This window comes from Haliotis cracherodii, unplaced genomic scaffold (genome assembly GCF_022045235.1).
Source record: "Haliotis cracherodii isolate W230 unplaced genomic scaffold, xgHalCrac1.p SCAF_20, whole genome shotgun sequence".
In the NCBI taxonomy this organism is placed as follows: domain Eukaryota; kingdom Metazoa; phylum Mollusca; class Gastropoda; order Lepetellida; family Haliotidae; genus Haliotis; species Haliotis cracherodii.
The window spans coordinates 17,684,359-17,745,306 of record NW_027266276.1 but is presented as its reverse complement, the minus strand read 5'-3'; the positions used below and the strand labels follow the sequence as shown (position 1 = coordinate 17,745,306).

Here is a 60,948-nt window from a genome sequence, read left to right as displayed (position 1 = left end):
TTTATCCATTATTAATTATTATTGATGTTTCTTTTAATACGAATCATGACTATCGTTGAATCGCATCATCATTTTTGCATAAAAAATTCCATCTGTAGTGGCAGTATAGGTATATAAATCTGTCTCCAGTTGAAGCGGTCCAGAACCCCCATTACAAGCATACTACTCAACTCACTCACACTTCCAGTCATGAATATTTCTCATTCACCTCTGTGGTAGTATGTATAAAATCTCTGGCAAAACTACTGCCAACACAAAACAAATTTAGAGGAGCAGCAATAGATTTGTGTTCTAAACACAACATATAAAACTCATGGTTCAAAAGAAAATTAAGACTATCCAGTGAGATGTAGGGTTTTATTCACAGGATCAAAACACACACAAGAATGTTAAATATCCAACGTTTCAATCTAAACAAAATCAATATAGCTGCTGTCTTGTTACATCATGGTAACACAATAGATGATATCAGTATCATATCATAACAGTGTGCCTATATATATATGACATGACATAAGTAATGTCGCCTGGGGTTAGCACTAGTTTATCCAGGGAATCATGCACACACAAACGGTGTTAGCGTTGGGCGTCTCAACATGCCTGATTCCCGTGCACCCTTTCGAGTTGAGTTGATTGGTTCAACTGTGTCATATGGCCCTGTGACGCAGGGGTAGCTTTATGCAGATGGTTGTTTCAATGAATGCTCGTTCCACCCGTGACGAACAGGTCTGGTTGTTGATGAAATATAGTGATAGCTAAATAGACAGATTTTTTATTCATGCACCGATTGTCTTTAAATGTAATATCCAGTTATGTATGACAGTTTAATATTCTCATACCAACTTTGACTGGAGTAGGTCCGACAGTTTTTCAGATATTGTAGTAAACGTCGGTACCTTAAATTACCTTCCAGACTATAGTACAATAATGTGTTTGAATTTTTATGTTTATTTTGACCCTACAATTTGGAAACACAAATCTGTAATGCAAGTGAGTATGGTAATAAATACCCAAACCTACACCAGACATGTTCTTGTGACTAGCCCTGGTGGACAAGCACTGCTCATCACCACAGTGCTACAACAGCAGGCACAATACCATCACCTACGATGCTAACATAAGGTCCCTGACTTGCACAACATGAGGTGGGAGATATGTTAAGTCAATTAATATACACATATATAACAATATCAAACTCATCAGAAAATGCAAACAGTTTTCCATATGATTCAAATAGACACATAATGTTATGCTGATGTTCCTACATTGCACATGATCCAGAGAAATATCACAGTGACAGTATAGTATCAATATCATGAGTTTTGAAAGACAAACATATATTGTAAGTAATATGTCCAGAACATTGTTACATGATAATAATAATAATAATTAAAAAAATTGTCTCTGGTTCAGTGAAGAGAATTGCAAAACTAATATGAAGAAAATGTCACACATCTAAAGGTAAAAAACACCCTGATACCCCCCCTTAAAATACAGGTAAGTGGAATGTTATTGCATATCATAAACAATGTCAGTGTAATGATAACAAACTGTATTTCATTGTAAGGGTAATACTGTCTCTTTCACAGGCCCCTGTCATCATGTTAGAGGGTCAGTACATCAATAGTTCTGTAGAATTGTTTGTAAACAATACCCATGAACCCCAGCGCTGACTCAGTTCATCCTCTATACTGTAAATCATAAAAATTAATGCATCTCCAAAAGAATGCGCCCGCTGGACCCTAGCCAAAAATGCGACTCAATATGAATGTGACACCTTCCTCCTCTCTGACTGACAGACTGATATAGGAGATTTAACGTGCGCTTTCCGACTGTAGCGTATTTCGCACACGGGCCTGGCTGGGCCATTTAGTGTATTCCGAAAAGGGTGAAAGTGGTGTGTGCAACCCAAGAGGGGGCTTTTAGGGGTTGCTTAATTATATTGAATTTTTGGAATTTTTAAATTTGGAATAAATGCCAAGGTGGTGGAGGAGGGAACTAAGGTGGGTGTTTATTGGATTTTGGATTGGTAGATTAATGAGTTTTTAGATGCGCTTAATTAGATCTGTTTTGATTAGGAATACGCCTAGGGCCTTGAAGTTTTCTAGTTTATTTTGAGGGTTTAGTATTTTATCTAGAGTAGAAACCTTATTTAGATTGAGGGTGGTTTGTAGTGTGGTTCTGTGTGTTTGGTAGTGGGTGCAGTGGATGAGTGCGTGTTTTGTGGTTTCGGGTTGTTTGCAGTGGGGGCAGTTGCCTGTGGTGTGTCTTTTAAGTTTTTTTAGGTGGTTATTTAGGTTCTGTTTGGAGTTTTGTAATTAATCTGTCAATTTTTTTAGAGGGGTGTAGGATTTTAGGTTTGGCTAGTGGTTTTTCTGAGCACTTTTTTGATTTGGCTATTTGAGTTTTGATATTGATTATGCCATTTTGGGGTTATTTTTTGTTTGTTTACACTTTTAACTTTCTGATTTTGAGATGGGTAGGTTTAGGCTTATTTCTGGTATTTTGAGAGATAATTTAGCTGCTTTATCCGCGCTTTCGTTGCCATAAATTCCTAAGTGGGCGGGGATCCACAAGAAGGTTATTTGTTTTCCTGCTTTTGTTAGGTCGTTGGAGCTTTTAAGTATTTGGTTTATTAATTTAGGTCGTTTTTTTGTATCTTTGTTTTGAAGGGCTTGTAGTCCACTAAGGGAGTCGGTGAGAATTAGGATTTTATTGTTGTTTTTAGATTGTTGGTTATGCAGGGCTGAGGCCATGCCCATAAGTTCGGCCATGAATATAGATTGGTTGTTTGGGAGTCGGTAAGATTGTGTGGATATAACTGGTTGTGTGGTAATGACTCCGAAGCCTGTGTGGTTGGAGATCGGGTCTGAAGATCCGTCAGTGTATATGTGACACCAATTTGGCCAATTTTCGTGTATGTATGCAAGTGTGGTGGTTTTAGCTATGTTTGGGTCGGTTTGTTTATTCATTTGGTTAGCTAGCGTTGTGTCTATTTTGGGTATTTTGAGTTAAGGGGTGAAGATATTAGATTTTTTCCAGTTTTATTTAAGATTTTGAGTTTGGTGTTCATTGAGGTGGTTTGTTATTCTTTGGGATATTGGGGTGATCCCTCCTCTCAAGCATCAGTCGATTTATATACATGTATAAATAAAATGTCTTCTGTCAGGTTTACAGGAGAATCCTCACCTTAATCCAACCTTACATTAATCCAATCACACACCAAACGGCACCGCATATGAGCGCTGAGTATAGTGCTTCCGCTAAAACAATACATAGTGTTTTCCTAAGAATAAACAGATACTTTTTGTGTTTATTCTGTTGACTGGTATTAAGGAAGTTCAAAGGAAGAAAATGCGGCGAAAGTGTCAACAAACTTGAAGGCGGGTGACAAACAAGGGCTGTCGATCTTAAAATTAGTGTGATGCCTGGTGTAATGAAGCCTATCCATGCGCGCTGGCTCGTAATGGCCTTTGACGCAGTTGCAAAGAACAAAGACACCGTGTTGCGTGTGTGGCGCCTGTCTGAACTTGCAGGTGTGATCAGTGATGACATAAGTAAGAAGAACTGTTGTCTTGACCCAGGCTGTGGCAATTCACAGGATGTAAATAGCGTTTGAATGACCTTGTTTATATACTTGTTACAAGTGCTGCTCAATAAACAGTGATGTGGAATACGCATAGTTGTTTGTTTTCAGTGTGTCTTATTGTTGATATAAATGCGATGTTTAATAATGTGAGCAAAGACCACTCGCATTTTTTGCATTTAATTCATGATCACGTTCATTTCAAGATTTACGTTATCTCCTATACTAACCCTGTAATCTCTCCCCTGATTCTCACATCTCATATACCCGCCCTTGATCTCCATTTGCCATTTGATTTTCTACACTACCAGGTCAAACGTACCAATCAGAATGAGAGTTACACACAAGTCTCAATGTTGGGTTGGCCAGTCATGTTGATAATGACGAATTTGGGAGAAATTCAATATTGAAAAACTGACTGGCATGAAAAAGAAAGCCCTCAAAAATTGTTTTGATGGATAGGATGTCCTCATGTCAGTTCAAACAGGTCGTAACTTTGATTTCTAGGTAATCCCTTACTCTTTCCAATTCCCTTAAGTCAACGTTTGATTGGTTGGCAAAATGTTAATGAAAATCAAGGGTGGGTAATTTTCAAATGAAAGAGCCACGGGTCAGTGTAGTTTTACCCAAATGTGAGCCCAAGACATTTCTGCCCCAGTGAATACACTGCGGTGTTAGGTTAATCATGTGACTTAACTTTTCTCTTGTTTGTAAACAACCACACTTATTCTGAAATAAGAACTGACAGGCCTAATGCAAGCCTTTCGGTGCGCTGTAAATATTGTCTTTCATTATTATATAGATATACTAGTACAACTGTGATAGTTGTTATCACATTTAAGGATATTCTCTCATTGAAACTTAAACATTTCAATTCAAGTTTATCCAAATGTGAAGACTCGTCCAAATTGAAACAGATGGAAAACACATGAATGGACTGTCTAAGTGTGATGGTTTGACAGAGGTACAAGGATTGCCGCAAGGAACTCTGGTTGGGACGGTGATTGAATGAGTATGATTGAGGCAATTACATCGTAGTTTAGTCTTTGATAAACATTGGCTTGTAATCTAATGAAACGGGCAATCAGTATTTGGCAACACATTCACAAGAAAATATACACAGGCTTTCTCTTCAATTTCCCTCTAAAAACAAGATGACTGAAGTCAGTGTCCTCTGCATAGCGCTTGCATTTTTAGGCATTTTTAGGCTTTGCTCTTGTTGTTTTGGTTTGAGAATTGAATCATTTCGTAAACTAATGTGAAGTCACACATGACAACTATTTCATGTATGATTTATATACACCCAGAACCATTGACATACTGTCCCTTAACAAACAAAATGTTGAATCAGTGGAATTTGTGCCAATCAAAATTTTCCCCAACTACACGTAATGACAAAGTCGATCCTTTTGGTGTCTCGTTGATAAACGGCGTGTCTACAAACTGGATGGTGCAGCTGCTCCTTGACTGACATTCTGTACTTTCTAGTTCCAGCATCACAAGGGTGTTTGTTCCTGGGGGCGCAACCAGTTCAGGTTTTGGGACGTACAGTGTAACCTGCGGCCCGGCAACTGGCCAGTAGCGTCCCAAATTGAAGCCATTTACCAAGGCTTGACCCTGTGAAGAAACAGCCAAAATGATTTGTGTACAGAATACATGGGATCTCTATGACTAGGTCATGTACAATTATGTTAGCTCCGATAAAAACGGTCCTAATTATAACACTAAAATGTAAAAGAAATGATGTTAAGACACAGACAGAGACACATGCAATTATTCAAACCGAATATGATTCCATCATAAGTTGAAACATGCTTAAGTTCAGATTCTTCTGTCTGTCAGTTTTAGAGGAGAAGTTTACAGAGCCAATATGACTTTGAGAGAGGTTAAGAGCGTAGTAAAACAAGGTCAAAAGTAAAAATATCACCCAAAATGGAACACATGTTGCGGCCCACTACTAACTACACACGTACCAAATTGCATTCCTATTTTGAACAGTAATAGCTGCATAAAGGACATAAGAAGTTTCAGCTTTCATTATGGTCAAAGTGCAGAGGTCAAATTAAGTTTAAAATTTATATCATCTCAAAGAACAGAATATATATATTGAGCTTCACTGCTAACTATACCAAACTATGTACCAAATTAGTGGAAACAAGCACATCTTTGCATCACTGGGCCAGTGGTTTCTGAGGAGAAAATGTTCACAAAGGATGACAGAAAAAACCCAGACTGTGGCACAAGCTGACTTGACTTTCAGTCAGTCGAGATAATAAAGAGTTGACCTCATCCTTGTACAATCCACTCCTGTTGACATAGCTTTTGGACTACCTCAGGAATACATTTCTATGTTCAACACCAACTGAATTACTACTATGTTTGTATAAGCAATCAGCAAATGATCAGCTGGTTTAAAACTGATAAATAAGAAGAATAGAAGAGATCAGAGATCAGAGATGCTTGTGGTTTAATGAGATTTTATTTATGAATGAAAATAATATTGACCATATTAACATTTAGCAGTAAGTCACTAAATGTGCTCACTTTCCTTATCACTTTCAGCATTCTTTTATCAACACTGCTCAATTTCTATTGCTATGTTTTGCTATATCACTCGAGCATTATTTATTAATGTGTCAAAAATTGGCAATCTATTCCTTTTCAGTCTGCCATTTCAAATTCTTTCTATTACACTTTACGGCACCGACTCGTGCACATAATCCCAGACAATGCCTCTTAAGCACAGGGCAGCAATAAACCACAAGTTCATTGGCGGTAGGGCCAAGGCGGCCAGGCTCAGGGTGAGGGAGACAGGCAGGAGTGGTGCCATCCCCCGACTGTGGTTCCTCACCCGACACCAGCACAGTCTGAAGATCACCCCACGACAAAGGCACTGGGACATCCCTTGCAGTCGCAGGGACACCCAGCATTTGTCATCCCCATAGCAGTGGCAAACAGCAGCCAAGGTACATACCCATTCAACCAAAATGCCCACCATGTCCATATAATGCCTGCAATGCTAATTTCACAGGTTAACCAAACACTATCGCCACACCATCTCAACACAACTCAATCCAGCTTATCAAAATTTTAATCAGCAAATTATAAATGCTCTACTAATTAGTCAAGGGCACTGGAAACCACTTTTTGGCCGTTAGCAGTAACACCAACTTCAGCCAAAAATTCCAAGATAAACAAACAACTTAAAACAGAAAACAAACCCACAAAAGAACCAAACAATAACAATCTAGAAATAAACCAACCCTACACAACTGAGGAGCTCCTCTACGTAATCCAAAACAGGAAAAAGGGCACAGCCCCAGGATTAGACCTAACTTCTTACCAAATAATTAAAAAACTCCCCCTAAAACTACTCAAGGCACTACTCAAACTATACAATCTCATCTACCTAAACGGACAGGTTCCTACTCCCTGGAAACAGGCCCTAGTCATACCAATCGCTAAACCTAATAAACCAGCTAATCAAGCTAACTCATATAGACCAATATCCCTAACTTCAAACATTACAACATTACCTAACCCAAAATAACATCAGATCAAAGCAGTTTCACTCCTGGCCGCTCAACCCTAGATAACCTCGCCTGACTCGTGGTTATCTGTGCATTAAAACAGGACAACTAAATAAACAATATACCACAGGCATCTTCTTAGACTTCTCTAAAGCTTTCAACATGGTATGGCGTGATGGGCTAATACAAAAACTGAAAAAAATACTCAAAGGTCAGATAATAAACTACATTCAGGACTTCCAAAACAATCGTAAAATAACAGTGGGTATAGACCAAACTCTATCGGACCAATGTCCCCTAGGAAATAGCACTCCCCAGGGCAGCATCCTCAGCCCCATCCTCTTCAATATAATGATAAACGATCTATTCGAGGGCCTATCCCCTAAAGTAAACACATCAAAATTCGCGGATGATGGAGCCCTCTGGATCCGCACTAAAAGCATTAAAATGGCCCAAAATCTACTCCAAAAATCTCTTAATAAAAAACAACAATGGGCTGACAAATCGGGCTCTCCCTTAACTCAGAAAAAACAACAGGAATAGTATTCAAACATAAAAACATGAAACCTGCCTCCCCAATCCTCAAGCTAAACAACCAAACAATCAAATTTCAAAAACAAACCAAATTCTTAGGACTTTTTTTCGATGAACATCTCACCTGGGATGCTCACATCCAAAACCTAACAACTAAATGAAGTAAAGACCTAACCACCCTAAGATGCCTAACTGGCTCTAACTGGGGAGCCTCCAAAGATACCCTCCTCTCTCTCTACATATCATGAATTAGATCAAAACTAGACTACGTCTGCGCCATATACAACACCCTAAACAACTCTCTATCTAGAAAACTTGACTCAATACAATATCAGGCTCTCAAACTAATTACAAGCACCCAACATGGCATCTCCTACACCTCACTTCAGGCCTTTACAGGAGAAATGCCACTAAGTCTACGCAGGGAACAGCTAAGCTTAAATTTCTGGGCCGCGTCCCAATCAAACCCTCTCATCCAAAACTTAATAAACCAAAACATCAGCCCCAAAACCAAGCTCTAGCTCGTAAACACCCCTTACTTACCCCAATATCCCAAAGAATAACAAACTACCTAAATGAACACCAAATTAAAAATCTTAAACAAAACTGCAAACAATCAAATATCTTCACCCCTAAACTTAAAATACCCAAAATAGACACAACACTAGCTAGCCAAATAAATAAACAAACAAACAGACCCAAACATAGCTAACACCACCACACTAGCATACATACACGAAAATTGGCCAAATTGGTGTCACATTTACAAACACACAGGTTTCGGAGTCCATACCACAAAACCAACTAAAACCACACAATCCTTCCGACTCCCAAACAACCAATCAATATTCACGGCAGAACTAATGGTCTTGGCCTCAGCCCTCCATAATCAAGAATCCAAAAACCACAAAAAAATCCTAATACTTACCGACTCCCTAAGTGGACTGGAAGCCCTCCAAACCAAAAATACCAAAAAACGACCTAAAGTAATAAATCAAATACTTAAAAGCTCCAACGACCTAACTAAGGCAGGCAAATAAATAACCTTAAAAGTGTAAACAAGCAAAAAATCACCAAAAAATGGCATAACCTATATCTAAACTCAAATAGTCCAAATCAATAAAGTACTCAGCAAACCACTAACAAAACCAAAAATTCTCCATCCATCAAAAAAAATCGACAGAGTAATCACTAAACTCCAAACAGGACACACCAACCTAAATAATCACCTAAAAAAAATAAAAAAACACACTACAGGTAACTGCCCACACTGCAAACCACTAGAAACCCCAGAACACGCACTCATCCACTGCACACACTACCTAACACAACGAACCGCATTACAAACAACCCTCAATCTAAAGAAGACTCTCACTCTAGAAGCAATACTAAACCCACAAAATAAACTAGAAAACTCCAAGGCCTTAGGTGTATTCTTAATCAAAACGGAACTTATAAAACGCATCTAAAAACACAATAATCTAACAAATCAAAATCACATAAACACCATACCCGGCCCCCTTAGTTCTCCTCCCCAACCCCATCGGCATCTATTCCAAATCTCAAAATTCCCAAATTCTATCTCAGCAACCCCTAAAGCCCCCTCTTAGGGTTGCACACACCACTTTCGCCCCTTTCGGAAACACATTAAATGGCCTGGCCCGGCCCGTGTGAGAAATACGCATCAGTCGGAAAGCGCACGTTAAATCTCCAAAGTAAGTATGTAAGAAGTAAGTCAAGGGCACCAAAACCTGGTCACAATGCCACAGACTCACCAAACCAACCCAGATTATCAAAATTCTAGTCAGCAAATGATAAATGCCGTGACCCAGCTAGCCATGAATCATCAGTTAAATGTCAACACTGAAAGCATTGGTTTTCATGTCAAACAAGCGATAAGGGGAAAAATACACCGTGATGACCTTATAGACATAAAAACTCTCTTTTTTTTTACGGTTGGATAGCCAGCCATCACAGGAAGGATTCAACTTTACCATGGAACTGGATGCATCAGGCCAGGTAACCTTCAAACCCAGACAGCATCCAACCAAGCCTCTCAATATTGGGTTTTACCTACATCAGCATTGCCATAGAGCGAAACACAAACGTCAACAAAATGCAGGAGCTGCTCACCTATGTTGAAACAATCTGGGTTGTTAGTGTCTGCTTTGGTAGCAACAGCTGGCCACAATATAACATACAGTTTCACCAAAAAATGGAGACTGTTCCTGGTCATGGGGCACAATCAATGGGCCAGTGCAGTACACTAGTTTCAATCAAGCAGGCTTCATGATACAAAAGCTTGGTAAGGGCGTGGCATATATTCATTTTCGATATCAAATCACCTCATAGATGTAAGCCTCATCATAAAATATGCACATCAGCAGGCATGCAGGACAACCTCAACTTCTGGATGCAATTCCTTATCAATCCCAACGGCACAATGTTATTCCTGGAACAGGAGTGGGTCAGCAGCCCACACCTTCAACTCTATATAAGCACAGCGGACAGCCAGGGTTTTGAAGCATACTTTCAGGGACACTGGACTAGTGCCAGTTGTCCAGAACAATGGATACAGCTGGGGTGGGTCAAAGACATTACATTATTGAAGCTACATTATTGCAGCCTAGCCAACAAAAGTGTACTACAATTCTGTGACAACCATAAACACACCGCCAAGGGTCAACAGGTCATGAAACTTCTCAGACAAATGTTTACAAAACAACATCCATTTCAAAGCTCATTATATCTCCACCTGGGCAACCATAATTGTAGAGGCTCTTTGAGATTTCAGTGGTCCTGGTTTGGAGCAGCAGCACCTCCAGCGGATGAGCTGGCAACCGCAGAAGTAGGCAAATTAGACCAGTTCAGTGGTCCCTAATAGATCAAGGACCTATGATTCAGCAATTAAATTACTACAGCGATTCCGGGTGGCATACTCCCGGTCTGACGTCTGGCCAGTACCTTTACATCACACTCCATTTCATAACACACCTCTTCTTGTCAGGTACAAGTACAGCACACTCCTATGTCTCAGCCTTGGCATCAGTGCAACGGCTAAATTCTATGCAGAGCATGTTTAACCATTTTCATTTTCTAGTGCAGAAGGCCATTGCCAGGATGTCTAGGCTCTCTCAGCATACTGACGCAAGACAACCTATCACAGTGGAATTATTACTGCACATCACATGGTTCCTCCCCACGGTATGTAACAATTCATATGAAGTTTTACTTTCTCTTCAGCATACCTGTCAACGTTCTTTTGCATGGTAAGCAGAGTTGTGGTGGACTGAGCAAAGGACACAATGCAGAGGGCATTTATGTTATCTGTCCTTTGCCAATGATCTATCTTACATTGATGTAATCTTAAGAACATTGAAGACAGATGTGCAAGACCGCAGCACTCCCATCTCTATCCAGGCCACTCCTCAGTCCATACTATGCCCAGTCAAATCTTTCTCAACAGTACAGCCAGCAGCAAGAGGATATTTATACATGCACACAACACTCTTCCTCTTTAACAAAATTTCAGTTTCGGACAGTGCTGAAAAACACCTTAACTGTAACAAAAGACAATATGAATGCCAATCTTTATTCTTCACATTCCTTCCATATTTGAGTGGCGACAATGGCTGCCGTACAGGGTATCCCACCACAGTAGATCCAGCAGTTGGGACAGTGGACAACAGCTGCATTCAAAACTTACATACTTACATCACACTGCTTTGTGGGTTGGATCGTAGGGTCCAGTTATGCAGCCAGGCTGAGCCGTTACGACATGTGTCAGGTCCCTTCCAAAGACTTATCTGATTCTAGCTACCAGGATTTGCTCTATATTTGTCTTGTACAGCTGCAGTTCAAATCTTCCTGCATATAGAGGAAATGGAGCTCACAGGGGTCCAAAGACAATGTTAATACCGGGTATGACCGTGCTGAACGCCTTCTCATGGACAATATCAGTTTCTGGATAACAGCTTTTGGTATCCTACAAAAACTTCAGCGATTTGAGGTCGATGTGCAATGCGATGTCCGAGGTAATCCAAAGAGTGAATAAAACCGTGCTTGGAAGGGGTTGGCATCCAGGAGATCCACCTCATTCTTAGCGATCAGAATGTCAATATTGTCTTGAATAGCTGGAACATCGAGAGAATGATAGCGAGAACAGCACGAAACTGCAGGCGTAACCCATGGTGGAGAATCAGGTGACTAACTGATCCTGGAGCAGCTGGCAATTCCTCCAGTAAGTTTGAAGTCTCCTTTCTACTGGCGACGCCTGAACAGGGACAACTGGCGGAAGGAGTTGCCAGTTTTCGGGCGCCTGACGAAAGGCACTTTTGCCTACGGTTCCCGCCAGAAAAGCCGTGGTGGGGTCCTTGTAGGTCCAGTCTTTCTGGGGGACTGGTGTTTGGGAGGAAAGGAAGAGGACTTCCTCTCCAAACATGGTCTCCTCCCAACATAGGACTTTCACTGCTGAGAGAGCTGTGAAGAGAGGAGACGTTAAGTAGATGAAACTGTTGTTGATTAGCGTCCCAGCTCTCCTTGGCAACAGTAGGGATCTGGCCAATGAAGAGAGTCAAACCAGACCAAGGTGGACGCATCAATTTCATCTTGAAAGATGGATCCCAGGAAGACAGTTTGAGCAAGGCTGAGCGTCTAATGACGGTAAGTGGACAAGTGCACAAGTTGCTGTTGCCAGTCCAAGGCAGGGGTGAGAGTTGCCTAGACGAGGCACGAGGGAGATGAGCCAAGAAGGCATATCCACAAGCATGACAGACTTGGCTGGAGACGCTTTGTTATAGTCTGGTACAAAATGTTGCTCATCATCCGAAGGGCGGTGTGGGGTAGAGAGATGGCGACTTGCAGGAGAAGGTGACTTAGCTGAGGACTCCAGCCGTCCGGCGTCATGTGCCAGGATGCGTGAGGACAAGCGCACTGAGTAGGCAATGGTCGGCGAGGAACAGTATGTGGCAAAGGTGTGGCTTGGCTACTGGACGGCGACCGTTGGAGACGGTCCAGTGAAACATGGTGAAGGATCAGCGAAATGTGGCGACTATTAGACGAAACCTGAGAGCGATCCCGTGACAACTGGATACACTGTCCCGGGGAAAGCTGATGACAGTGCTTGCCAAAAGCATCAGGGGCGTCATCAGGAGTATGAGAATGGCGAGGGGAACCAGAACAGCATCATGAAGTATGAGTTGAGGCATGGGAATGACGACCCGGTGACTGACAAGATCAGGCAACATCTGGATGATGCATAAGAAGTAGGGGCAAAGCTGATGTGGGTCTTTCCCCGACTTGGGTCTTTTACATAAAGCACAACACATAGAATACATTCTACCAAAAATGTAAACAGCGCCTAAGTGTTACGAACAGAAATACATATGACGCAAAACACTATACTGAACAAAGAGGTGAACCAAGCGCTCAAACACAACCAGAGTGTGACGAGCGACTGGTAGCAAACCAAACACATAATATGCCTAATCATTAGGAATTAAGTCAATAGAAAGCCATAATCAACAAAATAATTGAAAGATTTACCAAAAGTTTAAGAACACTATAACAAAAATGACATTAGTGCGTAACCTCATAAACACGAGAAGCACAAAAGTTAAAATGGCAACCAAGGCATGAAAGTTACGCTGCAATGAACAAAAACGAAGTATCAAGGTATAAGCCACAAACAAGCGGGAAAGGATATATTTAGGTAGCACCACCTGAAGACAAAATTTTATGACAAAACAAGGAAAGGAGAAATGTCTATCCTCAGGCAAACAGAGAAGTATATAAGGGAGAAGGGGCAAAGGGGGATAACTCTTGGATACACAAGCACAGGCTGTAGTTTGTTTCAACTGTCTCTTCACTCCAGTTCTGTCTGTTTGTATATGGTTGGGAAGCTCAAGCACATCCTACAAGATAGTCGGTCATAACATCTTCTGTCATACTTCACTACTGGTGGTTATGTGTTCCTTATTCGTTCATTATTATCCTACAACTATTACTACAAACTAACATCTACAATTATGGAAATGTAAAGTTATTTCCACGTATCTGAGTCTTTGTGTTACAATTCTTTCTGTATCAAACTGTTTCTGAGCAGCATGTTAGTGGCAGACATTCAAGGACTAACTTACCTTATGCCAGGGCCTCATGTCCAGGAAGGAGTCCTGTGGCATGCCTGCCATGTTTGGTACTGGTATTTTACCCATGTAGATGGAGGGAGTCTCTAGATCACCTGAGGCTGATTTCTTGGGACCAGCCCTGAAATTGAACAATAAAGGCTGTTACCATTGATACAATAGATAGTTGTACTAAGTGCTGGTTTTACAAAAGTACCCTAGTGTCCACAACCAGACAGGACATGTGTTCCAGGAGCTGACATCTCTGGAGCTGAACCTTGGCCGCAATGCCTTCAATGCCTGCAATGAATGTTTCCCCATGGGAAATGGGAAATGTTACCTGAGACCTGACTGATACAGAGTACATGGAATACTGGCCTCAAAGTTGCGACCTAAATTTCAGTTTGTCTACTGTCTAAAATTCAGAGGTAGCCAAATGACTACTTTGAAAATTATCTTCTGGTGACTAATTTCTATTGCTACACTTCTAGTAGACACAAAAATATATGACAGCTGACCTTAGAAAAGACGTCTGCTAATAATTGTACTTGCAAATATTTCCTCCTAAAGTCGACAATGAACTGAAATACATAAATATTAATGCAATTAGTACTTTAATTTAGTTGACAATGCTCATTGGATAAGCAAGGCAGTATTAGAAATTGACACTAGTCCTATAGTCCTTGCCTAACTGCTCAATAGTTAAGGTATCATAAGGACTAGTAGAAATTTGCCATTTGTAAGGGTATTGCTATATGTTATCATTATAAGGACTAGTAGACTAAAAGTGTTAGTTTCATTGTTCGAGGCACAAGTATCAAAATCAAGTACAGTTTCCATTAATATATACAATTCCAAGACTAGTGCTATAATTTGTACATATTAATATAGTTATTGGATAAAGATAATTTCAAAGATTTTGGCTACCTACAATATTAGTTTGACTTGACTTGAATGTACCACTGGCTACCAGGAAAAAAATGCTTGAAGCCTTAGGCGACACTTTTTTTATTTCTTGGTTTACCGATTTCAAACTCATTTCAAAAGTCAGGCAGGCCTATTAAAAAAAAGAAAAAAAAAAGCCTCTCACATTTTTTTTACCTGAATTTTGTTACGTAGGTATGAAAAAAAATATCCTGGCGTAATAAAAGTAAAATAACTCAATTTTTCAAGAACATTTTATTATATCCCTGGCACTCAGCTTGTGTAAGGATGGCAACATAACAATCTTCATGTCATGGGTGGAAATGCATGAAAGACGCTACTATTTTGGCAGCATGGGCATCGTTTATCTCTTTCAACACCAGCCAACCAGAAGATTACTGCTGTGACACCAAGTTCCCAGAGACTGTTTCGTGATAGATGAAACCAACATTTATCAAGGAATTATCTGCTGAAATTAACATCTTTGCTACTACATGTTTTGCCATACACTATTTGAAAGGTCTAATTAATCCTATTGTTTATAAATATGAAAGTTATGTGTATTTCATTATTTAAATAATTCATGAACAACTAAATAAAGTTTGTTTTAAATAAATAATAATGTAAGCTAAAACATTCTTAACGTCCAAATTAAGCGCAAATCTAACGATTTTTTCGGCAAATATAAGAATTCATAAAATCCACTTACCTATTTCTCTTAATTTTCATTTGTTTATGTTGTTGGAACATTATTTTAAAAAGAATTACAAATAATATCAGTCATCACCCATTCCCCGATGATAGTGGCTGTCCGTTCACTAACATGAGGAAATACCTCGGTTTTCAAAGCTTCGTATGAATAACACATACGTCTGCCATGTCAGTATACATTAAAAAAACTTATATTGTTTCACCGACAAAATCTGCTACAAGGTTCGTGATTGGTCAAATTTAAGCACGTGACCTAAGGCTGCTAATCAAATTACAGCAACGATAATTTTCAGACTTTGGCGAAAGGTTTGGGTTAAATCATGTTATGCTGAACGTTTAGCATGAAATCGCGATCTGTATTAAAAATATGGAACTTTATGGATGCATAGAGCTAAGTTACGAGCTGTGACAAAGATTTCTTATGCGTATATTTTGGCATTAAACCGCCACTTTTTCCTCCAGGAGGGAACGGAAGGCCTGTCAACTTTGAGACACAGCACAAGTCACACATTTGACCTCATAGGAGCAATTACACTCTTTATGTAAACAAGTCACAATCACTTGTCTGATACGGATACTGTATTGCCATAGTCAGCTACATGATGCCAAGAGTTTCATTACTGTGTTATGCTTTACAAAATTTTGATTTTCCCCAAAGTAATAAATTGCGGTTTTTGAAAGAATATCAATGATAATATATATACAAAGAGAAAAATAACAAAGTCAGTTCGCCACCACTTGTGTCCCATATATGGCTCATTTATCCTATTTGGGTATTTTGTTCGCACAAGTGACAACACACATTCCGGCATTATTTGTCTGTGATGGAAGACAACATGCTCCCCATCTCCCAGTCTCATCTTCTTTTGAACATATTCTGGTATTTTCCACCCGTTACAGTTGTCAATTATTTTCCAGAATTTATAGTAGAGAGCCTTTCTGATGGTGCAGTTATTAGGGCTTGGAGGGAGGGCATGTCCCATCCATCTGGCTGTTCCGTTGTGGGTGGCTACACAGGGTTTGATAAAACAGTAGGGGCATGTGCCCTCCATTCGATTGTCACCCTCGGGATCTGGCTGATTTGCAATGTACTGTTCCCCGGGAAGAGGGGAGTCCACTTGAATTTGTATACCTTACGTTTTGTAAATACATTTTTTGTTATTGTATATATAGTGAATGTAACTATTCTATAAACGGACATGGTTTACAAGGAGCATTATTTCGTGATTAATGTATATAAGTCATTTGATTAGTATATGCACTTTGACTGGATATATTCTTATTATGCAGTAACTGTTTCATTATTATCAAATTTGTAGCCCACAGACCTGTTGTCCTGCGATGTTCCGTAGCAGCCATATGTATAATATGCACCAATAACACATATTCACCACTAATGAACTGCGATATAATAGATTATATGGTCTCTGATGGTACACAAGTTGTTTGTAGTCAGCTTCTAAATGTATTTGTATGATTTTGTGATATTTGGCTCTGACTTGACCTGACAAGAGATCATGCCACTATAGCCATCATATATATATATATATATATATATATATATATATATATATATATATATATATATATATATATATATATATATATGTATATAAATACATAGACATAATTTAGAAGTGAGATCTGCTTTGTTATATTTCAAGTGTTTTAATATGTTATGCTGCCTTGGACCTGAGAATTGTCCGCAGTCCCCAGCTGAGAGGCAGAGGGCCACACGACCTCTTATCCATAATTGTATGTGGCAGAGGAATGTAATGTTTAGAACATAAAGTGGGAAGCCGATTTGGGTGCTGAAAGGCTGTAACTGGCGGTTTAAGACATCGTGTCCGAGCCGAGAAATCGAGGCGACGAATGCCGAGATGTCATTTGACTTACGATATGCGATCGCATGAAAAGTTGGAAATAATAACTAAGACGTCAGTTTGGCAACTTTTATAGATATATTTTTAATGATTTTATTACTTTGTAAATAAAGACGTTTCAGCACGTGAAACGTCTTTATTTTGCTATTTGAAATGTTCGATGAGGACCCGTTGTCGAAGTGTGTCCGAGAATTTTATTTTCAATAACATTGCGGGAAATAGTGTCAAGTGAATACATTTTTAATCTATAGATAAAAAAATGATAAAATCAAATGGAATAAGTATTTCAGACATTGTGAAATGTGATAGATTTAATAAATGAATGATATGACAAGTAGGTTAATATAATTATAATCTTTTTTGACGTGGCTTGGACGGTCTACTGTGCGGTGTGACTTGTGGCTTTGAACGGCCAACAGTGTTGAAATAGTTATACTAGTCAACACTGCGCTTTGCGTTGACAAGCTTTGATGGTATTAGAGAAGGATCCCAGCAAGAAATATCAGAGTGACTTCCCTTTGCTTTACGCTCGACGAGGAAAAGAAATCTTTTTTTGTTTAAACTTTTTGTCGAAAAGATCGGCCGTAATAAAAAAAAAGGTCATTTTCATTTTTATTTTTTAGGACTTTGAAAGAGCGGCGCATCCGTAAACCAAGAAATAAAAAAATGTCGCCTTATGGCTACTTGGTAAAAATTTAAACTTTGAGGCCTGGAATACCAACAGCATATGCCATGGTTTCCATTGAGCTTTGCAGACAATGCATCCTCCATCCCCATGGTATGACACTCACCTGAACTGTCTGGTAAAGTTGGCAGGTGAACGAATATTCTCCAGGGTTATTGGGTAAATCTCCCAGTCCTCCAGAACAGTTCCATTCAAGGTTATATTGGCTGTCAGGCCCTGCAAGTGGTTCAAACATATTTAATCGACAATTCTGAAACAATCAACACAAAACAGGCTGAACCAGAATTTTGAAAATCCTTACAAAAACAAAAAAAGGAGGGAATGAAAAAGGTCATAACATCAAACGTCATAGTTCTAGTCCCAACACATTAAGTGTCATAGTCCCAACACATTAAGTGTCATAGTCCCAATACATTAAGTGTCATAGTAGCAATGCATCAAGTGTCATAGTCCCAATACATCAAGTGTCATAGTCCCAACACATTAAGTGTCATAGTCCCAATACATTAAGTGTCATAGTCCCAATACATTAAGTGTCATAGTCCCAACACATTAAGTGTCATAGTCCTTATTAAATTAAGTGTCATTGTCCCAACACATTAAGTGTCATAGTCCCAATACATTAAGTGTCATAGTCCCAACACATTAAGTGTCATAGTTCCAACACATTAAGTGTCATAGTCACAACACATTCCCTACAACACCAAGTGGCTATTCCCTACAACACCAAGTGGCTATTCCCTAAAACGCCAAGTGGCCATTCCCTAAAACACCAAGTGGCCATTCCCTAAAACACCAAGTGGCTCTTCCCTAAAACATCAGGTCGTGCATGAGCAATGGTCTACCTGTTTGGATGGCAGCTTGTCCCACCTACCTTCTGATTGTAGTTCATCAAAGTAGAGAATCCTATCCGGGCCTGATTCTCTACTAGAATGTCCAGGTACTGGCCAGCCTCCCCAGTGATGTTCACCTGCCACACCAGGTCCCGGTTAAGGATGCCCATTGGTACCTGGAGATTCAGCCATCAAAGAAATGGTTGTATGATGACCTTTCATTCTTGTCCTTCATCAATGTTTAAAAATCTTCAGTGCTCAATGAGTTATTGAATGGTTCGTATTTAGCAATGATATTAGTGACAACAGGTTACGAAGTTCGTAACCTGTTGTCACTAATATCATTGCCACATCCAACTACAGCAAAAAATTGAGTCAGGACCACATGAAAGAGTGGTCAACAATGTGGGCAATCATCCACAAAATGAGTGTATGGTAGCAAACACTCAACCAGGTCACAGCTAAGTCTCCCAAGGTGCCAGCTACATGGAGGTTCGGGGCAGAAAGTTCCCAGTACCCCAGGCTGAGGGATCATGCAATGTGACCACCCAGTGGTTCATTAAGTATGTTGTTACAGCAAGCATAAAGACACTAAATCAGCAGGGCCATAAATTCACAGTTTAGTTGGGACTGATTCCGGTAAAAAGTATTTTCATGCATGAAGGACTAAAACTATAACTTATACCAAGCATGCTGTTCACAGGCCATACAGACAGCTACAACATGCAGTTTTAACATGACCTTCTCACCCACCTCGTTGACCATGACGTAGCCTCGATCTCGTGTTCCGTTAGTCACTAGTGCTGTTGGGAGCGTCCAGCTGCTCTTCAAGACATGGCGGTATAGGATGAAGCCATAATACTGGAAACAGACACAGCAATAAACTTAGTAGACATAGATGATGGGGAAATCAGTATTTAGGAACATGTTACAAGTCTCTTACATTTACAGAGGCATTTATTAATTCCAAAACAGGAAAGATGTGTTAGTTTTGTGGAGTATTCTTAGAGACATTTTATAATTGTGTACCAACAATTTGAACAATTTGTTCATTTTTTTATGTGATTTGCTAAGGAATAACATTTTGGAACATAACTTGGAACTAAAATTTCCAAATTTTCTCGAACACATTATATTTATGTACTAATTGTCTCAGTGGAATAATTCCTACACAACCTTAATCAAATAAATATAAACTATTGTTTAACAGATACCTGGACTTGAGGTTCAATATAATTATTATGCAGAACATGTACACCAATCAAATGTTTACTCACAAACTTAATCTGTTCCATGGTGAGAGGGAAACGAGATTTGACTGGTCCACCAGGACTTGTGGTTTCAAGAGAACCTTGAATAGTGGTCATCTGGAGAAAAACACACAAAACTGTCATTGGCCGTCAAGTAAGTGAAGGGCTAGTTTCACAAGAAAACCTGGAATTGTTCAGTTAAATGGAAAAGCACACAATGAAATAAGCATCAAATACTCACATCCCCCGCCAATATGACATGTCGGGTGTGTGCAATGCATTAGCTCCTGTGAACTATGTGAAGGCACCAGTTCACCACTAGATCTATCTATGTGCCAAGTTTGGTGAAGAAATATGGTACGGTTTTCAAGATCTGCTCCGGAAACGACGACTACCACCATTTTCAGTCTAAATCAAAGTCGGTGCCATGGAAACTCGAAAAATTACTTTTTTATCAGTCCCAAACTATCAAAAGGCACCAGTTCACCACTAGATCTATCTATGTGCCAAGTTTGGTGAAGAAATATGGTACGGTTTTCAAGATTTGCTTCGGAAACGAGGACTACCTCCATTTTCAGTCTAAATCAAAGTCGTTGACATGGAAACTCAAAAAATATTTTTTTTAAAAATCATAAAATAACAACAAGGCACCAGTTCACAACTAGACCTATCTATGTGCCAAGTATGGTGAAGAAATATGGTACGGTTTTCAAGATCTGCTCCGGAAACGACGACTACCACCATTATCAGTCTAAATCAAAGTCGGTGCCATGGAAACTCGAAAAATAACTTTTTTATCAATCCCAAACTATCAAAAGGCACCAGTTCACCACTAGATCTATCTGGTGAAGAAATATGGTACGGTTTTCAAGATCTGCTCCGGAAACGAAATGTGACGGACGGACGGAAGGACGGACGGATGGCCGGACAGACGGACGGCACCCATTCCTATATCCCCCTTCCACTTCGTTAAATAATTAACCCCACAAAATTACAGCTATGTCTTGGTAATGTGGGACTGGGCAACGAGAAGCCACACCAGTGGTTGATGGTGTGGTTTATACCACAAAGATGTGACCACACTGTACATTCCAGTAGACAAGATGACAGGTCATAATGAATATTGCAGCATACTGCAGCAATATCATCATGTTCATGGGACCTTGATAATATTCCATCCCGTGATCCGACCAAGGAGCAGCGTTCCCTGTTGCTGAAACACTTGGGCACACAGTCACATTAGAACCACATTAGTCAGCTCTTAGCACAAGACACATAAGACACCAGAAACTTATTCTACTCCTGAATCTCCACAGGGTGTCCACTCCAGTACCCAGGCTATACAACTGGACTATTATCATAATAATGATAAACATTGGGCAACTTCTCTGCCCAAGAATGCTTACTGGAGGAATACCAGAAAAAAACAACCCTTGATGATATCATAAAGCTTTAATATATCCCCAAAATGATGATTATGATATTAAACACACGTCAACACAATATTTGTTATTTGTCAAACTCAACTTACAAAGTCCATTTGCACAGTACCATAAGGACACTTGGGAGTATTTGGGGGGATCGGCTCAGCTGGTAGAGGGTTGTACTGGAACAGAAGCATGTGTCATATACAGAGGCATCCTCAATATTTACAAACATTACAAACATAAGCATTTTTATGAATAGTTCATATTGTGACCTTGACCTTAATTCCACCAAATCAAATGTCAGACATGCGACATCTGTTATAAGCCTGTCGATGGGAAAACCTCATAGAGCTCAACAAGGAGGTCTAACAACATGGAACAATGTCGATTAAACTCTAAATCCCTAAAACCCAACAGATGTCTTTTTCCCCACTAAGTGTGAACAGCATGTGTTACACAGATGTCTTCTTCCCTACTAAGTGTGTACAGCATGTGTTAAACAGATGTCTTCTTCCCCACTATGTGTGTACAGCATGTGTCACACAGATGTCTTCTTCCCCTCTAAGTGTGTACAGCATGTGTCACACAGATGTCTTCTTCCCCACTTAGTGTGTACAGCATGTGTCACACAGATGTCTTCTTCCCCTCTAAGTGTGTACAGCTTGTGTCACACATGTCTTCTTCCAAACTATGTGTGTACAGCATGTTTTTCACAGATGTCTTCTTCCCAACTAAGTGTGTACAGCATGTGTCACACAGATGTCTTCTTCCCAACTAAGTGTGTACAACATGTGTTACACAGATGTCTTCTTCCCCACTAAGTGTGTACAGTATGTGTTACACAGATGTCTTCTTCCTCACTATGTGTGTACAGCATGTGTCATACAGATGTCTTCTTCCCCACTAAGTGGGTACAGTATGTGTTACACAGATGTCTTCTTCCCAACTAAGTGTGTACAGCATGTGTCACACAGATGTCTTCTTCCCAACTATGTGTGTACAGCATGTGTTACACAGATGTCTTCTTCCCAACTAAGTGTGTACAGTATGTGTCACACAGATGTCTTCTCCCCACTATGTGTGTACAGCATGTGTTACACAGATGTCTTCTCCCCACTATGTGTGTACAGCATGTGTCACACAGATGTCTTCTCCGCACTATGTGTGTACAGCATGTGTCACACAGATGTCTTCTTCCCAACTAAGTGTGTACAGCATGTGTCATACAGATGTCTTCTTCCCACTAAGTGTGTACAGCATGTGTTACACAGATGTCGTCTTCTTCCCCACTTAGTGTGTACAGCATGTGTTACACATATTTCTTCTTCCCCACTAAGTGTGTACAGCATGTGTCACACAGATGTCTTCTTCCCCACTTAGTGTGTACAGCTTGTGCTACACAGATGTCTTCTTCCCAACTAAGTGTGTACAGCATGTGTCATACAGATGTCTTCTTCCCACTAAGTGTGTACAGCATGTGTTACACAGATGTCGTCTTCTTCCCCACTTAGTGTGTACAGCATGTGTTACACATATTTCTTCTTCCCCACTAAGTGTGTACAGCATGTGTTACACAGATGTCTTCTCCCCACTAAGTGTGTACAGCATGTGTCATACAGATGTCTTCTTCCCAACTATGTGTGTACAGCATGTGTTACACAGATGTCTTCTCCCCACTAAGTGTGTACAGCATGTGTCATACAGATGTCTTTTTCCCCACTAAGTGTGTACAGCATGTGTTACACAGATGTCTTCTTCCCCACTAAGTGTGTACAGCATATGTCACACAGATGTCTTCTTCCCAACTATGTGTGTACAGCATGTGTTAAACAGATGTCTTCTTCCCCACTTAGTGTGTACAGCATGTGTCACACAGATGTCTTCTTCCCCACTATGTGTGTACAACATGTGTCACACAGATGTCTTCTTCCCAACTATGTGTGTACAGCATGTGTTACACAGATGTCTTCTTCCCAACTAAGTGTGTACAGCATGTGTCACACAGATGTCTTCTTCCCAACTAAGCTGTGCACAGCATGTGTTACACAGATGTCTTCTTCCCCACTTAGTGTGTACAGCATGTGTCACACAGATGTCTTCTTCCCCACTATGTGTGTACAGCATGTGTTACACAGATGTCTTCTTCCCCATTATGTGTGTACAGCATGTGTCACACAGATGTCTTCTCCCCACTATGTGTGTACAGCATGTGTTACACAGATGTCTTCTTCCCAACTAAGTGTGTACAGCATGTGTCATACAGATGTCTTCTTCCAAACTATGTGTGCACAGCATGTGTTACACAGATGTCTTCTTCACAGCTAAGAGTTTATAGCATGTGTTACACAGATGTCTTCTTCACAGCTAAGTGTTTATAGCATGTGTTACACAGATGTCTGCTTCACAGCTAAGTGTGTACAGCATGTGTTACACAGATGTCTTCTTCACAGCTAAGTGTTTATAGCATGTGTCACACAGATGTCTTCTTCCCACTAAGTGTGTACAGCATGTGTTACACAGATGTCTTCTTCCCAACTATGTGTGTACAGCATGTGTCACACAGATGTCTTTTTCCCCACTAAGTGTGTACAGCATGTGTCACACAGATGTCTTCTTCCCAACTTAGTGTGTACAGCATGTGTTACACAGATGTCTTCTTCCCCACTAAGTGTGTACAGCATGTGTTACACAGATGTCTTCTTCCCCACTAAGTGTGTACAGCATGTGTTACACAGATGTCTTCTTCACATCTAAGTGTTTACAGCATGTGTCACACAGATGTCTTCTTCCCCACTTAGTGTGTACAGCATGTGTTACACAGATGTCTTCTTCCCCACTTAGTGTGTACAGCATGTGTTACACAGATGTCTTCTTCCCCACTTAGTGTGTACAGCATGTGTTACACAGATGTCTTCTTCCCAACTAAGTGTGTACAGCATGTGTCACACAGATGTCTTCTTCCCAACTAAGTGTGTACAGCATGTGTTACACAGATGTCTTCTTCCCAACTAAGTGTGTACATTATGTGTCACACAGATGTCTTCTCCCCACTATGTGTGTACAGCATGTGTTACACAGATGTCTTCTCCCCACTATGTGTGTACAGCATGTGTCACACAGATGTCTTCTTCCCAACTAAGTGTGTACAGCATGTGTTACACAGATGTCTTCTCCCCACTATGTGTGTACAGCATGTGTTACACAGATGTCTTCTTCCCAACTAAGTGTGTACAGCATGTGTTACACAGATGTCTTCTTCCCCACTAAGTGTGTACAGCATGTGTTAAACAGATGTCTTCTTCCCCACTTAGTGTGTACAGCATGTGTCACACAGATGTCTTCTTCCCCACTTAGTGTGTACAGCATGTGTTACACAGATTTCTTCTTCCCCACTAAGTGTGTACAGCATGTGTCACACAGATGTCTTCTTCCCCACTTAGTGTGTACAGCATGTGTTACACAGATGTCTTCTTCCCAACTATGTGTGTACAGCATGTGTTACACAGATGTCTTCTCCCCACTAAGTGTGTACAGCATGTGTGATACAGATGTCTTTTTCCCCACTAAGTGTGTACAGCATGTGTTACACAGATGTCTTCTTCCCCACTAAGTGTGTACAGCATGTGTCACACAGATGTCTTTTTCCCCACTAAGTGTGTACAGCATGTGTTACACAGATGTCTTCTTCCCCACTTAGTGTGTACAGCATGTGTCACACAGATGTCTTCTTCCCCACTATGTGTGTACAGCATGTGTTACACAGATGTCTTGTTCCCCATTATGTGTGTACAGCATGTGTCACACAGATGTCTTCTTCCCAACTAAGTGTGTACAGCATGTGTCACACAGATGTCTTCTTCCCAACTAAGCTGTGCACAGCATGTGTTACACAGATGTCTTCTTCCCCACTAAGTGTGTACAGCATGTGTCACACAGATGTCTTCTCCCCACTATGTGTGTACAGCATGTGTTACTCAGATGTCTTCTTCCCCATTATGTGTGTACAGCATGTGTCATACAGATGTCTTCTTCCCAACTATGTGTGCACAGCATGTGTTACACAGATGTCTTCTTCACAGCTAAGTGTGTACAGCATGTGTCACACAGATGTCTTCTTCCCAACTATGTGTGTACAGCATGTGTTAAACAGATGTCTTCTTCCCCACTTAGTGTGTACAGCATGTGTCACACAGATGTCTTCTTCCCCACTATGTGTGTACAGCATGTGTTACACAGATGTCTTCTTCCCCATTATGTGTGTACAGCATGTGTCACACAGATGTCTTCTTCACAGCTAAGTGTGTACAGCATGTGTCACACAGATGTCTTCTTTCCAACTAAGTGTGTACAGCATGTGTCACACAGATGTCTTCTTCACAGTTTAGTGTTTATAGCATGTGTTACACAGATGTCTTCTTCCCAACTAAGTGTGTACAGCATGTGTTACACAGATGTCTTCTTCCCCACTAAGTGTGTACAGCATGTGTCACTAAGGATGTCTTCTTCCCCACTAAGTGTGTACAGCATGTGTTACACAGATGTCTTCTTCACAGCTAAGTGTTTACAGCACATATCTATCCATAATATTTCAATATTATGTGTTACGATTGACCTTTCTGATGGTAGTGTATTTGAGGTGTACTTTCAGCAAATATAATGGATTTACAAAATATATATATTAAGCATATATTTACCTTTACCTAAGAAAATTTACCTTTGAAATGATCTGTCTTATGGCAATATATTTATCTGTGATGTCACCGGTCTCATTAAGCGGGGAGTCATAGTCATAGCTGGTTGGAACAGGTTGGTATGGAGGGGCATTTGCACCTGCAATCAAAACAGATCAGTTTTATCAAAGCCATGTCATACCCATGTTTTAGTTCTAGACACAATCAGCAACCAAAGCTGTTGAACTTTGTATCGTATTACAGTAAGTCTAGTCAATAAGATTTAAAAAGAATTTACTTATTTTGTCATCTGGTTAAATGATTAAAAACACCTGTTTCTATGACATATATCAAATGATGAACTGGGAAAATACTTCACCATTCCAGTAAGCGAAGTTGGTGCCTCCTTCAAACATGTACCTAAAGAAACAATAATACTGTTGGCATAATTATGTTCAATACTCTTATTTCAAGGCTGTATTTACTTACTGTATAGGAAGTGATTGATGTGGCATACAGACTACAGGCTTATTGTAATTTTATGTTGTTATTTTACCATATACTAAAACATAGGAGGATATTTTCAGCACTAAAAAACATATAAGTTGACAGTAACTGGAAACTATTCACTAAAAGCTACATTAACTATAGAAGTAGTTAATGACTATCACGTTCCCTGCCAATCTGAAGCACTTGTAGACAAGCTAAATACAGCAACCAATATGGCACCAGCAAGAACCTATTGCAAGCTTACATGTTGATATTGGCACCATAGTCCAAGAGCAGGTCAAGACTCTTGGCCACTGTTCTCATGTCTGTTGTGGAGTGAGGGGACCCCCAGTGATCCAGCCAGCCAGTGTAGAACTCCGAGTTCACCTGAGCAGGAATCCCCATGAAGATCAGATATGTTACTATGACAAGCTAATGCTGTAATATGAAGTTTTAGGCATAACTGAACTTGCATAAAGTTCTCTGTAGAATCAAGTTGACTGAAGCATTGGACCACTGATCATAATGATTTTCAGAGTTTGTTTTATCAATAATGAAGGTCATAACAAAGAAACCTTCACTTTCATCACATGTCATACTGTCACATGTTTTCACTCGATGTATTGCTCTGCTCTGCCATTTTGAATCATGTTTTTGTTCTGATATTATACGAGATGTGACGTCACTGGCAGCACTATCCCGCTACCGCTCCAGTGACAAAATGCTCAGAATCAAGCTACAAAATGAAAGTTATTGATCAAATTTGAGAAATATATCAGTTTGAAACAGAGATCACTTAGACATAACTCACCACTATGAAAAAAAATTCATATTAGGAAAGTTTTAGTGCTGTCAAAAACCTAAGTGATAGATTGTCTGCCTGGTGTTGATATCGGCCTTCAGAAAATCACATGACCATCACATGATACTCTGGCTAAAAATAAAATGTATGGAAAGGCAGTGGGCCCATCTCTTATATCATGCATACTTTAAGTGGATATTTTCATTATGTTTTACGTTAATGTCATGAGAGTCTTTATTATGATTTTAGGGCTCCATTAGCTCAGGGAAGGGCAATTAATAGCAATATCCACTAGGGCATGGAAAAAGCTTATGAGCCCATCGTTAGCGGGGAAGGGTTCAAAAGTGCAGCAAGACAGTTTTCAGTGCCCTATTCGTCTCTTCGCGATCAACTTTATGGAAAAGTCTCTATTGAATGTGTGAGATCAGAATCCACTGCATTATTATCCCAAGAGGAGGAATATAGCCTCAAGTCTGATGTAGGGATGATGTCTGCTTTTGGGTATGTGCAGAAGTTACAGCTTTAGCTACCGATCTTGCTGTCTGCTTGGCAAAAGAACCAAAAGTGAGACAACCCTTTTTTACTTCGGTGGTTTTACAGTTTTCTTAAGAGATGGCCAGAACTTAGAGGGCAGAAGCCCCGTTCTTTGGAGATCATGAGAGCAAAAGCCACATCGGAGAAGATGGTCGTGCCTGTTTTTACGATTTGGAGGAGATCCTGGATAAGTACCACTTGGTGTACTAGCTTTTTTAGATATGCTGAACACATCCTGACAACAGATCCTAAACCCACAAAGAAAAGAAAGGTCCTGAGTTCGGTTGTTGGAGGAAAACCTTCAACAGAGGACACAATGCACACACCCTGCATGTTCACATTGGACTCATCTGATCTATTGCAAGCCTGTTACGTGTGTGAGACGACATGCAGAGTTTTGGTGCCCCTGTCATGTCGAGCCAGAGGAGTGATGTGCATTTTAATTGTGTAAATATTTTGTGACTTTGTATAATGTATCCAAATATTCAAGTTTGGACACTCTTTTCACCCTGAGTTAACTTTACTGATGTCGTTTTGTGATGGGGATTCCCCCACTGTGCATGTGACAAGCTTGTGTGAGGCTCAGTGGACGTAAATAGCAAGCCAATGAGGAGAGCGAAAACATATGACGTCATTCCAAAGTGTCATGGCTGCACTCGGAACTTTGGAAGCAATCGATGTAGACTTTTGCTTCATAGACTTTCACATTAAACATTTGAATAAAATCATTAAAATCTAAATATTTTTTACATTTTACATATTTTTATTTGTATATTTATCCTGCATTACTCCTTGATGCATCTACTGCTGTTTTCTGACAGAAAGACGAACTGAGTGAGATCCAGCTGCTAAAGAAAAGTTGTTCCAAACGATAGGAGGCAGCACCCCTCGCACAGTCGGCACATGACCCGAAAGTCATGACATCACATCAAAACACAAAACTGCTTTAAACATAACATCTGAAACTTTGTGGGGAGGCAGCATAGCGAAGGGACGTCGTAATGCAGGATAAGTATAGAAATGTAAAAAATATTTAGATTTTACTAAATTTTCTAACTTATCCTGCATTACTCCCTAATGCATCTTTATCAGACGGCACTGTCAGTGGGCATACCTTCAGAAGTTATGTGATTACCGGAACATCTCCAACAATTCCTGTTGGCAGGAAACGATAGTCGATGCAAAAAGGAAAACCTGAATAGGTGAAAGAAATAGAATTAGTCAAGTAGCCAAAAACTAGAACTGACCTGAGAGCAAATGTGGAACACATTAGAGCCCCCCTCTAATCTGGGGTGATAAACACCAGAGAGTTTGACGTGCCCTGCTCCTGGTTTCAGAGAATCAGTGGGTATCAGCTTTAAGGATAGGTGACCTGTTGTCTACCACCAGGGGACCAAAACCGTGGATGCCGGCAACATCATCCAAGGCTTTGTCACGGAGGCAGTAGCTGGCAAAGACAGTGTCTGATCGTCAAAAACAGCCTTCCATGATATATTTGATGGTTTATGGAGAATGGTATATGGAGAATGTGGTAGATTGCCTCTATTCAAATATTCACAGCTGAAAGTGATAAAGTACTGGCTGAAACTCCTTAAAATGAATTAATCAAGATACCCTAAGAAATGTTACAATACAATACGAATGGAAAGACTAATTGGGTAACTTATGTGAAAAAAATTGTTATTCAATGAGTGGTTTGGGAAATGTTTGGTAGGATCAATTTGTAACAATCTGAAAGTGTATTTACCAATTCTTTTCTACAAAGGTAAAAAATATTAATCTGCAATCGTGGTCATTTTCGTTGACATTATCGAATAATTTTTGTATCATAGAATGTTGAAAACTCATATATACACTGAACAGTATCTATTTCTTTATGAATATAAAGAAATACCGCAATTCACTGGCAAGATTTTGATGTTCATCCCATGATTTATGCATCGAGAGTGAGAGATACACAAAAATGTCAGAATGATTATGTAAAATGTGTAATAGTCAAAATATAGAGGATGAATATCACATTTTACTTGTATGTCCATTGTACTCCACTGTGAGAAAAAATATATTCCTGTATACTATACTGAGTCAAAATAAAAAGTTCACATTTTTAAAAGTAATCCCATATATGATATACATCGGACAAATGTATCAGAGAAGGTAATTTTTAATCCTTAATGTCCAAAGAAGGATTTTAATTAACGGTGGTAACCATAATTTGTTCCAAGTACCTACGGTATTTGGTAATAACATCAACAGTTTAAATCATAAGTCCCAAGCACGAGAATCTGATGGCACACAAGTTCAGTAGCGTGTAAGGCCACCATGTGCGTTGACAGCTGCCACACAACGCCTCCACATGGACCTTGTGATGCTTGTGAACACATGATTGGGAAGACGATGCCATTGTTGCTGCAAAATGGTGCCAAGATCTTGCAAATTCTGTGGTTGTTCTGGAGAGTGCGCAGACTTCTGTGTTCGATGGTATTGAGGTCGGGAGACCTTGACGGCCAGTCCATGACGTTGACTCCCGCATTCTGAAGGAAATTCCTCGTCAAAATTACTGTGTGGGGTCTGGCATTGTCGTGTTGGAAGATCAAACCGGGTCCATGTGCTGCCATAAAAGGCAGAAGTTCTGGTTCCAGTACCTGGTCGCGGTAAGCAGCAGTGTTGAGGTTGCCACGGATGACAAGAAGCCTGGAACATGCATTGCCACAGAAAGCACCCCATACCATGACACTTCCCCTCGAAATCTGTCAACTTCCTGTACACAACACTGGGCGTAACGTTCATGTCAGCGCCTCCACACCCTCGCCCTACCATCAGCAAATCGAAGATTAAATCGGGATTCATCACTGAAGACGACTTGATTCCTATTCCTCTGATTCAATCGTAAGTGTCGCTGTGCCCACAATTGACGATGATGTCTGTGTAATTGAGTCAGAATCGGCCCGCAGTATGGCCGTCGTGCTTGAAGGGGAGCAGTTCTCAGATGGTTTCAAACAGTTTGCACACTCAGTCTACTCCTAAACAGTTCATTTCTGGTTGATGCAGCCGTCAAAAATCGGTTACGGAGGTGACGTAAGACAATCTGACGATCCTCTGCATGTGACGTCACATGTGTTCGACCTGGCCGAGGGCGATCAGCGGTGGTACCCGTTTGCTGTAGACGCGTCTGTAAATCATAAAGTCCGTTGACTACAACCCATCGTCCTTGTGACTTCAGCTACGGACGTTCACGTCTTGCACATTTGAAAGGCGTGGCATGACAAATGGCCGTAAAGACTTTTCTTTGTTTGTGTTTTTCTATTTTTGTTAATGACTGCTAACAAGTATGGCTGAAAACATGTGCGATATTATGGCCATGTGACCAGTTGCACGTGAAAAACCACTTTTGCCACTATAGTGCTGTGCACATAATTTTGATCGATTCACCTGCACAAAAACGGGTGTTATCTGAAGACAATACGTGGCCATTACTGTTTAAATACACAATAAGGGCCTACAATGAAAACTGGTCAAAATGTTACAATTTTAGGATTGTGAAGTTTTTAATTTGGTTCAGTATACTTTAATGATCCAAATATTGTGAAATTCCAACAATTGTTAAACAGTCTAGATAAATTGATAATTCAAAACTTAGCCATGTACATATTCCACACACTATTATATAGAACAAAATCTGTAAATAATAGATAATTGTGTGCACCATCTCTGTCACATGTATATAGGCCTTGGGCCTCTTAAGTAGTTGAATAAAGATTGATTGATTGATATATTTGATGGAGCAGAAGAGCCACTGTGTGCCAGAACACGCCCTCAACCTGGTAAGCGCTGAACAAAAAATTGCAGGTCCAGGCTGACCACTAAGTCGAAGAAGCAGAATGTCTGGTTTAGCAGGACTCGAGAGTACCCTGGTTCCTCAAACAATATGACATGGTGATCAACTGGACATGACCTAGAATGCACGCCAGGAAGTGACAGCTAGGAAAAGCTCTTTCAGCTCGAGGTTGTTGCTGTGCCAATGGAGTTGATCTCTGGACCACAGCCCTGAGACTATCTAAGATCGGACACAAGAGTAGATGAGGTCGTCTACAAGACAGTCAATAACAGGTGTCTCCGATCGTGTTGGGATGATGTGTTCACCTGTGAACCAATACCAAACCCCATGTATACAAAATAAACCCGCATCTCAACCGACCACTGACGTAATGTCTTTACTGGTTAGTCGGAAGTCGAAGCTATAGCCATAAGATAAGGTGGACATCTGGAAAATTGGGGTTCTTGAAGATTGCACCGAACAACGTAAGGTGACCAGTTCCATGCCCTGGGTGTTATATAAGCACTCCCATTCTCATGTTGAGGTGACGACGAAGGGGGGTGCTTGGTTACTCTACATGTAGACAGAGGAGAGCAACGGAACGGACGTGGGAAGAGTAATAAAATCGACCCTGTATCTGAATAGATATAAGTCTTTGGTCAGAAAGATTGTACTGCACGAAGTAATGTGATTCATTCCAACCCTGATCATCAGGTAAGTGCTCCTGTTCTAATATTGAGGTGACGATGAAGGAAGGCAACACAATCCTCAGTATGTAGTCAACAGGGGTTGATGGAACAGCCGTGGGAAGAATTAGAAAAATCACCCTGCGAAGTAGCCGAGAAAAACGCAATGTAGCTGGCGATAAGGTGCAACCTACATACACAGACAGTCGTCAATGAACTGTGAGGTAGACAAACAAGTGGTGTACCTGAGTTCTAATAAAAAAAAGCAGAAGCACTGGGAAGGCTGTGGAAAAACTTGGAGCACTGTGGAAGAGCCTCTTTCAGGAACACTGCTAGGGAAGGGTAGAGGAGCGTTGGTGCCTGCGCTGTCGACAAAGAAGAGTGCAAAAATGAACACATGATATTAGAGACACCTTGTCCTGACCTGTCAACGATTATCCCGAGAGATGGGTTCCTGGTAGCCTATGATGCAGAGGTCAAACAGGCTAAATGAGCGTAAACTGTGAAGATCTACAAGTTCTGATACAGATGATGTCCACCATAAGCCACGTGAAACCAATTCAACGAGAGAACCATCACCCTCTCCGTGTGCTCATTTACCGATGAGACTGGAAAAGGCAGGAATCTTAACCACGCTCTCATCATGGACCAGGCTTACATAGGGCGACGAATTTCCAATTCAATGGAAACCGAGCATGTATCGGCAAAGCGCATCATAGGAGGCTTCTAACATGTGAGATCCTTCAGCCACATCAAAGGAGTGAACCTGCAGGTCATCTCTCCTAAAGCATGGTGCTTTAAACGACAGAGTAAAAGTGCCAAAGTGAGAATGGTCAATATAGGGTCTGGAAGGAAGGGCATCCATAGGGGCCAAACAGTGTGTTTTATCCATGTCGGAGCCCGGAGACAGAGCAACAGAAGCCAAAAGATCAGCCAAACAGTAGGCAAGTTGAATGTCTACTGGTTTGAAAAGATCCCTCCCAGGAAACTGAACTATAGTCCCGATCCCGACGACGTACGGGGGAGCAGCTACGAGATCGAATTGACGTTGTTTCTCCTTACCACTCAGTCGTGACGATCTAGACCGATGAGAGTTCGTAATAGGAGGTGCCAGTGGTATCGGTGATGCAACTGCCGATGGTGCTGTGGAAGCCAAGGGCACCACTGGTGCTGCTGATGCCAAATTAGAGTACAGGATAGCAGGAGCCGGAGGGCCGAAGGAGCCATGGAAACCAAGGGTGCCGGTGGCGTAGGGAGCGCTGAGAGTGCGAGTGGAGTCGGGAGCGCTGAAAGCACTGGTCCTGTTGACATAGATGGCAGAGGAGACGGGAAATCCGGTCCCGTAATGAGTATCACTGGGGGAGAGGACAATGTTGATAAAGGTGACAGCAAGGGCGGTGTAGAAGACCGCAAATGGGCGTTGGTTGTGATGAGAGAGGGAGTCTCCAAGTTGTAAGCCATGTCAGGGTGTCGATGAGCACGTTGAGTGAGATACTCATTAGTAAGAGTTGAAGGAGCACGGCGACAAAGGACTGCAATATTGGCACTATGCTATGAAAGTACAGGGTGTCGTACAATCAAGGCAGAAGGGGCGGGTCCCCGACCAGATTTGTTCCCGTGGCTGTGAGGCATAAAGTCTGGAATTTAAGCAAACACATAATGATGTGGCAAACACACAACACTAATAATAATGTAACACAAAAACTGTTCATTATATAAAAGTTTATGAGAGCAAACCATTTCACAAAAAGGTAGTGTAAAACGTAAAACACGCCAACACAAAATAAATAAATGTAGTGCATTACCCAAGCCAAATAAAGAATTCAAAATGCAAAACACTAAGGCATGTGGTGAATGGCCAAAATGGAGTGAAAAAGACGAAATGGCGGGAACAACAATACACCTGGAAATTACTGTGTCTAGAGCCACAAATGAGCAATAAAAATTACAAATTACAAATGGGAAGATCCCAAAGGTAACAGATCATAAACACGTAACAATATTGCAGCATACAATGAATGCAGAAACATGCAAAGTATAGAAACAATAAGCTTTAATTTCCACAAGGGATACAAAGTACGTCCGTCTATGGAGGTGACAAAGCAGTGATGTGTTTTGATGTGACGCCATGACTTCCGGGTTACGTGACAGCAGTGCGAGAGTGCTGCCACTTCTGCTTGGAACAACTTTTCTTCAGCAGCTGGATCTCACACAGTTCCGTCTTTCTGTCAGAAAACAGCATTAGATGCATTAAGGAGTAATGCAGGATAAGTTAAAAAAGTAACATTGACCATATCAACAAGCACGTACCATATTCTAACTGTTCTAATATTCATTTGTATTTTATGAGCACAGGTGTCTTATGTGAGTGAAAACTGATGACACCAGGATACTTTAAACAGTGTTTCATATCCACTGTAGGTAAATACAAACAAAACGTTGAGTAACACACAACCTCATACCTCCAACACTTACTGGCCCTTGCCATTTATTCAAGTGTTGAAAAATAAAAGCAAGAAGGAAAAGACTTCATAATAATTACCGCTGGTCCATTTGGCTCATAGTGCCTCTGTACAGCAAAGTTCTTGGCAGGAGTATCTGGAAGATTATGTTCAAAGCTGTCAATATTTTGCAACTCAGCAGAATCAACTATTCCCAGTTTATTACACTTTCAAGTAACTTTCAACAGATCTAATAAATATATACAGATAAAAAAATATATTATTATAAATTTATATAATACCAAAAATATATTTCCAAAGTACAAAGTTCAGTCAGCCATGCTTATCATGTTGTCATTTACAACATGGTGTCAGAAGTACCGTTAGATGAAGTCTGCCACAAATACACATGGGAATCCTGACTGACCAATGAACTTCCAACAAAACAGGCATTCTTTGTGTATCAGTTATGAGGCTTCATTGGTCTGGTGTTAATTTCTCAGACAAACATTCACGGTAAAAAAATGGCATATCAGAAAAGATAGCAGCTGATCATAACCTGCAGTTTGAGCAACCAGTCCTGAATTGGGATGCTTTGGACATGTTTCAAGTGTTTCATTGCTTCAAAGAACATGTCTAGTTTATCTTTAAAGGACACCTGTCTAAAGCATGGCAAAAGTCAACAACATGCATGTGAAGTGGTGTTCTGGCCAGGCATGGATGGTGAAATAGAGAATGCCATCAGAGACTGTCAAAAATACACACAGTTCCAGAACAAGCGACAGCAACCAGGAGGTTCAGGGTGTATGACCTGTTCTACTTTCAGAACAAACAGCAGCTTGTGCTGGTGGATAACTAGTCATAGTTCACTGATGCAGTTTAGTTAAAAACACTCCACTTCAGCTACTGTAAGTGCCATGAAGTCTCCTGTTGCCATGGAATACAGATAGGGGCCACAGTTGGACTCCAGAGAGTTTCAAGCCTTCTGCCAGTTGTATGACATTCAACATGTGACATCAAGTCCCCACTTCCAGAGGTCTAACTTTAAGGAAATACTGGCATTTTACATTTTTCAAAATCATGCACTCTTTCATCTCTTTGGCAAAGTTTACATAAGTCACAAGTCAAAATGATGGTTTAGGAAATTTGCAGTCGTTTCCCAAATGAAGAAGCAAAACTATCAGTGATCAACTTCCTTTATACAGTGCATATATTATCCATGCCTTGTGACCACAGCAACATCTAACAAAATGGTGGACAATTACGAAGTTGTCAAAAATGCATGTGGCAGAGCTACAGATAAGCTTTGTATTTGCGTAAAATACCTCCCAAAATATTAAAAACCCAATTACTTTCAATTAACTTGCGTACAGAAATGCATGCATGAAATGAAAATCTTAAATGTATAGAAACAGCATGCGAAAATATCCAATGATGCTTTTTTCCGCATGTGTACAACAGAGCTAAATTCCGAAACACAATTACGAGCTACTTTACTTTCCAAGTCAAGCTTTTAGTTAGAACCCTTATATACATCTAAAACATTACTTTATTTTTTTTTAAATCTCAAAATGTTAGCCCATTTTGGGAAAAAAACCAATGGAGTGATGAATAGATCAGTGAAAAATATTGGTTACCCAATGAGAAATGTAATAGCCCAATTAAAATAGAAACCTTCCAGTAAAAACTCAATTGCTAAAAAAGTTATCTGAAGCTCTGGTGGAAAAAGTTTTTTTCATTCAGATTCATAACAAATTACAGATGAAAAAATGCATGCAATATTTTGTGGTATGTATCGCAATTCGTGAATCATTACTGGGATAAACTGCAATATGAAAGTCAGGCCAATACCTAGCAACAGTTTTAAGGCATTTAAAGTTTTTACAAGAGATATCAGAGTGTTATTAACCAGTCTGCATTGCTAATTTGATAACCAGTTGGTATTTGCTGCTAATGTTACACCTAAGTAGTCTTGCTCCCTCCATCTTCCTTAGATTAATGCTGAAGGAGGGGGATGTGATGTATTCCACTTCATGTTCAGTCAGCCATGCTTGTCATTCGCTACAAAAACCACAATGAACTTATCATGGCACAGTCACAAGTCTCTGCACTGTTAATGGTGGCACCAAACCAACTACAATGTGAAAACACTTACCGGTACATTCTTGATTTAATAATATTTTCAATTAAAAACAGTTTTCAAATATTTTCTAATAAAGTTCTTACATGTAACACCAAAGTCAATAGTCGCATAGGCACCAGCGATGGCACCACACTTGATGTAGCTGTCGCCATCCCCGTCGGTGGTATAGATCACAACTGTGTTGCCGAGTACGGAGCGGACTTTGTTGTACAGAAAGCGGACGTAGTCATAGTCACAGGCAAAGTAACTGCCATACTCATTCTCAATCTGAAACAATAGAACATATCTGTAGAGTTACATCACTTGTACAGGATCAGAGCAGTGTTGGAAATAAACAAGTTCCAGGCTTGTATCAGGCCCTCGTTTAAAAACCTGCAGCTTACTGTGGCCAATATATCAACATGTAAATTTACTGCAGGCCATAAGGACCCAAATAAATTTGAAACCATGGGCCCGACACAAGATCTACTAGCCATGTGCCCACAGGCAAGTGGTTATTTCAAACACTGTATCAGAGTGATGTTAACTCTCAGACTTGATGAGGAGAGATGAAGCATCAAGACACTTATCAATGTGGTGTGGAAGCCAGATAACTGCTTCTAGTACAAGCACTTGTCCACTGGCTTCAAGCCTACAACTTACATGTTGACAAAGTTTAATAGAAAAACAGAATTGATATTTCACTTCAACCAATAAAATTTAGGAATGCAAATTCGCACTAGCCCAAGTCAGCTTGTTGGCTGTTAATGGTGTCTGGAGTAGTGTGTGGAGTTACAGCCTCTATAGGCCTGTCCCTATAGGCTTTCACTATAAGGGCCGGTACTCAGTCAGCTTGTTAGTTGTTAATGGTGTCTGGAGTAGTGTGTGGAGTTACAGCCTCTGTTGGCCTGTCCCTATAGGCTTTCACTATAAGGGCCGGTACTCAGTCAGCTTGTTAGTTGTTACTGGTGTCTGGAGTAGTGTGTGGAGTTACAGCCTCTGTTGGCCTGTCCCTATAGGCTTTCACTATAAGGGCCGGTACTCAGTCAGCTTGTTAGTTGTTAATGGTGTCTGGAGTAGTGTGTGGAGTTACAGCCTCTGTTGGCCTGTCCCTATAGGCTTTCACTATAAGGGCAGGTCTCTCTGCTGACAGACAGCTTCCCATCCAAATTCGCTGAAATGAACTCATAGAGATATGCGGAATCAAATCACTAGACACATCAGGTAGGCAAGGGTTGGCATGTGATATATGTGAATACCCTGTTTGTACGTGTGTAAATTGTTGTTTAAAGTGCACTTAATAATAGCATATCTATATGATAGATAACTTGGTTATATACGAAGGATATTTTGAGAAATATAGTTCACCTCACCTGCACCATGATAACAGGACCCCCATTTTCATACAGGAATGGTTTGATCTTAGGTAGCAGCACACTGTACCACTTGTCTACCTCGGCGATGTAAGCTGGAACATATCAAAACACTTCATCAACAACACAAGTGTATTGATGCATTACCATTTTCAGCAATATATTAGAAATACCACAGAAAGTTACATTGTAACTAAGACCAGGTACACAGACATGCAGTTCTCCAGGTGACAACTAGAGGTTGGTCTGCTAGGTAACACTCAGCAGCCACTACCTGAAACCCTGCTGTGGGGGAAGCCATGTCATGTACACAGACAGGCCAGTTGCTCAAATATCTCACTAGCACCTTTCACAACCCTTTGGCCATGTTGGCCTTGCACCTTGACCACTTAAGACTCCATAACAAAATAACCACATAATGTGCTATTTTGTTGATGAATTATTTTTCAAAGAATAACATCGAAAATGATAGATGTCCAAGCATCTGAATAAGAAGGTTGTAATTGTGATTGCTCTTTCATGACATCTACGATGTACTTACCCTCAACTATTTTTTGTTTGATTCAACTACCTTTAGTTTTTTTAAATACATGCATGGATCCAAACTCCTTCCGAATGCGTGAAACCTTCGATTCACTCTCGGGAACATGGCTGCTATCAGTGTGGAAGTAGCCATTATCAGAATCTTGAAATTTGACCCCTGACCCCAAATGTAGTCATTGTATTTATTTTTGTTTATGTCTTTGAGAATGAGACCATAGCAAATTTTTAAAAGGTTTATGACTGACCAGATTTCCTAGATGAATGTACCTTCTTTTCTTTTTTTCGTTCGAGGTTGCAGACGAACGGAAAATCACCCAACTTCCCCCTTACATTCTTACTATACCAATTACATGATAGTTGAGAAAAAATAGAAATTCAAATTGACACACAAAGAAAATAATTTAACTGGGATAAGGATAGTCGGCGTCATGACTGTCATCACTTGTTTGCAAACACAACGGTCTGACGGATGCGAGTTCAACTCAAATCATGGTTGTAGCCACCTATCACAGTGGGGAGCTTTGACTGGTGGCAGTGATAGTATAGAGAGCTCCGCGAATGAGCTATCGCTGTGAAAAGCTTGGCATGGATCCAGTGTTTCAAAAGAATCCATGCAGGGAACTTCTTCAAACTGACTCCACTTACACGGATCACTGGTCCTCAGCACCATGTCAGGGTTCTTGGTCAGCAGCCAGGCTGGGAATCCACCCTGCAACCACAGCACGTATTTATGTAGAATGAACTCTACACTTCTCTGGGACCTAATAACAATCCATGTGTTGAGCTTGTACTTGTCAACAAGATGGAGTTACTTTAAGATGGTATGTAGAATGTGATTTTTCTTTCAAAATTGAAGCCAAACCAGTTTATTTTCTTCTTCTTGTCAGACATTTTCAGATAGATTTGCAAAATTTATAAAATAAATCCAAATAAAAAACTGAACAAGAAATTAAATTTGTCTGGCCTCAAATCTTCAACCTATGTTAATTGATAGATAACTAGACTTAGACTAAGAGCCTAAAATGAACTTTAAATACATGCATAAGTATAAGGTTATGCAAATAGTATTTACCCAGTTTCGGACTGATGTCAATACTTTTGGAACAAGTGACCCGTTACCTCTGAAGACAATGGGCCTTGTTTGAAAACCCAAGGTCAGGGATCCCTATTACTGAGTAATTGAAGGTCATATATCACATATTGTGTAACCCAGTTAGTCAAGTCATATATCACATATTGTGTAACCCAGTTAGTTCAGTCATATATCATGTTCTGTGTAACCCTGTTAGTCCAGTCATATATCACATATTGTGTAACCATGTCAATCCAGTCATATATCACATATTGTGTAACCCTGTTAATCCAGTCATATATCACATATTGTGTAACCCTGTTAATCCAGTCATGATCATATATCACATATTGTGTAACCCTGTTAGTCCAGTCATATATCACATATTGTGTAACTCTGTTAGTCCAGTCATATATCACATACTGTGTAACCCTGTTAGTCCAGACATATATCATGTACTGTGTAACCCTGTTAGTCCAGACATATATCATCTACTGTGTAACCCTGTTAGTCCAGACATATATCATCTACTGTGTAACCCTGTTAGTCCAGACATATATCATGTACTGTGTAACCCAGTTAGTCCAGACATATATCATCTACTGTGTAACCCTGTTAGTCTAGACATATATCATGTACTGTGTTACCCAGTTAGTCCAGACATATATCATGTACTGTGTTACCCAGTTAGTCTAGACATATATCATGTACTGTGTTACCCAGTTAGTCCAGACATATATCACATATTGTGTAACCCTGTTAATCCAGTCATGATCATATATCACATATTGTGTAACCCTGTTAGTCCAGTCATATATCACATATTGTGTAACTCTGTTAGTCCAGTCATATATCACATACTGTGTAACCCTGTTAGTCCAGTCATATATCATCTACTGTGTAACCCTGTTAGTCTAGACATATATCATGTACTGTGTTACCCAGTTAGTCCAGACATATATCATCTACTGTGTAACCCTGTTAGTCTAGACATATATCATGTACTGTGTTACCCAGTTAGTCCAGACATATATCACATATTGTGTAACCCTGTTAATCCAGTCATGATCATATATCACATATTGTGTAACCCTGTTAGTCCAGTCATATATCACATATTGTGTAACTCTGTTAGTCCAGTCATATATCACATACTGTGTAACCCTGTTAGTCCAGACATATATCATCTACTGTGTAACCCTGTTAGTCTAGACACATATCATGTACTGTGTTACCCAGTTAGTCCAGACATATATCACATATTGTGTAACCCTGTTAATCCAGTCATGATCATATATCACATATTGTGTAACCCTGTTAGTCCAGTCATATATCACATATTGTGTAACTCTGTTAGTCCAGTCATATATCACATACTGTGTAACCCTGTTAGTCCAGACATATATCATGTACTGTGTAACCCTGTTAGTCCAGACATATATCATCTACTGTGTAACCCTGTTAGTCCAGACATATATCATCTACTGTGTAACCCTGTTAGTCCAGACATATATCATGTACTGTGTAACCCAGTTAGTCCAGACATATATCATCTACTGTGTAACCCTGTTAGTCTAGTCATATATCATGTACTGTGTTACCCAGTTAGTCTAGACATATATCATGTACTGTGTTACCCAGTTAGTCCAGACATATATCACATATTGTGTAACCCTGTTAATCCAGTCATGATCATATATCACATATTGTGTAACCCTGTTAGTCCAGTCATATATCACATATTGTGTAACTCTGTTAGTCCAGTCATATATCACATACTGTGTAACCCTGTTAGTCCAGTCATATATCATCTACTGTGTAACCCTGTTAGTCTAGACATATATCATGTACTGTGTTACCCAGTTAGTCCAGACATATATCATCTACTGTGTAACCCTGTTAGTCTAGACATATATCATGTACTGTGTTACCCAGTTAGTCCAGACATATATCACATATTGTGTAACCCTGTTAATCCAGTCATGATCATATATCACATATTGTGTAACCCTGTTAGTCCAGTCATATATCACATATTGTGTAACTCTGTTAGTCCAGTCATATATCACATACTGTGTAACCCTGTTAGTCCAGACATATATCATCTACTGTGTAACCCTGTTAGTCTAGACACATATCATGTACTGTGTTACCCAGTTAGTCCAGACATATATCACATATTGTGTAACCCTGTTAATCCAGTCATGATCATATATCACATATTGTGTAACCCTGTTAGTCCAGTCATATATCACATATTGTGTAACTCTGTTAGTCCAGTCATATATCACATACTGTGTAACCCTGTTAGTCCAGACATATATCATGTACTGTGTAACCCTGTTAGTCCAGACATATATCATCTACTGTGTAACCCTGTTAGTCCAGACATATATCATCTACTGTGTAACCCTGTTAGTCCAGACATATATCATGTACTGTGTAACCCAGTTAGTCCAGACATATATCATCTACTGTGTAACCCTGTTAGTCTAGTCATATATCATGTACTGTGTTACCCAGTTAGTCCAGACATATATCACATATTGTGTAACCCTGTTAGTCCAGTCATAAATCATGCACAATGTAACCCTGTTAGTCCAGACATATATAACATATTGTGTAACCCTGTTAGTCCAGTCATATATCATGCACAATGTAACCCTGTTAGTCCAGTCACATATCATGCACAATGTAACCCTGTTAGTCCTGACATATATCACATATTGTGTAACCCTGTTAGTCCAGTCATATATCACATATTGTGTAACCCTGTTAGTCCAGTCATATATCACATATTGTGTAACCCTGTTAGTCAAGTCATATATCACATATTGTGTAACCCTGTTAGTCCAGACATATATCATATACTGTGTAACCCTGTTAGTCCAGACAGATCATGTACTGTGTAACCTTGTTAATCCCAACATATATCATGTACAGTGTAATCCCCTTTAGTCCAGACATATACTGAACAACAAAAGTTTCTGTGACACTGAATAAGATTTAATGCAAAGTAATGTTTTTTACCAAATCTGAAACAATTTCGGTTTGCAACAGATAAAAGACTCTTGTAAATGTTCAAATGGTTTAATTTCCCGTACTGACTTCAGAAATTGCATGCATAAAAAACATGAACATGCCAAAATGTCAACTTACAAATCAATAGCGTGTGTTTCCACCTCTGGTTGCGATGCAAGCAACACATCTTCGTCTCATGGAATGGACCAGGCGTTGCCTAAAGTCCTGTGGGATATCTGTCCATATCTGCTGGAGCATGTTTCGAAGTTCCTTGAGTGTCTGTGGAACATGTGGTTGACGTCTACCGCTATCAAACGTGTCCTCTGATTGACATATTGTTCACCTTAACGTCGGTTCACTCAAATACGTCCATCGCTGTGGCTGAGGTGAAAACGAGACTCGTCAGTGAATAGAACTTGTCCCCACTGCATGGCTGTCCAGCGTAGACGTTGTCTACACCACTGTAGACGTTGTCTACACCACTGTAGACGTGCTTGACGGTGGTTTCCTGTCAAAATGGGTCTTCTGGTGACAATCCCTGCACATCTGAGGCGACGACGTACGGTTTGTGAAGATATTCGTCGAAGGCCAGGGATACTTCTTGCAGTCACTGTTGCAGGCTGGAATCGAATTCGTAGGTGTGTTGTTCGAATCCAGTTGTCTTGTCGATTATTCGTTACGCGTGGCCTGCCACTCCGAGGATGGTCTCTGACTGCATTCATCTGTTGCCAACATTGCCATAAACACCAAATGGTGTTTCTGTGGATGTTAAATTGTCTTGCAACATCACGTTGACTCGATCCTGCTTCAAGCATACCAATGGCTTGCAGAAGCTCATTTTCGGATAGGCATGGCATTTCGTAATGTTAAATTATTGCGTAATTTTGTTGTTTTGAGTGGTTGTTGTCAGCACGATGCTAAACAATGCATATGGAATCCTGTTAACGCACATGTTTTCATACCCATTCTTGAGTAGTGAAAGACATGGGGCTTGCATAAAAGTCAACTTTTCTGTAGCAGTTGCGTTTTTGTAACTTGATTCCATACATGTACAACAATAATGAAAACCAAACTTCACTTGTTTGAAAACTACACTAAAATATTGGTGTCACAGGAACTTTTGTTGTTGAGTATATATATCATTCACAATGTACTCGTAACCCTGTTAGTCCAGACATATATCATGTACTGTATAACCCCATTAATCCAGACATATATCACATACAATGTAACCTTGTTAAACCAGACATATATCATGCACAGTTTAACCTTGTTAATCCAGACATATATCATACACTGTGCAACCCTGTTAATCCAGAATCACATACAATGTAACCTTGTTAATCCAGACATAGATCATGTACAGTGTAACCTTGTTAATCCAGACATATATCATATACTGAGTAACTCTGTGAATCCAGACATGTATCATGTACAGCGTAATTAGTAAAATCCAAGATATTCTTCATATTTGTATACTTTTATCCTGCATTAATCCTTAATGCATATTACTGCTTGTTCTTGACTGAGAAAAGAGCTGTGTGAAGGTCTTTGCTTGAAGAAGTGACCAAAGGAAGTGACATCACGGATCCTCAAATTACTCTGGAATATGGACATCGGAAGGCATTGTGGGGAGGCAGCTCTGTGATGGGTGGGTCTCTTTAGATGCGGTAATGCAAGATAAGTATACAAATATAAAAAATATCTAGGATTTTACTAGATTTTTTACTTATCCTGCATTACTCCTTAATGCATCTTTATTGGACGGAACCGGAGGCGGGCATACCTTCAGATGTGGACTTTCATCTTTTATTTCCAGACTCTGTTCCCTAGCCAATCCTTGGCTGTGTGGTCGGCATCAGGTGACCACTCCATGTATGGGAAACTCCGTTTTCCTCAGCCCGTCTTCGGCTGTATGGTCGGCCTGAATGACCATTACAAAGAAGGGAAGAGTCAGGTATGCCTTGTGTCCTGGTACTGCGTAGCCTGACAATAACTCTTGGTTAGGTCGAGACAGGGGTATCGAGCCGTATGCAAGTGGGGCATAGGCCAGGGGAAGTCGAAAGGCCGGCTTTGGACTTGGAGGCGAGGTCAGTGACGTGTAGTAGGGGAGCCTGTTGGGCACTGATAACGGACTAAGTTGTGCGTGCCTAGCACATCCTCCAATGCGACATCTTGCATATGGTGACTGGCGATGAAAGTGTTTGATTGCCAGAACACCCCTCCAAGATGGCTGAGGCGATCACCCGGGTCTCATGTGGGTTGGAGAATGAAGGCTCGTAGCCAGAGGGCGATCGTGTTGTGGCTACCTTCCGCTTGCGAGGTCGCAGCTCTATACCAGAATGAAGAGGCGGCAGCATTGTCTACGGTGTCCTTGGATCGTCTGATGTAGCAACGGAGCGCTCTAACCGGATATAGACAGAGCTCTAGTTCATCTTCCACGCCCACAATCAAAGATAGGGGAGGTATGAGGAACGATCTATCTGGCTGTCATGGGAATTGATTCTTGGCGAAGCAGTCCCAGCACAGTTCAAGATGCACAGCTCTCCGTGTGCTCCATGCTCAAAGCGGACGTGCATGACGTCCAAGACGCGTAGCTCACTGACACGGGCTGCTGTGGCGAGTGCCAGTAGGAAGACCATTTTTTCATCAGATTGTAGGATGATGTCGCTTTGAGTGGCTTACGCTTGTGACGCAGATGGAGCATGAACTTGGCCAGGAATTGAGGCAATGCAGATGTGGGGTCTTGTTGCTTGCCCCTGCAAAAGCTCTCAAAGGATATCCATTAGTCATATAGAGGCTCCTAGTGGTTGGGCGATGTGCCATTGTGATGGCCCTCGCCGCTCTGGCTGAGTAGCCTTTGGCGTTCAGTGCTCTCTGTAAATGGATCAGACGTGAAGACATAGCTTGTCTGGTCCTCGGTGTGACCTGCCGTGAGGGTGGATCAGCAGATTTGGCCAATCTGGAAGTGGCAGTGGGTTGGCGGGGACAGCTCTTTGCGGTCGACGAACCAAGCCCTCGCTGGCCACCAGGGCGTAACCAAAGTCAGATCGAGGTTCTGTGTCGATCTGCTTTTCTGGACAAGTGGACTACAGGTGGCGGAAAAGCGTACGCTTTTAGTCCTTCCCCGGGGACGATGAAAGCGTCGACCACCCAAGCCAGTGGATCCGACACCGGAGATATATAGGTCGGGATCTGGTAGTTCTGGCTGGTGGCAAATAGGTCCATGTTGGGGAGACTGTGGTCTTGACAAACAAGAGCGAAGGCGTCTGGGTGAAGCTTCCACTCTGTGGGAGCGACTTTGCCTGGCCGAGATAGAGTATCTGCTAGGATGTTTCGGCAGCCCGGAATGTGTTGAACCTGGAACTGAATCCCCAGATGATCCACCAGGTGAAATAATCGGAACGTCTGTTAAAGGAGCGAGGTCAAATGAGTCATTCCTTGGTTCCGTAGGCACCATACAACGGTTATGGTGTCCGTCGAGATGGAGAGCCGGGCGTGTCTGAGCGCCTGCTTCCAATGAGCGATGGCCAAGATAAGCGCTTCCAGTTCCAGGTTGTTGATATGCCATTGGCACTGATCGGTAGACCACAGCCCCGAGGCGACCTGTCCCTCCTGGTGTGTGCCCCATCACTGCAGGGGCGCGTCTATGAATAGGCACAGAGAGGTTGTAAGCCCTGTGACGGAGACGCCGCCTAAGACATTAAATTCCACCATCCACCACTGGAGATGCTGCTTGAGATGGATACTGAGGGGTCCTGGCGCCTGAAGTAGGGAGCCAGGAACATCTGAACTGGGCGCAGTTGGAGCCTTCCTCTGTAGGTCAAGTCTGTGGTAGGTGCTCCCATCGGTCTCTGGGTACAGAGAAGAGATCGAGGTCTGTCTGGAAGAGGCCCCCGATGAACTGAAGGCAATTTGAGGGTGTCAACTCTGACTTCCTGAGGTTGATCTTCCACCTCAATAGGTACAGGAGCTGGGGGTTGAAGTCCCTGTGGCGAATAGAGTGACGGTGTCCCAATGATTCAGGAGACAGTCGTCTATGTATGCCTCGAACTGAATGTCCCGGAGATGGAGGTACGAGGCTATCGGCTTGGTAAGCCGTGTGAGTAGCCACGATGCCGAAGAAAATCCGCCCATTGGTAATGGACCCGGTCGTCGGGATGTATAGGGACATGTCAATAGGTGTCCTCAATATCCAGGCTGATGAATACATTCTGTGTCTGGATCCAGGATCGCAGCAGCCTGAATGTGGTCACCCTGAAATAAGGTGGACGCGCCAGGTAGTGTTCGTTGAAAGCGGCTAGGTTGTGGATCATCCTTCTTGGGGACTAGGGAGACAGGTGAATAGAAGCCTGGTGTTATGGCTGGGGCGTGTATAATCTCTGTCTCTTTCTTGTCCAGCAGCGCCGAGATGTACTGGCTTAGTAGTGGCTTGGTAGCTGCTGTTGAGTAGGGGGGTAGGTGGCTATGGGCGACGACGTGAGCGGCGGGTCGTCTATAAGCGCCAGCTTGTACCCATGTCGGATGATGTTGGTGACATATGGGTCCCCCAGGATCTCACAATTCTGCCAGAAACGACCCAGTCTCTCACGTACTGGAGTTTCGACAACTTTGACGGCTTGGGGTGGAAGTCGGTCATGGGGTTGTGATCGTCAACTGTGGTGCAGATAATATCTACCAGACACTGTAGGTAGTGAAATCTTTGAGAGTATGTTCGCTTTCTCCGAGGAAACGTTCAACCAACATTGATAGACAAGGAGAATTGGTGGGAGATTTCCACAGAACCGTCACCATGAGGTTAGGCGCTTCCAGGATCTTGGGAAGTGGTGGAGCGCCGTTGTACGGATGCCAATCAAGTGTCCGTGTTGGAGCGTCGTTGTATTGATGCCAATCAAGTGTCCGTGTTGGAGCACTGTTGTATGGGCGCCAATTATGTGTCCAGCGACCGCTCTGGCCTCCGAAGGTAGTTGGCCCTTGGGATCTGACGATCTCATAGGCCTGTAGAATGAGAGCATGTAGCCAGAAGGATATCGTGGAATGGCGAATTGTCTGTATGCGCGGTTGTCCCGGGTGTGCGTATGTAGAGGTGCACTTCGGAGACGCACAATGATATGCGCTATCAAACATGCTAGGATAGAGGCCGTTATGGATGCTGTAGACAGTGTTTTTTAAAGGCGTCTGTAAAGACGTCCGACGAAGCGCTGGCGCCTATATAACCGCTGTTAAATGGTTAGGCGCTATCTGTATAGGTGCTAGTAGAGGCGTCTGCAGAGGCGCTGGCGTCTGTTGCTTGGCCCGCAAGTACTTGATGTACTGGAGGAGAGGGGAGTCCATCACAGGTGTCTGAGCCCCAGGTGGGGCACCTGTTGGGCGCCATGCGTCTGTCCGATGGACTGGATAGGTGCCATTAAGATAGAAGCAGTCAGGGAGCTCTGGGTAGAGACTGAGACCATAGGGCCCGACATCATGGTAGTTATGAAGGTCGGGGAGTTGTTGTCCAAGATCTGGTAGCCGATCTGGTAGTGGGCAAATACTTGGATAAGTCAGACATCTTGCGCCCGTGTTTTCCTGGCCTGTTGCTTTCTCCGTTTCCTGGACATACGGAGGTACTGTCTATAAGCTGAGGAGGAAAGCGGAGACAGTCTGTATATCTATGACCCGTGAGCCATTTCGATGTACAATTAAGGTACAGCGCATGGGGATCCCACGCCGACATATTACGCCGGCACTTTGAGCATGAGGGCATGATATCTGCAATATTAACTCAAGAAGCAAAACACGTAAGGGTTTGAACAAGTTTATGCTACAGATAAAAAACAGGTCTTCTCTCAGCAAGTGACATGAGTAATGAGAGCCTCCGTGACATCACTTCCTTTGGTCACGTGTGAGCTGCGTGATAGGGTTGGCCTCTCAGCTAGTTGGAACAATTTCTTCAAGCAAAGACCTTCACACAGCTCTTATCTCTGAGCAAGTTCTTGATCGAAGTAAAAAATCCTTGTTAATCTAGACATATATCATGTACAATGTAACCCTGTTAATCCAGACATATATCACATACAATGTAACCTTGTTACTCCAGACATATATCATATATTGTGTAACCCCATAATTCCAGAAATATATCATGTACAGTGTAATCTTGTTAATCTAGACATATATCATATACTGTGTAACCTTGTTAATCCAGTCATATATCATATAATGTGTAACCTTGTTAATCCAGACATATATCATAAACTGTGTTACCCTGTTAATCCAGACATATATCACATACAATGTAACCTTGTTAATCCAGGCATATATCATGTTCAGTGTAACCCTGATTCCAGATTAACAGGGTCTAGACTAACGAGGCTTTACTGTATATACTTTAAAACTGGCTGTTTGGGACTGTAGGATAATCCCTGATATCCAAGTAGTAAAGGTCACTTACAAACTCCCACTCTCCACAGATGTAGGGCCCAGAGCGAAGGAGAACGTTGAGCCCCACTTCCTGTGCCGTCTTCAGGAAGGTCTCGAGGTCAGCCAGCCCAGTCCACTGGTAGTCCCCCGGCATCGGCTCATGTATGTTCCAGGGGACATAGCTGAAATGTACATTACTTCTACACAACCTCACATGTTGGTTTTTTGGTCATTTTGAGATTTTGGGGAGAGAGTGGAGAAGGTTTGTTGATTAGCAAATCTTTGTTTTCATCCTGTGTATTAGATGCATGAATGATTACGTTCACCCTACATATTTGCTGTATTAAATTTCAAGTCATCAGTTCACATGTTTCAATCTCTTGGAAACTTAGGTATTGATATATTGACTCAAACATAACAACAGGGTCACAATATATCAATTAAAATAAACATTAATTAATATGTACATGTGCATAGATAAAAGTACCTTTGTAGTTGTTTAATTAATCAACTTAATGCTAAATATGAACTAGGCTGATCCATGTAACTCTTCACTGTCCATCTTAACCATTGTACATGGAATAGTACTCCATATAGACACTTCTGTGGCACTTCCAAACTATTAATTGTATTTAGTATCAACATGCATATATATAAGTGTTGATACAGCATGGACATGAAACATTCACAGATACATCAATATTACTCTGAGATGACATCTCCAGTTACCTCAACATCCCTAGGAGTCACACTGAGAAACTCAAGGTGTTTTGCCAGCACTGTCTGTACATATATGACAAGGCCAGTTGTTCACAGATAAAATGGGGATTATAACCATCATTTCTTACGTTTGTACAGTATTTAGTCCAGATATCCTCATCTTTGTCAGTCTATCTTTCCAGTAATAAGGATGTACCCGAGAGTAGTGCAGACTCCCTGAGATGTAGCGGAAGGGCTTGCCATCTTGGAGAAATGTAGCATTGTTGTAATCTACAGTAAAACTGTGCTTCAGACTCTGTAAACAGACACACACATATCATGCATATATGTCTACTGCGTGAAAATATAATTCACTTTATCATGATTCAAACTGTTCCAGGACAAAATCTATTTTCTGAGAACTGAGATTCTGAGAACTCGTCCATGGATGTGGTGGATGACAGACAATCAGACACTGTATTACACATGGAACTGATGGGTGACAGACAATTAGACACCATATTACACATGGAAGTGATGGATGACAGACAATCAGACACCGTATTACACATGGAAGTGATGGATGACAGACAATCAGACACCGTATTACACATGGAAGTGGTGGGAAATGGGGGTTGACAGACAATCAGACACCGTATTACACATGGATGTGGTGGATGACAGTCAATCAGACACCGTATTACACATGGATGTGGTGGATGACAGACAATCAGACACCGTATTACACATGGATGTGGTGGGTGACAGACAATCAGACACTGTATTACACATGGAAGTGGTGGGTGACAGACAATCAGACACCGTATTATACATGGAAGTGGTGGATGACAGACAATCAGACACCGTATTACACATGGATGTGGTGGATGACAGACAATCAGACACCGTATTACACATGGATGTGGTGGGTGACAGACAATCAGACACCGTATTACACATGGATGTGGTGGATGACAGACAATCAGACACCGTATTACACATGGAAGTGGTGGGAAATGGGGGTTGACAGACAATCAGACACCGTATTACACATGGATGTGGTGGATGACAGTCAATCAGACACTATTACACATGGAAGTGGTGGATGACAGACAATCAGACACCGTATTACACATGGATGTGGTGGGTGACAGACAATCAGACACTGTATTACACATGGAAGTGGTGGGTGACAGACAATCAGACACCGTATTACACATGGAAGTGGTGGGTGACAGACAATCAGACACCGTATTATACATGGAAGTGGTGGATGACAGACAATCAGAAACCGTATTACACATGGATGTGGTGGATGACAGACAATCAGACACCGTATTACACATGGATGTGGTGGGTGACAGACAATCAGACACCGTATTACACATGGATGTGGTGGGTGACAGACAATCAGACACCGTATTACACATGGAAGTGGTGGGTGACAGACAATCAGACACTGTATTACACATGGAAGTGGTGGGTGACAGACAATCAGACACCGTATTACACATGGAAGTGGTGGATGACAGACAATCAGACACCGTATTACACATGAAAGTGGTGGGGAATGGGGGTTGACAGACAATCAGACACTGTATTACACATGGAAGTGATGGATGACAGACAATCAGACACTGTATTACACATGGAAGTGATGGATGACAGACAATCAGACACTATTACACATGGAAGTGATGGATATCAGACACCGTATTACACATGGAAGTGGTGGATGACAGTCAATCAGACACTATTACACATAGAAGTGGTGGATGACAGACAATCAGACACCGTATTACACATGGAAGTGATGGATGACAGACAATCAGACACCGTATTACACATGGAAGTGGTGGGAAATGGGGGTTGACAGACAATCAGACACCGTATTACACATGGATGTGGTGGATGACAGTCAATCAGACACCGTATTACACATGGATGTGGTGGATGACAGACAATCAGACACCGTATTACACATGGATGTGGTGGGTGACAGACAATCAGACACTGTATTACACATGGAAGTGGTGGGTGACAGACAATCAGACACCGTATTATACATGGAAGTGGTGGATGACAGACAATCAGACACCGTATTACACATGGATGTGGTGGATGACAGACAATCAGACACCGTATTACACATGGATGTGGTGGGTGACAGACAATCAGACACCGTATTACACATGGATGTGGTGGATGACAGACAATCAGACACCGTATTACACATGGAAGTGGTGGGAAATGGGGGTTGACAGACAATCAGACACCGTATTACACATGGATGTGGTGGATGACAGTCAATCAGACACTATTACACATGGAAGTGGTGGATGACAGACAATCAGACACCGTATTACACATGGATGTGGTGGGTGACAGACAATCAGACACCGTATTACACATGGAAGTGGTGGGTGACAGACAATCAGACACCGTATTACACATGGAAGTGGTGGGTGACAGACAATCAGACACCGTATTATACATGGAAGTGGTGGATGACAGACAATCAGAAACCGTATTACACATGGATGTGGTGGATGACAGACAATCAGACACCGTATTACACATGGATGTGGTGGGTGACAGACAATCAGACACCGTATTACACATGGATGTGGTGGGTGACAGACAATCAGACACCGTATTACACATGGAAGTGGTGGGTGACAGACAATCAGACACTGTATTACACATGGAAGTGGTGGGTGACAGACAATCAGACACCGTATTACACATGGAAGTGGTGGATGACAGACAATCAGACACCGTATTACACATGAAAGTGGTGGGGAATGGGGGTTGACAGACAATCAGACACTGTATTACACATGGAAGTGATGGATGACAGACAATCAGACACTGTATTACACATGGAAGTGATGGATGACAGACAATCAGACACTATTACACATGGAAGTGATGGATATCAGACACCGTATTACACATGGAAGTGGTGGATGACAGTCAATCAGACACTATTACACATAGAAGTGGTGGATGACAGACAATCAGACACCGTATTACACATGGAAGTGGTGGGTGACAGACAATCAGACACCGTGTTACACATAGAAGTGGTGGATGACAGACAATCAGACACCGTATTACACATGGAAGTGATGGATGACAGACAATCAGACACTGTATTAGACATGGATGTGGTGGGTGACAGACAATCAGACACTGTATTACACATGGAAGTGGTGGATGACAGACAATCAGACACCGTATTACACATGGATGTGGTGGATATCAGACACTGTATTACACATGGATGTGGTGGGTGACAGACAATCAGACACCGTATTACACATGGAAGTGGTGGATATCAGACACTGTATTACACATGGATGTGGTGGGTGACAGACAATCAGACACCGTATTACACATGGAAGTGGTGGATATCAGACACTGTATTACACATGGATGTGGTGGGTGACAGACAATCGGACACTGTACTAAACATGGAATGGTGGATGACAGACAATCAGACACTGTATTACACATGGAAGTGGTGGGTGACAGACAATCAGACACTGTATTACACATGGAAGTGGTGGGTGACAGTCAATCAGACACTATTACACATGGAAGTGGTGGATGACAGTCAATCAGGCACTATTACACATGGAAGTGGTGGGTGACAGACAATCAGACACCGTATTACACATGGAAGTGATAGATGACAGTCAATCAGGCACTATTACACATGGAAGTGGTGGATATCAGACACCGTATTACACATGGAAGTGGTGGATGACAGTCAATCAGACACTGTATTACACATGGAAGTGGTGGGTGACAGACAATCAGACACTGTATTACACATGGAAGTGGTGGATGACAGTCAATCAGATACTATTACACATGGAAGTGATGGATGACCGACAATCAGACACTGTATTACACATGGATGTGGTGGATGACAGACAATCAGACACTGTATTACACATGGATGTGGTTGATGACAGTCAGTCAGACACTATTACACATGGATGTGGTTGATGACAGACAATCAGACGCTATTACACATGGAAGTGGTGGATATCAGACACCGTATTACACATGGAAGTGGTGGATGTCAGACACCGTATTACACATGGAAGTGGTGGGTGACAGACAATCAGACACTGTATTACACATGGATGTGGTTGATGACAGTCAATCAGACACTATTACACATGGAAGTGATGGATGACCGACAATCAGACACCGTATTACACATGGATGTGGTTGATGACCGACAATCAGACACTATTACACATGGAAGTGATGGAATCACTCAGACATTGTAAATACTTAGATGATGGCCTGTTTTTAACATAAAGTCGTATTTTATAACTGAGTAATATGTTTTACAGTTGTTCTTGTGATTAGAGAAAAAACTAAGAATCTTCCTTAAGCTCCCAAAATCCCGTTACTCAGAAGGGATATATAAGTTCACATTTATAATAATTTGACACTTGAATTAAAAAATAAATAAAATATAAACATACTGAAAAAGGTGATTTCATTAACTACCACTGGCTAAAAAATGAGCCTGTGTTTACTGACAAACATTCAAAACTCTGGTCTTTTTTAATGACATTGCGTTTAGAGATGATAGATCACTGAGAGGAGCTTATGACCCCTGACATCACAGGTCATTGTTTTGGTTGCCAGCAACAAAATACTACAAATTAAGTCAAACGGTATTGTGACATGTTTGAAAAGTCTGTGTTCGGTATTCTCAACGTAGGCAATATACTCTCACTGAAGTATCACGATCTGACGAACACCGACATGTCCCAGGTTATTTCCCTGTCAATGTCAACAGCCATATTACCACCAGCTTATCACACAGTTCTATATCAGCGACTGACACCGTTTAACTTAACACGCGAAAATGCTTCAATGGGTAGTTGATTACATACGATATCTAATTATAACCTTAGTTAATTTAAACCTTTTAACCTACTGGACTGATAAAGACTTACCAAAGTACTAGTGATAAGGCATGTTAATACAAATACCGCCAGCGTCATTTTCCAGCTGTCTGTCCCTTCTACCATTTTGATCAAATCACGTGAGATGTGTCTCGTGACTACAGTCACGTGATACAAAAGCAGAAGAGGCTTGTTTGGGGTGAGCTTTGTTAAATTTGTTCTACACCCATGTGTAGTGTAATAAGGTATTAGTTTTGCCCTGAACTATTATAGTTAACAAGGACGCTTGCTAGTTCAAATGAAATACTTCACGATAAATTGGAAACTTCTTAAAAAATAATTGTTATTAAGTTTGTAAATATTCACACGCCTTTGCGTGCGGCAATTCACATTCATGCACAAATGTCACTGTGTCTGTACGATATTATTTTAAAATAAATAAGGTCATTATTAGATGTATAGAAAGTGCAATCCATTGCTTTTTAAGGCAAGTCTGAAATAAAGGATGAATTTCTAAATCTCATTGTGGCCACAATAATATCATAAAATCTATCTTTTAATTATTAAATTAATAAAAAGGAATTAGAGAGGTTTTTGAAATATTGATTGTGGCCGTGGAATATATGAACAAAGACACAATATGCAAGCCATTGTTTTTGTTTTGTTTGTAACTGTAAACAATTCTCCGTATTCTGATTTTCGTGGTCCAATTTAACGTGCGGTCTCAAAAAAAGTGTTCATAAATGCAAAACATTTTTATCATCCAAAACACAATAACACAATGAGATATCGCGTGGCACTCTACTACCCAGAGTTCCATGCGGCCAGCAGCCAGCCAGCCAGTATAGTACCCCTGCCACAGGCAAGCGCCATGTGACGATTCGTCACATCTTTCACGGTCCATTCAAGATATTGCATATGCTTTTCATCCGTTTCATGTTTGACAAGTCTACACATGCTCATAAACAAATGTCAAAGAATGGTTACGGTTCATTAAGAAAGTATCCTAATATGAGAAAATCTACTTGTTTTTGCGTAGTAATCCTTTGTTTACATTGATTGTACGGCTCCACGTGCTGTCATCGAAGCCCGGAGTGTGATCTGCAGGGTAGATATCGCTGCAATGAAATTGCATCACAATGCTTTGCAGACCAGTGTGATGTCATTTGTTACCATGACATCACAATCAAATGACATCACCAATGGCTCTCCTACGACAGCTATTAGCAATACTTATTAGTCTACAAACTGAAAAAGTTGGTCCAAAACCTAACAACTAAATGCAGTAAAGACCTAAACACCCTAAGATGCCTAACTGGCTCTTACTGGGGAGCCTCCAAAGATACTCTCCTCTCTCTCTACATATCACTAATTAGATCAAAACTAGACTACGTCTGCGCCATATACAACACCCTTAACAACTCCCTATCTAAAAAACTTGACTCAATACAATATCAGGCTCTCAAACTAATTACACGCACCCAACATGGCATCTCCTACACCTCACTTCAGGCCTTTACAGGAGAGATGCCACTAAGTCTACGCAGGGAACAGCTAAGCTTAAATTTCTGGGCCGCGTCCCAATCAAACCCTCTCATCCAAAACTTAATAAACCAAAACATCAGCCCTAAAAACCAAGCTCTAGCTGGTAAACACCCCTTACATACCCCAATATCCCAAAGAATAACAAACTACCTAAATGAACACCAAATTAAAAATCTTAAACAAAACTGCAAACAATCAAATATCTTCACCCCTAAACTTAAAATACCCAAAATAGACACAACACTAGCTAGCCAAATAAATAAACAAACCGACCCAAACATAGCTAAAACTACCACACTTGCATACATACACGAAAATTGGCCAAATTGGTGTCACATTTACACGGACGGATCCTCAGATCCGACCTCCAAACACACAGGTTTCGGAGTCCATACCACACAACCAACTAAAACCACACAATCCTTCCGACTCCCAAACAACCAATCAATATTCACGGCAGAACTAATGGGCATGGCCTCAGCCCTCCATAATCAAGAATCCAAAAAACCACAAAAAAATCCTAATACTTACCGACTCCCTAAGTGGACTGCAAGCCCTCCAAAACAAAAATACCAAAAACCGACCTAAATTAATAAATCAAATACTTAAAAGCTCCAACGACCTAACTAAGGCAGGCAAACAAATAACCTTCTTGTGGATCCCCGCCCACGTAGGAATATACGGTAATGAAAACGCCGATAAAGCAGCTAAACTATCCCTCAAAATCCCAGAAATAAGCTTAAACTTACCCATCTCAAAATCAGAAATTAAAAGTGTAAACAAGCAAAAAAATCACAAAAAAATGGCATAACCTTTATCTAAACTCAAATAGCCAAATCAAAAAAGTGCTCAGCAAACCACTAACCAAACCAAAAATTCTCCATCCATCAAAAAAAATCGACAGAGTAATCACTAAACTCCAAACAGGACACACCAACCTAAATAATCACCTAAAAAAAATAAAAAAACACACTACAGGTAACTGCCCACATTGCAAACAACTAGAAACCCCAGAACACGCACTCATCCACTGCACACACTACCTCACACATCGAACCGCATTACAAACCACCCTCAATCTAAACAAGGCTCTCACTCTAGAAGCAATACTAAACCCACAAAATAAACTAGAAAACTTCAAGGCCTTAGGCGTATTCTTAATCAAAACGGAACTAATAAAACGCATCTAAAAACATAATAACCTACCAAATCAAAATCACATAAACAAACAAACATCCACCATACCCAGCTCCCTTAGTTCTCCTCCCCAACCCCATCGGCATCTATTCCAAATCTCAAAATTCCCAAATTCTATCTCAGCAACCCCTAAAGCCCCCTCTTAGGGTTGCACAGACCACCTTCGCCCCTTTCGGAAACACATTAAATGGCCTGGCCGGGCCCGTGTGCGAAATACGCATCAGTCGGAAAGCGCACGTTAAATCTCCAAAGTAAGTAAGTAAGTAAGAAAAAGTTGGAAGAATGGGATGATAAATAAAATCTCACCCTCGTATGTTTTTTATGTGAAATATACTTTTATCAACTCGTGTTGATATATTTGATATCAAAAGACACTCGGGTGAGATTCTCTATATCCTTTTGTGTTTAGATAGTCTTTGATAGGCATTTAGAAGTTGGGGGAACATGAATACACGACACCTTTTATGGATAAAAACTTCTTTTATTCATTGTGCGAAGTAGTTCTGAAACGTCGTTCAAAGAATAAAATAAGTTGCTATCAATAAAAAAAGTGTTATGTATTGATGTATTTATATAGTACTGTACTGAAGCATATCCTTTTAATTCACATACAAGTAGATAAATCTTGTTCATATAATTTTTCAAAAGATTATTTCACTGCTCTGCATTTAGACATTTTCTTTCTACTTCTTTAAATTAGTTGTCTGGTTTAATTGTAGATGGCATGGCAAGGTTTAGACGGAAACTACATTAGATGAAAGTGTCTTATATTAAAAAAAGCGTCTGGATAGAACAAATTAATAACGTTTCATTATCATATACTGTTCGGAATATTAAGTTCTTGTCATGCTAATGATAGCCATGGTTTGCACAGGGTATACAAGTACCAATATATATCACAAAGTGCACTTCGACCGATCTATGAGGAATCGGTGTACATCGGCTGTGTTATATCCATGTATATCATTGAGAAAATGAAAGGCGGGTGCGTGTATATCGGACATGTTAAATACATCATTTAGAATGAAAGGCATTGTTGTGAATTATAATAAAATCTAGGGAGGGGTAACAAATGATTGATCAACCACAGTTTGAATGAAATTGTGCAATCACAGGTAATGTAAGCTCAAGGTAAACAATGGTGGGGTAAGAAATTTCATTTTCAAAAGTTGTCTGAAATGTCACCAAAAAATTGCCAGACACACTACAAGTTCATTGTCGACACAGTTGCCTTCAATAGCGTGTATGACCTCCAGCTGCCTCAATGCATGCTGTGATACGCCGCCTCATCGATGACGTCAGTCTTCTGATGACGTGGACTGGAATCCTTTGCCACTCGCCTCTCAGGGCCTGCTGCAATTCTTGTCTGTTGACGGTAGGCTGATGGCGTGCTCTAATCTGCCTGTCAAGATGGTCCCACAGATGTTCAGTAGGATTCATATCGGGTGAGTGGACAGGCCAGGGCAAAACGTCAACGTTCTGCTGGTTTAGAAAGTTCCGAGTCAATCTTGCAGTATGGGGCCTGGCATTGTCGTGTTGAAACAATGTCCCCTGCGGTTGGTTTTGTAAGAACGGAAGCACAACTGGCTGCAACACTTGGTCTCTGTACTGCACAACGTTCAGGTTTCCCTGTATAATCACCAAATCAGTCTTCTGATCTCCACAAATACCGCCCACACCATGACACCTTCCCCGCCCAATGGATGCATGGACCTCTCGAATACACGCCGGAGCCAAACGTTCCCCTCTGCGTCGATAAACTCGTTCTCTGCCGTCATTTCGAAACAGGTTAAACCGACTTTTATCAGTAAACTATGGTGGCCGAGAGGGGACATCGCTTTCTCGCTTTATCGCTTTCTCGCTCTATCGCTTTATCGCTTTATCGCTTTTTCGCTTTCTCGCTTTATCGCTTTCTCGCTTTATCGCTTTCTCGCTTTATCGCTCTATCGCTTTCTCGCCCTATTGCTTCTTCTAATGACTAACCATAGTCATATGAAGGAATCGGGTGTTCTTTAACTTCTTTTGAATAGTATGTGCTGTAAATCTTGAAATTAATGTTAATTATAAATGAAAAAAAAATTAGCGTAGACATAATTACCGTATTCGACGTAATAAGTGCCCAGGGCGCTCTCAAGAATAATATTTTGGCGAAAAAAAAAAGTTGAGTTGAAAGATAAATTTCGTGGTTTATGCTGACAGCCTGAAATGTTGATATACGACAGATATATTTTTCCCGAATTTAATTGCCCATAATTAAGTGTGCATATAACGCACGAGTGCGTATTATACGCGAATAAATAAGTCTGGTGTAGATTAATCAATCGCAAGGGGTGCTAATTGGGATTGTTCACTAGCCAATATTTTAGCAAAAATAGTGTTGATTAGAGCGGGGCGCTTATTACTTTCGAATAAGGTAATTATATTTTGCATTTATGTCTCAGAAATGACTGTTGATAAGACGGCCTCACTGAACACTTTGAATAGCGGAAATACCAACTTGAATATAAAACCAATCAAATATCTATTTCCACATTACGGTTACTGAGAACAATATGTCATCCAAAAACTAGAAATTACATAAAGGACATCCGGTAGTATTAACCATTGCTTGGGTGAGGACTTCCACTTTGATGACATCTACTCCGCAAACAGAATAAACGTTGATATAAGCGTTGTTTTTAGGAAAACACTATTGCTTTTTAGGAAGTACGTACTACTCAGCGCGGTGTTATTTGCTATTTGTTTTGATAACTTGGCCTGGGGGCGGGAGATCCAATAGCTAAATAGGGTCATAAATCAATCAAATTCTTTTCTACGCAGAAATACGTGGATTGTTATAAAAGCACATATGTCTGTACTGTTAAATTATATTTCAGTAGATAGTGAGAAAATTTCAACATTCCGTCCATATGTATAATTTGAAATGCGACTGGAAAAATCTCAGCTCTCTTTTATGATTAAAACCCACAAGAGGGAATATTGCTAAACCGCGAGAAAGCGATAGAGCGATAAAGCGATAGAGCGATAAAGCGATAGAGCGAGAAAGCGATAAAGCGATAGAGCGAGAAAGCGATAAAGCGATAGAGCGATAAAGCGATAAAGCGATAAAGCGA

At 41.0% G+C, this 60,948-nt stretch overlaps 1 protein-coding gene across 1 annotated transcript; it reads right to left on the bottom strand.

Annotated features, from left to right (window-relative positions):
• Positions 1 to 343: 343 nt before the first annotated feature.
• Positions 344 to 55,224, bottom strand: LOC139470374 (beta-galactosidase-like). The gene is made up of 17 exons (XM_071252783.1): positions 55,145 to 55,224; positions 50,306 to 50,472; positions 49,489 to 49,639; positions 39,608 to 39,671; positions 38,420 to 38,514; positions 37,151 to 37,334; positions 35,026 to 35,081; positions 26,910 to 27,031; positions 26,535 to 26,575; positions 26,200 to 26,315; positions 21,590 to 21,664; positions 20,086 to 20,175; positions 19,562 to 19,669; positions 18,850 to 18,984; positions 18,082 to 18,191; positions 13,788 to 13,914; positions 344 to 5,203 (listed from the first exon to the last, which is right to left on the bottom strand). Exons 1-17 carry the CDS (start codon positions 55,217 to 55,219, stop codon positions 4,934 to 4,936), a joined length of 1,986 nt encoding a protein of 661 aa, XP_071108884.1. The 5' UTR covers positions 55,220 to 55,224; the 3' UTR covers positions 344 to 4,933.
• Positions 55,225 to 60,948: the final 5,724 nt, after the last annotated feature.

Coding starts and splice junctions, on each gene's coding strand:
- LOC139470374 (XM_071252783.1), bottom strand. CDS start 55,219: ATGGTAGAAGGGACAGACAGCTGGAAAATGACGCTGGCGGTATTTGTA. Junction 21,665..26,199: donor TAAGACAGATCATTTCAAAG/GTAAATTTTCTT, acceptor CTTCTGTTCCAG/TACAACCCTCTACCAGCTGA. Junction 13,915..18,081: donor AACTTTACCAGACAGTTCAG/GTGAGTGTCATA, acceptor GTTCAATTTCAG/GGCTGGTCCCAAGAAATCAG.